This window comes from Chironomus tepperi, unplaced genomic scaffold (assembly GCF_022539635.2).
Source record: "Chironomus tepperi strain 1889 unplaced genomic scaffold, CSIRO-AGI_Ctep_v1 contig_423, whole genome shotgun sequence".
Lineage (NCBI taxonomy): Eukaryota > Metazoa > Arthropoda > Insecta > Diptera > Chironomidae > Chironomus > Chironomus tepperi.
Window position 1 is genome coordinate 404,906 of NW_027226545.1, and position 60,948 is coordinate 465,853.

The following is a 60,948-nucleotide window of genomic DNA, read 5'->3' on the forward strand; positions in this document are numbered from 1 at the left end:
ACTTACTGGAACCATGCTCCGACTTGGAGCCTAGGTTATTACAAAAGGCCTTCCATCTGACTCTGTTACTGGCCACATCACAAAGCTTGTATAAATTCTCTGTTTTGACATCTAATTGACATTCCCGCATCACTGTTCTACGCCAAGTTGCCTTTCGTCTCTTTCCTTGTGGAGCTGCTCAAGCGTATTGTTTTGATCCATCCCATTTAAAAAGTGTTTATTTCGTTTGTCCTAACCAGAACATCCTGAGTATCGCCGATTAAATAATTTGCACATCTACTGGACCGTCAATCCACCATTTGCATAGCAGCGATTCACAAAAACCCGTAACTTTTGTTATGGAAGCCAAATCCATAAAGCAGCACCGCAGCTTCCATTTAGTATTAATGGTGGATTTCCCAAGTCTCATAAATGCAGTATCCTTTTCCAGTCCTTCTTCGTACCGCCATCTTGGAGCCTAAATAGCTCTGCTATTGTTCCTGCAGAGCCTTCTTCATTTGTGTCGCTCGGGTCAAATACAAAATAAATCAAAAATTCTGAAAATATGAATGAATTTTTGAAAAAATCAAACTATAAATTCACTTTGTTTAAATTACAAATATAAACATCATTAACTCTAAATAAGTTCCACCAAAAAAATCACATTTATGTCTTTTATCATTTCTCATTCCTCTTTAAATTCGTACGATTGTCACTCAATTGTACCTTACTAACAATTTAATGAACACCATGAAAAGATTGCCATAAGCACACACATGTGCAATGTCTGCATGTGTATTTACCGAAAATTACACACTTGATATCTAAAAATGGTAAATTATCACATTACAATAAGTTTCCAACAATCAAAAAAAAGTTGATTTGCGAGATTTAAGAGTAAAAAAAAAATCCAGTGCGACAAAAAACACGACATTGAGTCTTCGTATGGTTCCATTTCACTTGCACTAAGGAGTGAGAATGAGTCAAGGGATGGTGACTTTGAGTGTTTAGAATATTTTGGAGAGGAATTTTAGATTTATGGTATTTTAAAGGTGATAGTAGATGGATATCCCGAACAATACAATGTTTAGAACTGAATTTTTACTGAAGTGAAGCCTGGGATCTGAATCGGTGAAATCATAATCCTTGATCAGGATTATTCAAACAGAATCAGTGAAATCCAACGCCCGTCCACCTCACTTCACTCAGCCTAGACTTGGATCACACTAGACCAAAATCCGTGGTGAAATCCAGTCCTATCCTTTTGACTTTGTACAGTTAAATTTGAATAAAACTTAAATCAGTGGAATTCGACCACAGTTGGTGTCAGTAAAACAGGATCAAAATACGATTTTCACCGAGTCACGATGTCCTAAGGAAAACTTATTCTTGTTGATATGCAGAACAATCTAAATCATAGATACTCATAAAGTTATGACTATGGTCATTCTGCTTTTCGAAGAAAATAAAACTCATTTATGTCTTTTATCATTTCTCAAAAATGCATAATGTCTGCGTAGAATTGTCGGTAAATTATCACATTACAAAAGTTTTCGACGCCAGGCCAGTCTTCGTATGTGACTTTAGTCTGAAGCTAAAATCGGAGAAACTCAGCCTCAGTTCAAATTGACATCAATTTTGGCCAAATTTTACTGATTTTGGAAAGATTAATTCCGAAATAAGAAATTTCACTGATTCTGGATTGAATAATCCGGGCATAGAACAAGATTTCACTTATTTTGAGTGATCCCGGCCTAGTGTTGGATTTCACCGATTCAGATAACAGGCTAAGCTGATACCAATTTTCGTCGGGTTTCTCTGATTCTGGCTAACGTGACAAAGGCCTGAGTTGGATATTCCTGATTCTAGCTCTAGGCTGGAGTCAAGTCAGTCTGGAGCTTAATCTTCTACACGTTGTACTTTCTACCGTAGTTGTTTTCGGCAATTAATTATGTATATCAATTATTTTAGTCAAAACCTTGAATATGGGTCTGTGGTTTGAAATTAAGAACAGCCATTGATTACCTTAAGTAGCTGAATGACTGGTTTGTATTGGAACTAGTCTTAACAGCAAATAAATCCTCAAAAAAAAGATCAAAAATTCTCCAAAAAATAGCAAACTTCAAGAACAAGTCACCATCCCAGTGCAAACAGCAGTTAAAATGTGCAGTAACATTAAAGTACAGTAAAGAGAAGGAACAGAACGAACAAAAACAAAAAAAAATTTACTGATGATAATAATATTGTCAATATAATGTCACATTTGAAGACAAAACATTTCAGCTTTTTATCTCTCCTCTCCTCTCCTTTATATTTGTTCTTTTGTGCATCACATACACCAGAAAAAAAAAGTATAAAAATGATTGCACTTTTTAGATTCGAAAAATTGTTCTGGTCTCGTTGAAATTGTCTCGTCTCTGTATGGTCTTTTGGTGATATAAAGTAAAAAAACATTGTGAAAATGTCAAATCAACTTGCACGTTGGTTACTGATGATTCTCTTTTTTTGGATTCTCTTTCTCACTTTCCACCCAGTTCGTTCCATTCCTTTTCCTTCAGTTTGTAACTTTAGTTATTATAATCAAGATATTTTTCATGTTTGTTGTCATGTTATTTGTTGGATTTTGGTTATTTGTGCAATTTTTTTTGTTGTTGTTGTATTTCTTATTCCTTCACTCGCTCGTCGTTGTCGTCTCTTTTTTCATGCCTGTATACTTTTCTTGATTTATATTTCTTACTTTCTTGATTGACAAATCATTTTGTTGTGCAGAGTTTAATTGAGACACGGGACATATGGTGCTGATCCGATGTTTGTGAATGAATGAGTAATAAGGAATTTAAATGGTGATTTATGGGATGAGGAAAGTTTTGTGAAATTTTTTTTTATTTGATTTATTGAGTAATGTGACTTAGTTTGTTACTTTTTTTAAGGCTATTTGTTGCTGGTGACGTGAGAGTATGAGGAATTGATGGAATGAATTGGTCATGAATGATGTAACTTGAATACAATATTGGTATTGGTATTGGCAAAGAACAGCTTGAGATGGAGCCAGTATAAGACACCAACAGAAAGAGACCATGTATCACATATGATCTGTATGTCCAGCTAAGAGATGGAAGATATAATAAGATGGCTTCGAGCTACAAATTCATCATTGAGGACTTTTGCTCGAATAGATCTGGATACACTGCAATCTACTGAATGATTGGATCGATTTTTAACATTAACACTGGTTCTAAGACCAGACAGTGCATAATTAATTGCAAGATATGTCTAAAGACGATTATGCGCTGTATAATTGAACATTTTTGACATAATATAGAATTGAGGCATTTGGAGCTGAATATGACAATTTTAGTTACTAAAAGTTTTCAAGGAATTTACCCGAACCGCACAATGTATTTGCTAAGACACTGCTGCGTCGCCAGATTAACGATTAGACACAGAGTTGCCCTTGTGACACCAATTTATTCAAAATAAGAAAAAGGATTTCAATAATTGCAAAAAAAAACAGGGGATGAGGTTCAAAATTTCGATTGTTCGCGTAAGGGGCCGTTCACTTATTACGTTCGCTTTTTATGGGGGAGGGGGGGTTTACGATTTTTTAACTGTCTAAATAATAGAATTTTTCTTTAATGGACATGGTAACGAGAGGGAGAGGGGGTCTAGAAATTCGTTTTTTTGCGTAACGTAATAAGTGAACCTAAGGTAAGAGGCCCCTAAGGTAATAAGAGAACGGTTCCATGAGAATTTTTTACATTAGTACATTTTATATGATTTATGTCATCATGTTGTTAATTAAATGTATATTCATTTTAAACAAATGTTAAAATCAATGCAAGTCACTGGGTTCAAGTCCTGTAAATTTTGTATACAATTTATGATGATTCATTTTCCCTTTCATAATTTTTTACCAAAATTAACAATTTTTTTTTACAAAATCACCCCCAAACCCATCATTTTCCAACAAATTCCATCTCATCACAAAACAAAATATTTCACATTTGACAGAGAATGTGCGACAATCTGTCGTTGCATTAATGTCATCTGATTGAAATTGGACACTGTCGACAGCAAGCGATAAAAAAGAATAAAATAAAATTGGATAAATGCTCATCGCGATTTTTGTCTCCTTTTTTATCTCAAGCTCACATTTAGTGAGTGACAGCCTTAATGGTTGACATGTTGAGTGAATTTTTTACGCTTCATTTGTGCGATTGAATTGACAAGATCATTAAATTTCATAATCATGGTAATTATGTAACGAGAGGATAAATTGAATATTGGGTTGTGGATTGAGGCTGGCTATATGCTTGAGGTGTTTGAGCATATCTAGGATTTTTGTATATTTTTTAGCAGAGCTCGAAGTCAAGTCGGATTTTGTAAGGATTCCTTTCCATCAAAAACTTTCCATTATGAACGACCCAAAACTAAAATTATTCATCCTTTCAAAAACAGCACAGATGAACATCCTGTTACATTATGCATAAATTCGAGATAAACATTTTAATGGAGATATATCCTTGAAACTTGCACACCTTATTAAGAGAGAGATAATGTTTAATAAAATAAATGCTTTTATGGCTTGGTGTCAGATTTTTAAGAGGAATTGAAAATTAAGTTAATCTAGAGGTAAGTAATGCAAGGTATGGCTTGCGGAGACTGTAGAGAGTACATGCATATTATGCAATGGTAATAGTGTAAGGTGATGCATATGCGATAAGTTCTATAAAATATCACTTTTTATCACAGTTAAAGGTGAAGAGATCAATAATGCAATTAGTGATGAAAGAAGCGCTTAGGTTCACGCTCAGGGAATGCTCATAAATTACATAACGATTGGGGTGAAGTTGGAATAGGTTTCTGAGTATAACTGTCAAAGGAAAACACGTCCTTGATCTTCAAAACCTACATGGCACAGAACAGTGATGCAGAAATGTCAGCTCAACGTTCAGACAGAAAATTTGTCCGAAATAGGAGGAAGGGCCAGCAATAGGGTCAGATGGTTGTTGCAATCTATCTCCACCGCCTCGAATCTTGGTTAAAGCAAGTAAGTAAGTAATAAATGTCATAAATATGTGCGTTTCTTAATGTAATTTCCAATTATTTCGTTAATAGTTTCAGTAGCTAGCTAAAATAGAGAAAGACGGTATGCAGCCTGGCCGTGCAACTGGAAGACAGTCACTTATTCACCGAAATTGACGTCAAACGTTCATTTCTACTCGATCAGCATGGAAATTACTTTATCACCAAATGTTAAGGTGGGCCTGACTGTGAGACATAGTTTTGCTTAATAAATACAATTTTTCCGATTCACCTCATTTATGAATGACCCACAAAATTGAAAATAATCAATTTTTCCACAATCCAATTCGATTATATAACAACAAAATCCTAATTTTTACTACAATAATCATATCCTCAGTAATTAAATTTGAAAAAAGAAGCCCAAAAATTCACAATTTCCAGTAATCGTAACTTATTAAGCAAAAGCCATCAGATATGTCTCATTGCATGATTATGGATATTTTTAATTCAGCACTTATTATCGAAATAAACGACTTAACTGCAATTTCATTTACACAATTTCACATTATTTATTCTCATTTGTTGCTGTATTGAGCATAAAAAAGACCTCCAACTTAATTTTCAACATCATGTTAAGAAGTAGAAAATAAGATAAAGCAAAAAAAAAAAAAAAAATTGATTTTATTCGATAAATTAATCCCATAAAAACATTGCAAATGATATAGATTCACATGTGTTTGTGTGCATGTATCAGACGACTACATGGCGAGAAATGGAATGGAATGAAAAATAAATAAAATAAAATAAACAGAAATCTAATCGATTGATGATTATATCATACTATCATTTATAATCTTATGCATTAACAGACATCCTTGACGCGACAGATTCTCTTTCCTTTTGGTATCTTGAAGCGGATGAATGGACATGATACTCATATATTCACTCAATGATCCCGAGCTGTGCAATATTGGATTCAATAATTTGAACCTTCAAAGTTATATTACTGGAATTTAATTCTTGATAGAGTCTTTATGACTGGAATGGATGGTCTATAAGACTTGAAACTCCTCAAAAGGATCTGTCGAAAGAGATGGTGTTAGACTTGGTATTGGTATACTTCATGGGGTAGCAAGAAGCCATCAATAGAGTCAACCTTAGTCGCCAACTTAGAGAGATCATGCATTTATTTGATCCTTAAGTTCCTGGAACAAAAGATTGTTTTGATGATCAGGATCTCAAGTGTCTTCAGTTTGTCACATTGATTCGTAGTGTTTCGTGAGTCTTTTCTTATACAAGCAAATCTGCTGTAATCAGCAGCACTCTATTATTTAGTATGACATAACCTAAATGGCACCACAACGTTAGGTGGTCTTATGATTAATTAATGCTGGTGCGGAACCGGACTCGACAAAATTCGGATAAGGGTTCTATTTAATCCCTTTTTCACGAGGTATGGTTTTGATATGAAGCGAAACAAAATTCTATCCCTATTCCTATCGTTACTTCAGCCCAGGATTAGGTTAGCATTTAAAAAAGATGGACTTTATTACCTTTCAGTACGTTCTTGGATGTCTTCTACAATTTAGCCATTTTCTGCATTTCAAATCTTCTGAAGACTCAAGAATAAATAATCCATTAGCGGTTTGATGAGCTTGGGACCAAGCTGACTTCACAGCAACCTGCAACTTTAATTACATAACTCTATGCATCTAAGGGAGGCCATGAATCACAGTTCATCTGTATAGCCAAGCGAATTAAAAAGTAAGTATGCATTTCGGTAGCATTATTCAATTTCCACTAAAATATATAATCCTCAATATGCATCGATTCTCCGATCGATCATTTAACAAAAAGTTTTGCATATCTCGTGTGAATATGGGGATTTTAAAATAAATAAGCAGACATGGTTGAAGAAAAAGAAGCAACAAAAAGTAAGAGAATGAAACATGTGAAAATGATTCATCATGATACATGAAAACATTTCAATTTATCTCTCCCTCATACATCATTCCAGTGATATTAATCAATTGCATTAAACGATAATACTAGAGACTGCAAATGAGGGGGATAGAGAGAGAGAGAGAGAGAGCGACAGCACAAAAATTGTTTCGCGATATAAAAATTAACTGTTGCAATAAGTTAATGTAACCTTATATTTTCATTACAATTTACAATTGCGCACATGTGCATTTCGTTTCTCATTCTCATCTTACAATAAATTACATTTAAATGTTTTTATTCTCTTTCAACTTTTTTTTATCCACTTCAACCATTCGCTTGGCTTGCTTTGCTGCACTTGTAATGATGCCTGGATCGGCTGCTGCTGCTGCATTATTATAAATGTTTATTAAACATAAACGCATGTTTAATGAGTATAAAAATTAAAGTATAAAGGGTATCGAATGCGAAATACGGCAGCAGTTTATGGTAAGAAAAATCTGTTAGGCTTTATCACTTAAACAGGGGATTGGAATGGGATGACTTAATCCCCAGTTGGAAAAATGTTGAGATTATTGAGTTCTCTATACTTAATATTGAGATTATCTCTAAGTCATGGGATGGAACTTGAGCAGAACTCAAAATCGGTTTCAATTTTGCATGGAGTCGAGACGATTAGAATTGAATTTTCCATACAAAATCCGAGTCGATTTCGGGCTTTGGACTTTAGTGGATGGAAACGAAACAGATGTTTTTGTGTTGAAGATTCGAAGTACTTTATTTGGGGTGGAAACAAAGGAATCTTAAATTGTAGGACAGATCAGAAATTAACAGGTTTTATTGAGGTGCAGATGATGTCGGGAGACCTGAAGCTTCCATTAACTCAAAATATACGCTATATTCTGTATGTCTTTGCTACGTTACTGCATTGATGACGAAACGTGAAGATTCACAAATGACACCTTGATGACTATTTTTAAACCATTTTGATGCATGATACTGCCATTACTTACTTACTTACTGGAACCATGCTCCGACTTGGAGCTTACGTTGCAACAAAAGGCCTTCCATTTGACTCTGTTGCTGGCTATATCAGTTTTGACATCTAACTGGCATTTCTTCATTTCTACATTTCCGTCCTACGCTATGTTGCTCTTGGAACACCTGGACGCCTTTTCCCATTACGGCACCTTAAAGGCAGATTTCGACGCATTTTCTGACAAAAAATATAGTTTGTAGAATTATTCTAGAGACTGATAACTAGTAAACGGAAGCCAAAGTACTAACAGGCAAAGAGACCGCTTTTAAGTACCGTAGAGGTATATCTATACCACGATAGGACCCTAACAGGCATAGAACATACTTTCATAGTACAAAAATATCACTAAGCTACTTTAAAGCGGTCTCTTTGATCTTTAAAGTAGCAGAGTCAACTTCAAGCGTCAACAAAGGATCATAACTGATCTGCATGACTAGCGAAATTAATGATTTTAAAACCAGATTGCTAATTATTGATACTTTATTGGATCAATATCTGTATTTGCAACTTAAAACACACTTACTTATATAACAGACTTAGTTACGAAAGGTTCAAAGGAGTTCACAGCTCCGTTCCTATTTCACACCCATATGATACATACAAGTATGTCCAAATCCTATTAAACATTCATCCCATAAATTAAAGTACAAATTATATTATCCTATTAATCCAATTTCCAATACGTGTTGAGTACTCTAGATATATCCACAAAAATACTAAATCATCTCATAGCAAAGCGAGAAAGCCTTGACTGAGTCTATAAAGAAATCAAAAGAATTGTAAAGTAATTAAGTCGAGAAAGCTTTAAAAGCGACAAGTACAATTTTTTTTACATCTGCATGCACCGATAAGCGTACAATTATGACGATTTGTTTTTGCGGCTTGTTTCAGATGAATAAAAAACGGAATCAGAGTAAAGAGACAAATCAATTTGTACGTACATATGTGCATATATATTCATCTGTGCTGCAACAGCGGAAAGAAATTGAATTCGAAAAAGAGAAGGAATAAAAATTGTCATATGTGCTCGAATTTCACATTTCAATCCATTCTCAATCAAGATTAATGCACAATTTTTCCGCTCGCTTTAACGTCTACATCGTTTGTGCCTCTCGGTTGTGTATGAAATTTGCTGAAATATCAAGTCCACAATTTAATTATTGCACCATATATATTAGCAAACTGCATGCTGGTGACTACTCTGAAAATGAAATGGAAATGTAATATGCGTATGAATCTCAATTTACCTATTGGACTCATATGGCAAATGCGATAGAGACACAAGACAAATAATTTTAAATCATTTTCACTTTTCAAAATGAGGTGAATTGCGGAAAAAAAATTTAGTTTGGATTGTTGGAGTTGAGCTTTGGTTAAGGCGCATTTTGAAGTCAAAAATGAATTTATAATTTTAAATTTAGAAAAGGGCAAAAAAAATGGTTAACGATACCTTTACAGTTGTTAAATTTTTCAAACATGTAACAGGATTCGAACCTTTCAGACTAATAATTTTAATATACTTTATATTATTGCGTGCTATATAATATCAGATATAATGAGTTCATTTACAAAACCTAATTTGACAGAGCTCGAAATCGACTCGAATTTTGTATGAAAAAATCAATTTGAGTCGATTCGTCTCCATACAAATTTCAAGTCGACTCTAAAGTTTGAATTAACAGTTGACTATATAAAATATTAAGTTTTATCAATTGATGATGTTTTATGGAATTGATATTGGGACTGAAAGTTCTAGTCGTATTTCTTCTTAGCTAGACGTACGAATCGTATCCTGTTTGGAGGACTAAGGGGAAAGAAAGGAGGAGGGTGATTGGGCTTTAGATCACACAAATATAGTAGACTTCGCTACGAACCTTTTAAGGCTCTGATAAATCTGTTTTGGACAAAATGGAAGGACACCAAATGGAAGGCACCTATTTTTGGTAGTCATTGGAAGTACTTCAGTAAGCTTAGAATAAAAAGAAGGATTTGTTTATAGCATAGTTGGGACTGCGGTCGATTCTGTTAGCCTAAGAATAGAATGAATTTTTGATTTTCTTTGACTAAATTGAGGTGGGTTCATTCACTTATTACGTAACGCTTTTGGAGAGGAGGAGTAAAAATTTTGTTACTTCAAGAAGAAGGAGGACACAAAATCGATTCTTCGCGTGACGTAATAATTTAGCCTCCTACACCAAACCGACTTTTCAGCTCTCAAAATTCTCAAAATTCAAGCAAACCAAAAACTATTCACATATTTTGTAAAACATGATTTTAATACACAAAACGACATCGATATAGAGATAGCAAAGAGCGAATTCAATTAGAGGATATGAATTTATAGAGTACATATGTGAAAACAAATGTAGCTATATTTTTCATCGGCTAATTGAAATCACATTAGTCACACTTCAAACAACATGTCAATAATTTTATTTTAATTGATCGACTAAAAAATCTTTTTTTATTATTTTTTTGTCTGCACTGTGCAGCTTTTTAAAGCCGATTTTAATTGGAGTAATATTTAATTTTAATTTATATAGGTAGTTTAAAGTCACATATTTTGTGTAGACTCAGAACAGAAATGACTATGTGGATGTCTATCATATCCAATGTGACTTTTAACAATTTTTTACATATTTTTCTTAAGAAATTTAGCCAGTTTTAAGCAGCATTTTTAGCACATTTTTAGCTGCTTTCAAAATACCCACATGTCAACACTTACCATGACGGTTTAATTACTCGCGATGTTAAAAGCAACATTAACTTGACTTTAACACGAACAGAAAAAGAAACTAATTTGAGTCCGTTATTAATGTTCATTAAATGTAATAAAGCACATCATGAGCTTTTACAAAAAAAGTGATGTCGCTAAGCTTGTAAATTAATAAGAAATGATGATAGTAAATGTGATGAAACATGAGTAGTTCTAGATAAAAAAAAGTGTTGTTTAGTCACCATTTGTAATATAGTTTTGAAGTGGAATGCTGGATAGGAAACACTTATTGTGACCGAGTAGCACAGCATATCCACCAAGGCATCGGTACGTCGCAATTGTGCCGCCCGGAAGCCATACTCTTAGATAGATCAATTCTTATCGAACTTCTAGTCAAATAAACTTAATTTGCCACTATTTAGTACTAGTTCCCACTAGTTCCCATAAGTTCCCACAAGCAACTAGAACAATGATTATTAATAGCACAGCGTGTTTGCTAGACCACCAATACGTCGTATTGTTAACGGTAAGACGCGAACTTGCCCTGATTACAACATGACACCTGACTTCGTCCTATTTTAAGGCAAATATTCAGTTCCCTACTAAGGGTTCCCGATGCCGAGACCGAATCTTACGAAAATTTTATTCCCCGCATTGTGCTACTCGGCATGAAAAGGTTATTTTGAAGAAAATTTTGTTATTAATAATAACATTTGAAGACCTAGCATTTGTCCCGCAATGAACCTTATAACAATTCGTGTGCACAAGAAGTCACCAATAGAATCATCCAATTACTGTAACCTTGTGGATATAACTATCAATTAAGATACGTTACTCAGCCAAAAACCTCAAAACTGTACCCAATACATGATCTGAGCATCATTACTAGAACGGAGAAGTAAGAATTTAGTCACCTGATGCCATTTGACTGCTGTCTCATAGTAATCTTAAAAATTACCCAAAGAGGCAAACAGCATGCTTTCATGGTAAAAAAATACCACTACAGTACCTAAAAGCAGCCTCTTTACCTGTTAGGGATACTTTAGAATAGTTTTTATTTTAATTTTATAAATGCATTCCAGAATTTTGAAGATTCATTTAAATTTTAAGATGTACGCGTCTTACGAAACAATGTCACTCTTTCCTCATATAAACTTAATGGTTCCACATTCTTCTGTGCCTTTCCTTTCTCGACCACAAGATTTTTGAGTTCTTCTTCATATTTTCGTAATTTCTGATCAAGCTTTTGATTTTCATTTTTAAGTCTTTCAACTTCATCTTTTTTAACATTAAATTTTTCGTCCATTTTATCATAATCAAGCATTAAACAACGTTCTGAAAGCAGCTGCCCTTTTACGTAAATGTCGTTTAATTTGCTGTCAAGCTGTTTTTCAAGTTTCTTTAACTTTTGTGATTCGTTGAATAATTTTGCATGTTCTGCTTTTAATTTATTCAGATTTTCATCAACTTGTTGTAGATCTATGTCTAGTTCCTTCAGGTCATGTGAGCATTTATGGCCATCCTTAATGTTCCTTCTGATCCTCATCCTCATTCGTTCCAAAATTTTATTTTTCGCTTCAATATTTGAATTAATAATTTGCAGTCTAGTTTTGGTATTTTCATACTCAAAAAGTGTTATGCCGTCGCCAATTTCTTCAATTTTCTTCTCTTTGTCTACAAATTTGGCTATTAATTGCTGTGTCTTGAAGTTTGACATTCGAAGATTTGAAACTTCGTTGTAGAATTTATGAAATTTGTTGAGAAGTCTTTTGATGGCTCTTTCTGATATTGGATGTGCTGTTTCGACTTCGAGAGCCTTTGCGTAGACTGTGGTGTGGAAATCTTGAAAAAAAAAATAAAATTTACTAAAATATTAAAATTAAAATGGGAAGAAATTTAGCAAACAGAGTTGTAAGTAATCTTCAGGATTTGAACCTTAAATTTTATATTAAAATTATTAAAATTTATTATTTTCGTTGTAAGATTTAAAGGATGTTAAGCAGAAAATTAATATTAATGATCTGAATAATAGATAGACAAGAACTGCATTAAAGTTTAGTAACCAAACAGGATTAGAGGTCATATAATATTATTTACAGTAATACTAGAGAATGAACACTGAAAATGTTAATAAGTTCAAAGATTTTTTCTCAATTTTTAATCAAAAATCTTAATAAATCCATCAAATAAATCCCAAATTCCTTCAAATCTCAAAGACAGTGTTGGTTAACCTGTGTACCATCAACCGTAAGTCGTGAACGGTTTCTTTAGAGGCTTACCACCAAGGTGGGCCACGAAAACTTAATGGTTGCCTATCACTGCTCTTAGATATTCTGCGACAAAGTTTTGAAATTCTAAGTCAGTTTTAGATGACCTAAGTTGTAAACCTGGTCTGAAACGGCTCATGGCATTGATCCAAAAATTGGATACAGGTTGCTCACCACTGTTCTAAGTCATTTATTCTCAGTTCCAAATCTTCAATATCAGCATAAGCTTACCTTGTATGCAAGCATTCTTCATCCCAATAAGCTCATCCTTTTTCTTCATCTTCACCAACTTCTCTACATCATAAGCTTCCTTCATCAATTTAATTTCCTGTTTCAATTCATAAATCCTTGCCAAGTTCTTGTAATATGTTTCTTTAAATTCATTTTCCTTTCTTTCTGATAGATTCCTAAAAGCCTTTTTTACTTTTTTCTGGATCAGATATCTTCTGAGCTTACGTCGCAGGATTCTGTTCCTTCTTTTATGAGCATTGAAGTTGAGGATGATTTCTTTGAAGTGTTTAATAAGTATTGGACGATCTGAGTCTTCTAATTCTGGGATTTCTATTGGTGGGAAGTTGGATCGAGGTTTGGGTTTCTTCAGCCTGTACGTCACTTTTCTAATCCTTCTTTTTGGCTTTTTCTTGACTCTATTTTTAAGTGCATCTCCTTTTGCTTCAAACTTTTCAAGTCTTGATCTCAGCTCTGCATTAGATCTCCTGAACTCATTATCAGGTTTTGTCAAATCCAACACAGATTTACTAAACAATGACACAGACTTTTGTGGCTTTATTACCTTTCCATATTTTTCATGAATACTTTCAATTTTTGGAACATTAAAAGTCACTCGATTGCTTTTTGAACTTCTGCTTTGGTCTCTAGCTTGTTTCAAAATTGAGAGAATCTCATTAGATATTCGAGATTTGTCGAAATTGTTGGAATTCTCCATGATTGGGTTCTGAATTTTGAGATTGAATTAAATATTTTTAAATTCACTATTGACAAAATTGTTGGAAAATTTAGAAAAATATTAATGGTTGCTTTGATTTTTCCGGGATTTTCCTGAAATTTTAAAATCAATTAAGGATTTTCTCATTCATTTGTTACGTAACATTCTAAAAGCAGACTGTGTGGCAAGCCAAAATCAAAAATGTCATGACCTGCATGTTGTGCTCGATTTCGGTCGAGGCTTACCATCAAAGGTTGCCAACCACTGTCATAGTGTCAATTTTTAGTTGATTTTCTTGTAATAAACCAGTGGTGGACAACCTTTTTTTTCTCGAGGCACACCGTGGTAATAAGTCTCAATCAGAACTGCATACGGCATGCGATTTATGACACTTCCAAAAATTTTTGAAGGCTAGTGTGCCACGGCATACAAGTTGCTCATCACTGCATTACGTAATAAATGAAGGGTCTCTTAGATCAAGTCATTAACCAGAGCTGGAAGTCGTCCATAATTTTATATGAAGTCAAGTAGACCTTTTGCATGCAGAATCTTAAAAAAAATTCAAATTTACTCCGATTTATTCCCTAGATGGCTAGTAGCGTGCTCTAAAGAGAAGATTAAGCTGTAAGTAAGCAATTAGTATATTTAAGGTAAGCAAGTTCTTTGCCTGTTAGGAATTTATGTACAACTGCTACAAGAATGTCAAAGCGAAGAATTTTATGGCAAAAGACACATTTCCTCACAACTTACTTGCATCAAATTCTTTCATACAATAAACTTGCATGCAAGTTTTCAACAAAACAATTTAAAAATATTCCTAACGGAAATTTCTTCACTTTTAACCACGTGCTTAGTAAAAAACCGTTAAACTTTATTTTTCTGACTTACGTATTTATTTTTCTTTCATATTTTGTCATTTTTTACGAGAATATAAATTAAAGTACAATGAATAAAACGGTTTTTTTATAATTAATTACATTTAAATAATTTTTCTTCTTATTTCTTTATTAAATAAATTTTTTATATCACCCTGCTTTATATCTTCACAAAAAATTTATCATTTATATATTTTTTCGTCGTATTTAAATAATTTGTAAAGATTTTTCATAGAAAAAGAAGAAAAATTTAGTGAGAAAAATTTAAATTTAATGAAAATTCTTAAAAAAAAAACGAGAAGAAATTTGGAACCAACAGAATAAATAATCCATCCAAATTTCCATTTAATCTGTGTCTCAAAAAGCATGCATAAATGTTAAGGATAAATTTTTTAAATTTTTCTCTCTTTTTTTGGCACTTCCAAATTATCCATTTAAATAGTTACTTAGTAAGTTAATAGTAGGTTAGTAGATTTTACGTATTTTTTTTTTGTAATAAAATAATTAATAAAAAGTTTCACTTTTTTTTTTCATCTACAGATTCAATTTTTTGTCCATGTAAAATTTGCGAAATCTAGCTACAACGTTTATTAAATAACTTCTCAGCGTGATTCCACAATTCCTTGTCGCATTGAATCTATGAAAATTATTTTAAATTTTATAGGAATTTCTTTTTTTTTGGAGGTCATTCATAAGTGATGTTCATTAAAAATCGTGAATTTTAGGCAATTTTAGACAAGAGTCTGTCTTGGAAAGTACGTGTCATGGAATATAACTGGAGCAGACGAGAACGTCAAACTCTCGCCTGTAGAGTGGCAACCCCACAAACAGGCTAGTAGATTTTAGAACCAGCTTCAGATGAAAACTAAAGGATACCATGTATCAAAACTGATCTGTTAGGCCACCAAAGTAAGTAAGTTGTAAATATTCGGATCAGAGGCGTCTTCAAGCTAGTTTTTTGCGACAACCCTATCCATTTTGGGAAATTCTTCAATTTTTTAAGGATTTCCACTTCTTAATTACTAACTACACTACTGAGTCACCCAATTTCAAAGAGTCTACCGAGAAAATGATACTTCTGACTTTAATTCGTCTAAAATCCCAATTTTTACTGCACATCACTTACAAACATCCCCCCATATCTCAATAAAAAGCCCAAAAAAAAAGTTTCATCAAAATTATACAAAAAAAAAATAATTTCTTAATCCTAAAGGTAATGTAAGTACGTTTTTTGGTTTAAATTTTCCATCATCATTAAGTTTCTTAAGGTTGTTGATTCAGCAGTAATTGCTCAAGCTCATCAGCAGATCTAAGTAAAAATGCGGCAGCTTCTCTATAGCCTGTAATTAGTTGCTTAACAGCTGCTGCTTCCGTAACATTCAAATTATGTGGTAAGAGAGGACGTTTAACAGACAAATCTGTTGGACCTGGACATGGATGAGAAGTTTTTGATTAAAAAACTTGTTGATTGACATTTAATGAAGGATGTAATTTTACCTTGAGACAATCCTGATGTCACCATAGAATTATTGTAAAATGGTGAAGTATTTTTCTGCATAAATGCTTGTCCAAAATCATAAGGAGTCGTTGTTGTTGGCAATGTGACAGGTCTCGATGAATTCAACATTGAACTGTAAATACAAAAAAAGGAATTGAAAATTAAAGAGGGTGAACATTTTTTCAAGGTCAAGAAGAATTTATGAGTTTTAAAAATTGAAGGGGGAAATTTAGTCTTGAGATTGATGTGTTGTGAATTTATTGTCATACTAATTTTATGATTCATTTGAGGATTTTATGGTTTTTGAATTGGATTTTTACTGACTAGACATTTATTCTGAAATCTTTAACACATAATAATAGGTTATGACGTGTTTGGATATTTAGAACTGTATAAAAAGGACAATTTATAGAATATTTAAGAAGACCTGTGCATCTAAAATTCAGGAAATGCAGGCTTGCAACTTTAGGTCGAATTTTAAAACTATAAGAGATCTTCACGAAACCCCAGTGAACAGGCTTAGTTGACTAGGCTAAAATGCCTCCCTAACTGAAAAAGAGCATGCTCTTAAGAGAAAAGTAAGCTTAAAGCAACGATCATGAGCATGCTCATCTAGCATATTCAAAATAAACAAGCGCACTTGAGAGCATGCTCAGTGTCTTTTAGGGTCTAAGTCCATTAATGACCAAGGACTGTAAAGCCGTGAGTATTGCATAAATCTTTTTCATGTCGATAAAACTCAATATCATGATTAAAAGATTGATCTCTAATGGGAATCGAAACCACGTACTCATAAAAAATGTTACATATATCTGATCTGCTGATTAATCACTATACCAAACAGGCCTTACTCTTAGATTGACAGATTCTCTTATACATAGCTCAACATCAATTATTCTACTCTCCCTACCCTCCATAGACACCACAGATACAGTGAATTGTTCGTAAATATATGCACATTTTGGTCTGAAATACTAGCTCATATTTCATCAGATTTGAAGATTTATTTGAAAAGATACAAATCGGTATGAAATTTTAATGGATTCTTAAAAAGGACGTAGGAGAAATAGTTGAATAAGAAATGTTGAATCTGTTAGAGATATTTTCAAAAAACTGAAGCGGATTATCCAAAATTGAGGATAATCCACTTTAGTGAAACAGGCCGCTTAAAATTCTCTGAATTTCAGAGCTAGCTAATGAGAATTGCATCATTTATGTCTGTCATTTTCCCATACATTATTCATTCTATTCATCAGAAATTTCTCAAATACTTTAAATTTGGCCATAACGTAACAATCTGTACTTTTTTTCCACACATGTATCCTTTCACCCCTTCAACCCCTTCTGATAAAAATTTAGAAAAAATTGTTAAAAAATTGAACATCCTTCAAAAAAACAAATTTTTTTTATCAAATTGTCGATGTATTGGTGTGTGCATTTATGCATAAATTTAACGAGGGTTTGAATGTAATTTTCTAAAACTGACCCTCTGCATTCATCCGATTTCTAAAATTTCAATTTTTTTACCGAGCTCATGTGAAGGGACGGGGCTGTAAATGTGTCATTAGAAATTCAGAATTTAATGCATTTTTTTGTGAATGCTCGACAAAAAATTTCAATAAATTTATATGAGAGTTTCAAGAACTTCTTAAAGATAATCTCAAGCATATCCCATGCCAAATCAGCAAAAATGGAAGCATTCAACTTACTTTATTGAATTAGCATTCGAATCAGTTGTCGTTGAGATAATCGGTTCACTTTTACAAATTGCGACATTTGTCGAGATCGAAAGCGGTTGTGTTGGATCAATTGATATCGTTGATGACGACGATGACTTGGCCATAGTATACAATGATGGTGCACTTTGTGAATCATTTGAGTGTGATGATGGAATATTTAATGACTGACTGATTGGCTCCATACCAAGTCTCATACGTTTTGCATTTAAACTCTCATTTTCGCATGCAATTGTCAATATTTGTTCAGCTTGAACGGATGTTAAATGTGCTGGTGTTGGACGTGACGGTTGATTTTCCCAACCATCTTTCACCTTCTTATTGCGTCGACATGATTTTAGGTACGTACGGAGACGCTTTCGTGCGCGCTCTGAAAATTCGGGAAATTGTCGTGCACATGAATCAATTATAGCTTGAACTTTTTCTTTTGGTTGTTTTGATATTGGCACCATCCGATCTAAATTTTCGTCCACAAATAGCCTCACGAACATCTGTGAATGATATCGAGAAAAAGTTTGGTCATAAATATAGGATGAATATTGCGACTAATTTTTTTATTTTTGTCTTACATTGAATGCTTTGAGTCGTTCTGGATCGTAGGATGCTTGGTCGGCTCTGTCGTCAGACTCATCTTCAGATCCTTCTTCATCTTCCTTGTTGTCGGATGGTGAATTGGCGTCATCTTGACTTTGAGATGGTGACTGTAAAGGAATGAGATGAATTTTGGATTAGATTGGATATAAATACAGTTAGTGATGTGTTTTGGATTTGATTGGTCACTGAGATTTTGGATATTGTTGTGAAAAACTACGCAAATAGCATTTTTAGATCAAATAAGAGCATTGACGTGTTTGGAGTTCTTGCAAGTGATTTGGGACCCAATATTAACTGTCGGTCTACAGGATGTGGTTCAATCGATTATCTATTCCAGTTCCACTAGCTCATAAGGCTGGACTCTCCAAGCATTATGTATACTGTGCATTAATAAGGTAATTGCTTCAAGAATTCAATTAGAAAATCAAGAAAATTGTATTTAAATCAAAAATAATTAGAATCAAATTATTCTGTGATTTTTTCATCAGTCAGTAGGTTAAATTTCTGCGTGGGTTAATGTTTAAAATTCTAGAATCAAATCAGAGTGCCTATCTAACATTTGCATAATTTATTGGAAAAAAAAATTAATTTCAAATAATAATCATGAAGAAGATGATTTTATTCAATTTGATTAAAGTGGATTTTTATCAAATTCTAGACTGTTTATTTATTAAAGGGGTTTGAATTGAATTTAATGTATATATTTACAAATTGTTCTCGAAGCTCATACTAAGACTTTCCCTAGATTTGTCAAGACCGAGACTTTGAAGAAATGCCTTGGAGTTTCGATCTTGATCTCAGTCCCGATCTGAAAAATTCGCTGAAACACCGAAAAATCCTAATATTTGCCCTAATTTAAAGGCTGACCCCAGGATAAACGGACCCAGTTGTTGACCATCTTGTACTTTTTTTAGAGAGTTCTAAGCCTATTTTAATTCGAATTTCAAAACTCTTTCTATCGTACTCGAAAGCAGAAAATTAGTCAGGTCCACTTGTTCTAGAGAATCCTAGACATACAACTAGTCAAATGAAAATGTGTGTGGAAATGACTCATAGGAAGGCAGAGCTGGATGTCGATTTAAATTTTTCATGAAGTCGAGTCGACTTTTCGATACTAAACCCGAGTTAAATCGACTTCAGAACCTGAATAAATATTCTGACGATCTCTTCACTGATAATAACTTAAATAGCTCCAGTCCTTACAAATTCATATCATGAGTAGTTAATGATAAGTGATAACACTGCTAATTTCATTGAGTTATCCTAATTTGTTTACTTATGTCACTATAAAGCCCTTGCGAATTTTCCATTCAATTGAGCAATCAAGATGTTTTAATCGCATGGAAAAATCATATTAATGATGCTAATATGAATGCATAAATGTCCATAAAATTGTAATTTTCACGCTTGAAATTATTGTAACATTTTTTAATGCAGCTAGAACTTTTCAGAGCTTGAAATCAACTTGAATTTAGTGTGAAGTTGAGTTGAATTTTTCGAGTCAATTCTCAAATTAATTTGAATATTTTGTGCATAGAAATCTGCCGAAAAATCACAATAACTGCCACAAAAATCCACAAGCAGCATTCCATGTGGATATAAAGTTCTACAATCGTTGTAATCACTTGATTTAACACATTTTACATAAAAAAATCTTCTCCACAAATGAATAAATTTTCTCTCAATGTCCTTGACCATAACACAACATCCTTAATCTCTTTAATGTTACGCAGAAAAGAAAAAAAACAGCATAAAATTTACACAAGCATAAAAAAAATACTCACAGGTGATCCAACAGCACCATCACTAGTTTTATTAACATTAATTCCAGTCAAAGCATTTTGATACTGTTCCCATAAATTTGTCATTGTCGTGAGATCCGGTCCATTAGCATTATTACGAATTGCAGCTGAATTTTGATAATTCCATGCTAACAACATTAATTTAAGCTTATCCGCATCCTTCAATAGATTTGCATATGAATCCTCAGCATTTAAATTTGTCTCGTGATTTTCACTTTGCGATGAAATTGAATCCTTTATTTTTTATGAATGAATGAATGAATTGGTAGTGGAGTGAATGAATAGGAAAATAATAAAAATCATCATCATCATCATGATTTGTGTGTGTGTGTGTGCGAGAAACAGACGTGAGCGTGAAATGAGAGGAGAGACAAAAAAAGAGAAAAATAAAATTTAAATTTTTTTTATTGTTTTCACTCGTGTTACATTTTCATGTCTGATAATAAAAAATAATAATAGGAAAAAAAATGAGATATTGAGTTTGGTGTGAAGCACATCACACAAAAATAATATATATTTAACGCTCAATAAAATTCACCTTGTGCAACATGGCACTTGCTTTACGCTTTGCAGCCATCAATAATAATGATGATTAAGTGGCTTTGAGATAATTTTTTTATTTTTATGTTTTTCACTTTTGCTTGCGGTGTTGCTTTTGCTGTTAGTTTGGGGATTTTTCCGAATTTATTTTCAATTTATTTCACTTTTTTTTGGAATTTCTTCTTAATTTTGTATTTTTATGAATTTTTGCAATTTTTTGGAATATTTCCAACTTTTCCGACAATTTTTCATTAACATCCACAATAAGTGATCACCAGGAACTGTATAGTCACTCAATAATCACTCAAAATCCTTTCCACAAATTTGAAATTAATTTTGAAATTTAATTTTATTATTTTACAAAATTTCAGTCAGTCACAGAATCACTTAAATATCCATCCACAAATTAAATCTTCAATATTTCTCGATTATTTATGAATTTTCCGAAGATATATCCTTCAAAAAATAATTTATTAATCCACAGATCAGTCACTAAATTTTCCGTGCCATTACAATTTATTCAACCATTTAAAATATTCACTGATCCACAATTCAACAGAATAATAAGGATCACACACCAAAAAAATAAATAGTCTATGCGCTCCGTAATGTATGTGTTTCGATCGCAAACACCAAGTTTTAACTGACCAAAACAAGAATTTTGCACCCTCTATATATTTTATTATAAAAAAGAAGAAAAGAATGAACGAAAAAAAAAAGAAGGAGAACGTATCTATCCGTATTATGTACGTATATATCTTTTTTTTTTCCAAGAGCGAGTAGTCCTTTCTGCCTTTGCTTTTGCTTTGCCTTGTGATATATATCCTCCTTTACTCTATACCACCACCACCATCACCCATCACCCATCACCGAATACAGAATGAAAAAAAAAAGTACTTCCAACATTCAACATTTTTCGTTCATTTCTCTCCCGCACACTCTACACACTCTGCTACTGCTGCTTTTGCTCTTCTCTTGGTGTGTAGAAATATATATATACATATTTTTTTTCTGCTGTTCGTTTATACGGATGTGTACTCATTCACCCGCCTTTTTCTGCTTTTACTGTTATACCAAAGCACACAACACTATACGTCCCCTTCTTCACGAAAAATTATACATTTTTTTTTTCTTTCTACTCTCTTCTTTTTCAGCACAGCACCCACACCCCAAAAAAAGTCGTCGTTGATGATTCTCTGCCGCACTACTCATCCCACGCGTATACACCACATCTATTCCATTTCTCTATATCCGACACACAGTCAGCAGTCAGAAAATGTGCTATAGGAGTTCTTTCCTTTCCCTTTTTTTTCTGCCTTCTGCTTTTTTTCTACTTTTTCTTCTTCTTCTTTTGTATCTTTGAGTGAGACATATAATTCTTCTAGTCGATGATTAAAGGGGTTTGTTTTTGGATAGTTTTTGGGTACAATTAGAGGGGAAAATGAATTTCTATGGAAAGGAATTAATTAGATTGAATTTATTGGGTAGTAAATTGGGACTGTTTTGGTCTTGTTCCATTTTTTGAATTCATCACTCAGATTTTCACAGATCACAGTGATTGTTAAGCTAGTTGGATCCTTAACAGAGACTTAACTCATCTGAAATATGACGTTAAAAATATAAACCCGAAATACACACGCAGAGTTCGAAGTTAACTCGGTTTTTGTATGAAAAAGTCGACTAAACCCCAAATAAAATTCAAGTCGGCTTCAAACTCTGAACACACAACCGAAAATCCAACAACAAGCAAGTGTGACTCTAGTCCCAGATCAGATTCTATGAAATCGAACTCAAGCTAGAGTCAATTTGGTCTAGTGCTGGATTTTCCCTCATTCTACGCCGTGTGCCTTCCGAGAAAAGGTGATCGAGCTGATGAACTTGTGAAAATAAGCCTGAACATTGTATTTAAGTTGCTGTATTTTTATAAGATCGTTTGTTCGATTCTGATATTTCAGATGTTGTCAATTGAATGAAACAGGCTGTGCTTAGTCGACCAAATGACTATTAAGCAGTCACTTTTGGCTGTGAATTCTATCTTGGTCTGATTTAGTATTCTACAGATATTCACAACCACCTATTAACGCCTATCCAGTCCCCATAAAAATCCTCAATCACAAAAATATCCTAAAAAGTATATCCCAATTAGATCCTCACTCACCAGGCTTTGGCTCATCTTAGAAACTGTCAGAAACTATCTAAAGACAGATCCAGCTTTCGATAAATTATAAATGTGGCAATGGGCTTCCGTGCGCCTTCGCCAAGGAAGTAAGTAGTTGTAATTACATGAGTAAAAGTGAATCAATAATATCCAATCTATACATCCATCATCCACAAGTCTCTAAACTTTAATCTCACCACGACGAGCACGATCACCTAGTACAATATATATATATATATTTTTGTGTGAAGAGAAACACAAGAAAATTTCAAACAGAGTGATTCCTCGTACTTTTACGTATTTGAACAACGACTCAACTCTCAACTCGTGCACATGGGTTTTTCTCTCCCCAATAAAACAGCACAAAACGTTTCCCTTCATTCCTTTCTTTCGACATCATCATCTTCAGAATGTTATGGGGATCGAATGAAAAAGAAGAAAAAAGCTCACAGTTAGTTCTTCTTATTTCATTCCTTTTTTACTATCATCGTTTCATTTTCGTCGACATAGTCATGGTGAGAGAACGAGTATGAGGATGTAGGCGAGTAACAGAGAGAGAATGAGTGAGTGACAGAGCATGTTAAAGAAAAGAATGCTAAGGAGAGGAATAGATGAGGAGGAAGTGAAGTTGGGAGTGGGTTTGTAAAAGCGGCAAATTTTAGTTTCATCATGCGATGATGCTTGAAGGTTTGAGGGAATAAAATTATTGGGAATAACGTCCATGAGATGATTTTTTGTATACAATCGTTCCACCACCCACAATTTTCATCCACAGAGGGTGCCATATCCACCCAACGTACAGTTTTTATTCTGTTCCTTTCATTTCCCATCCCTTTCGGTCTATACCCGATATTACTCCCACATTTTGCGCGCTCAACGGCACCAATTTTTCGAATCTATCTTCTCTTGGTTTTGAAAAATATTTTTTTTATTACGTCCCACTATGAGGGCGAACAATTTTGTGTGCTGTTTCGATATAATACAAAAATTGAGAATGGTAAAAATGGGATTGAATGGGAATAAATTGGGTATGGGGAAATGAACGTGGATGAACAAAATAAAAAATAGGAAGAGAGATCGAGAATGGCATACTGGAAAAAAAACAACAACATCATATAATGTTATGTGTGCGGAAAGAGATGGGGGGGCTGCTAGCTGTGTAGTGTCAAGGGTTGGAAGAAAAAATTCTCATTTTTATCACTTGGTTTTTATGGACTTTAGAAATTCTTGTTTATGTTCAATACTATGACTTGTTATTGACTGTATAAAGCTAATGCCGATGAGTTGTAGATCATTGGGTTATTGGAATCTTTTATAGACTTTAGATTTGATTCTTACGAGTTGAACATTTTATGTGTTTCTAACCAAAATTTTGAAAGGTATGGTGTAATATTCTCTCACATTTAATTCCGAAAAAAAAACTCTTTTACTCTCTCAAAATGTATATAATAATATTTTCGAGGCATAAAGAGGCGATGCCTCATTAGCAGTAGGTGTTGGTACGCAATATATTATTCACAATGGAATTTATGTATTTTAATGAGGGAGATATCACTAGTTGAATTAAGTTGAATTTAATGGAAGTAAGAAGATTTCCTAAACAGACAACATGGTGTATGATTATGAGTATGCTTATAAAATTGATCATGCTCCATTATATTGACTGTGCATACTCATGAGGATGTTTATCAGGTGAGTATACTAATGAAAATGTTCATTTAGGTTAGGTGAGTGAGAATTCTCTTTGTATGGAAGCCCTACTAGTGAGATTAGCCTAAAATGAATTCAGCAGACCCTTCTTTGCCTTCAAAACTGGATGTAATATTTAAACAGTCCCTTTGTTCATCTCAAAACGTCTACATGGAATGAAAATGTAGTAAAATATTGTCTCAAGGCAGGTATGGCTGCAATATCAAGTCAGATTTGGCAAAAACAAAACCCACGTTGTATAGACTTAGTTCTATTGTACGAGTACCTTTCTGCAAAGAAGCAGCATAGTAAGGTTCTTATTCGTATTAGATTCAATAGTTTCGTTCACATCCAACACTTCGTATTGAAGAAAAAGGACGTCATATGTTTGAATAATAGCTGGCTTGCATTTGCTCGGCTGTAACTTGTTCGTTTAAGGCTGCCAGCCTGCAATTTTGGATAAACCTTGTTAATATGTAGTAGTTACCAACCCGTGCGGTCAAAAGTATTAATAGTTCTAACGGTTTTTTGTCAACTCGAGTAAGGATTTCAGTAAAGTTGCAAAACTTTTATAAAATTTTTAAAGTTTAAGTAAATAATTTGTAAACAGTTTTGATTCTAAATCAATCATACTTCCTCAATCATACTCGAATTCACAGCAACTTCACATACTCCACTTTAAATTCTCCCAACAACACCCCTCATTTACCATCCCTTGATATTTATTACGATGTAATTTATATCTATTGCGATAATCTATTAGCATTCATTGTAATGACATAGAAATTTGCGGTTAGAGTTTAACAATGTTGTTAAAAAATTCCGTTACTTTAGTTGAACTTAATATTTTTTTTTTTTTTGACACTTGTAACATGCAATGGAACTGCTTTTCATTCACTTTATTTAGTTATTTTTCAAAATTCCACTCCTTGATATATCAAAAAAATCCAAGAAACAAACAGTGTACATCACACAACAAAGATCTATCTCGAATAAGAAGCCACGTCTATCAAACAAAAAAATACCTACAATGTTCGTTCACGTCACAATCGAAACTGCCGGGGAAGTATTATTTTATATATATATAATTTTTGTGTGAGCAAAATTATTTTTTTCCTCTTGTGTGCCGATGATGATAAACAACAGGCACACACAGGCGGGTAAACTTCTTTCTTCTTTTCCATTCTTCCTCCTATTTTTCCATCGACACAAAAATTTTTCATCCATCCATCCATGTTCTATGTGAAGTGAAGCTTCGACATGCGAAAGAGCGAGAAATATATTATGTATTGTCAGTATAAATACACACAAGGAATCGGTTGTATATGGAAGACTATAGATAGATATTGTTGTTGAGACATGAGGCATACATAAAGTGAATGAGTAGTGGGAGCAGCAGTACCGAAAAAAATAAAAGCCTCGTAGCGTGTATACACTGTTGTATTCGACTCTACATTGAATATATACAGCACAACTGAGTCATGTTATGCTATTTTTTTTTGTATGTACATATATGGATGTACCCCCGTAATCATCATTAACATCATCATCATCGTCATTGAGGAGCGAAACAATAATAGCAATTTAACTCATACCTATCGATATGTTCCTCTCTCGTATGTGCTATACCAAACCCCCCACCACCACCACCAATATTCCCGCATTTTGAAGCGGCACTGCTTCAAATTTTCCTCCTTTTTCCATTTTCCATGTTGCTGAATACGCGAATGAATATATTTTGTCGAGTATAAACGTTAGTTCCTCATTCATATATATAATCAAGACTAAAACCTAAAAAACCATCACTATATACAGCACAGTCACTTCAAAAAAAAAATATACCCACCCTCGTTGTCGCTTACTTTTTGCTATTTTTCACCCCTTTTTCCACTTTTCTGTATCTGCTGCTGTTCCCTTTTTTTTGCCATACCAAAAATTTTATAAAATTTTATGTCGAGAGGAACATTGGTTGCTGTATACATGAACATCACAAAAACTGTATAGCACCGAAGTTTTTAAGCATCCCATTCTATTCAGCACGGTACAGAAGAAAAATATTTTTTGTAGATCTCTCTTGCCTCATTTCGATGTTGTTCTGTATGTACAGCTATAACGGCAAGTTTGCCACTTTTTTTTTCTATCCTTTTTAACCATTCAGCTCCAACATGAGATGAAAAAATATTTTTTTTTCTATTGCCACGAACGAAAATGAACTTTTTTTTTTTCATAATATTATATCGTACCGCTTCCACTACTTCTTCTGCCTCCTCATTCATTTCATTTCATTTTCATGTTAAATTCCAGATTCCTCGCTTTTTTTTCTCCTTCTTTCCCTTTGCCATCGCCCTATGCTCTATCTCACAGTGATGCTCCAATGCTGATATTCGAAGTTAGCACACATCAAATAATGAAAGCGATGTGCAAAAAATACCTTTGTTGGATGTTGTGGATGGAATGACGCATTTTTTAAGGGAAACAAATTAATCGATTGTTATTGATGAGTTGGGAGTGGGGGGTGGCATTGGAATGAAAATGAGTGGAGTTTGACGATTTACACAGTTCAATTGACAGTTTTTGAAATGTTTTAAAATTTGGGGGGAATTCTGAGTTTTGGAATGGTTTATGTACATAAAATTAATAAATTTTGTGGAAGCTTTCAGATCGGTTGGCTGACTGCTCAGGTGATAAGAGACAAAAATGACAAAAGCGACAAACTTTGTCACCTGAGTTGTCCGTCTCTGATTGAGACTTGATCTGATTTCTACTGCATTTTCATCAAATTGATCAGAATCGCGGTCTATCCTGCTTTTGCTTCGTGGACCAACCCATCGCATCGCCAGAACTCTTAATAATAATTTTAATATACACTTCCAGCAGCAACCTTTGTTCTAGGACGTATATATCCCAAATTCTCTTCTTTAGTGACTTTTATTCGCGATTATTTTATAAATTGTACGATCATGCCACAAAATTAGCCGAAAGATCCCAAAAGTAGTAAAATAAAGCATTTTTAATGCATAGTAATCTGTGTGGTACAACGAAGTCATCAAAATGTGACTAAAACAGCAGGTACGCTTCTATTAAGGCATTTAAATGTCTTGCCATTAGTACAATGATATAGCGATCCAATATCGACTACATTGTGCTGTTCAAGCATCTTAAATACTGTCATTAATGCTCTTTACGGTAGGGTCCTTAATATCCCAAACTGACAGAAGGTTTCGAAGGATACGAGCTGTCTTAAGACAGTCCCTACGCGCGCAAATAGGAAATTCACTCGTGCGGCCCAGCCAAGAAAGTAAGTAAGTAAATAAGTAATGCTCTTTAACTTCCAATTCCCAATATCCATGTACCTTACTTAAAGCAATCAGACATTCAGTCAAAAATCAACATCACCAAAAACCACAAAACTACCAGCTAAAAGAAGAAAAAGAACCAAAAAAAATAGATGAGGAATAAAAAAGTTTACCCAATGGAGGGTACACATAGAGCTAAAAATATGTACAAGGCAATAGCAGCAAAAGGAATGGTATTAGTGAATGAGAAATTTTTTTGCTATTGCTGCTGTTTCAGCTACTGTTAGTGCGAAGACAGGCGAAATAAAATAAAAAAAATAAGGCAGAAAGGAAAAAAGAAGGAATATTGTACATTGGAGCGAACGTAACATAACACAAAAAAAAAAAACATAGAAGAACGAGAACATTGCATGCCATGGTAGGTTGTTAGGTAGGGGTGTGGATTGATATTGTGTGAATGCGAAAAAAAAAGTTGGCAGCAACAGCAGCAGCAATAGCAATCTAAGAGACGAGGATGATGGAGACGTGGAAAAAAGAAAGGATGAGGAACGGAAAGGAATGGAAGGGAAATAAAGTTGAAATAGACAGAAGTGAAATGGGGAGCTGATTGTCGAGATACAATCATGATAAAAGGATTGAGATGAGTCAGTTACCCAAGTACATCCGAGTACAAATAATCCATAGAGTTCACCAATGGTGTTCGGAACTTCAGAGAATCTCTCTTTTTAACGTATAAAAGCATGAACAAAAAAAAACACATCTCAGGCTTTCAGGGAAAAATACTGAAGCAGAAGAAGTACTGGAAAATGCTATGAGATGGAACATGCAGCAATAGTGGAAAAAATAGTATTAATAGTTTTTGTGATGGCTTTCTATCGACCATTTTTCAATGAAAAAGAATACAGACGTTTAAATTTTTTAATATGTTTTAAGGAAAAGTTTGGATATGGATGTAGATATTAGAATCGGGATGAGGAGATTGTCAGTTTGTTTGCTTTAGTTCTTGTGAAAGGCATTCGAATTTTCGATCGACCTGCTATGAAAGAGGAGATCTAATGGTAATGTTGTACATTTTATATGAAACTCGTTGTTTTGAGGGGATTCGAAGCTTGAAAGCAACGAATCGGTTATAAAAGGAAATTCAATAGATTTATGATACCAAAATGGTTTGTATGCTCAATCGGAATATCATCAAGTGCTGTTCAACCTGCAACCATTTGGACAGTAAATTTAGTTACAACAATGTACAATGAACTTCTTGGAATTTCTTTTGTTTAAATCAGAATTACCCCTAACAGACTATGAACATGCTGATGAGTATGCTCACAAAATTGAGTATGATCAATAATATTAACTGAGCATTCCCATTTGGATGAGTATGCCTATTGTCGTTTAGGGTTCTATCCTCCCTCCCTGAACATAACATACCTCAATATGTATGTATCATGGTCTCGGAAGGGACTCATCAAAGATTAGTTAAAGCTTTAAACCTAATTAGACATACCCTTAGAGTTTAGAAAATCCAAGTTTTGAGGCTTACTAGCTGATCTGCTGTACGTAGCCCCATTTGCAAGTTGTTATCTTGCCAACGACCCCTTCAGTATCTTGCTACCTTCTATCTATCACCTCTTTACAGTATGCCACATGATTTTACCAATTCTTGTCATCAGGTGAAACCCGAATTCAGTAAATAACCAAAATTCTCAATTCAGCAATTCATCCTGAACTCAACGATTGTAGAAAAGCTTAAAGAATTCATTGAATAGATAGATATAGAAAGGTTGATAGCAGCAAAAGGTAAAAATGGAATGTTCTTCAACTTGGCAGAAAAAAATATATTTCCATGAGGTTTTTAATTCAAAACACAAGGCATCCTTCTCGGTTCCACAAAATACCAAATGTCTTTTAGGAAGAAAAATGTGAAAATGTCTTGAAAAAATTGAGGAGTTGAAGGAATGAGGATTTATAAATTATTTATCGATAAGAGCTAGTTGGAGTAAAGAGGAACATCAGGAACAGCAAAACCATTAGTAAGGCACAAATGTTTAATCAAAACATCACGAAAGACCATCGAAAAGAACCAAAATGGCTACAAAAATGATAAGATAAAGAAAATAATTAACGAAAAATGTGAGAACATTCTCATCTCCCATCTTATCCTTAATTCCTTTATTTTCCTTTATTTTCTTTTGTTGTAAGCATCAACTTACTATGTCGATTTTTATTCTTCTTTTTGCGCCTCACATGATATTAGAGATGTTAGATATTACATTAGTGTAAATGGGGAGCAAAATGTTGAGCTTTCTTTGATGTATTTCCACAACTTTACCCTTCATTTTCACTTTAGTTTGATTATTATTTCTTTCTAGGAAATAGTTGCAAAGGGATGGTAATAAGTTGATTAATTTTGAAGAGTTTCTTGGAATAACTAAGCTGAGAAGCACATCCTTAGTTCAAAAATAAGGAATTTTGTCATTTTGAGTTCAATTCGTGACAGTTTGAGTCTATTTGAGCCCATGAATTGCAAATTGTACATTTCTTTCATATTGTCGAATCTTCTCTAGTCTCCTTTCTTGAGTATTTTTACGACGCTTTATTATAGACAAAACATCAAATGCAAGTACCTGAATAGTGCAAGTCGGTTAAACAATCAAAAATCCGGCTTGAATTGATTGACCAGACCTGTGAGTCTCTGACATGGTGTCGGATATAAGCCGAGTGTCTGAATCTCACCAACTTAGTGCCGGATTTTGGATCAATTTACTGTTTTGTGCTATTCAGGGTAAGAATGCCCTGTTGGTTCATGATTTTGATGCTAAGCGTTACGTAGAAATGTGGATATAATTTTTAACTAATATCCTAATGATCGAAAACAGCAAATTAACACCATAAATGAATTATATTCAATTGACAAAACAATTCTATAAACTAAAATTCATTCAAAATTTCGAAAATTTCCATTCCAAATTCCCATTCCTTTCCATCCCCTTAACACATCCACAACTACAACACGTTATCAGATTTTATCACATGTTAGATTTATCGAAAAATACAGCAGAACACAACATGTTGTTCACTATATTTTTGTTCACGCACATGATGTACATGGGATGGATATGGTATACGGTAGGCATACGTAATTACATGCGACGCACACACGAAACTTAGGGATAAAAAAAGTTGGAATGAAAGAATGACAGGGGCACAAAGAATTGAATTTTTTTGTTGCTGTCCCACTCCGCACAAATGGTCTGAAAAAATATTGAAAAAAAAAAGAATTTCCGCAGTTAATGCATCTGAAAATTGAGGATCTAAAAAAACCCTTTTTTTTCTTCACGTGCAGTCATAGGGATCAATATAAGGATGTTCGTATACAAAATATGTTGAAAGGGATAAAAAAGGGTTCGGAAATTTTCAAACATGTATTTAATAGTTTTTATTCTTCCTTTTTTCATTGTCTGTCCTCTTTCCAATTTCTATCAATATTTTATTTTATATGTATGTAAGTAAATATTGAAGAGTATTAGCAGGTGATAAGAGGTAGAACTTTTCCTTTTGATTTTGATCAATATTTAAGTGGGAAAATTGATTAGATTAAAATTTACTATCAGGAAGGTCTTTTTTGTACAGGAGTTGTGTGTTTAATGGGAGTTAATATTGTAGAAAGTGTATAGATTTAAATGTGTGATGTGGTTTTAATAGTTTGAATAGTTTGTAACAAAATCATAAATACCAAAATGTGTACTTCGTAACAAAATTGCAACCAGCTTCAAACAATTATCGCGACAGTTTTGACTAGAATATCTACTTAGAGATTTTTCTTTCTTACTTATTGGAACCATGCTCCGATGTGGAGTCTAGGTCTCTACAAAACGCCTTCCATCTGACTCTATTACTTACCTTTTAACAAAGCTTGTACAAATTTTCCGTCTTTGCATTTAACTGACATTCTTTTAAAACCGTCCTACGCTATGTTGCTTTTGGAGCTCTAGAGAATCTTGCTTAATAATTTCGATATAGACCAATTAGCCTTATATTGAATTTTTGTAACTACGGTGACGAGGCGACAGTATATTTAAAACTAATAGGCAACCCCGAAGCAAATTTGATTGCTTCCACTTAGGGACTGCCACTTGATTCTAAGCGAACTGCCATATTTTTACCACAATTGCAACCTTTCAATATGTGTCGAATGAGATAAGCAAGTTCAACAATATGCTTATGTAAAGCTGAACTCCAGCAGTTATGTCAGCATGTCAAGAAACATCCAAAAAGTTTAACATTGAAAAAATATTTATTCATGATTTCTTAGAAATGACATAACAAATAGCATCAAATTGATTACAGAGCCTACCTCACATTCCTACCAAAACCCAAATTAGTCTGTAATATATCATCTTAATGATTCCAGTCATCAATAAATTTTCAATCTCATTACATTATCAGCCTAACAACCCCAAAAAAAATGACACATCCTCAAAAGAAACGTGACAGTCATTAAACTTGTACGACGAACAATCAATAAACCCAACATTGACATTGAAATTTTCCAAGAAATTAATGTTTTATGTACACACAAAAAAACTGAACTCGAATCAACAGACAGTTGAGTTTAAAGACTTATTTACGAACCCAAACAGAGCAACCCCGTCATCATCGTTTCATGATTTTTTTTAAGCATCTCATTCCGCATATTTTTTTATATCTTTTTTCATTCTTATTTATTCATAAAAAATGAGGATTTTTTCCCTATTCATGAAGACTTTTTACTTCCTATAAATTTTCTTGTGCACCAAAAAATATAAGAATTCGAAGAGAATAAGGAACTGAGAGAAGTAAAAAAAAATTTATATTCAAATCTATACAGCAACAAAAAAAAATTGTAAGCTCATAAAATGTGCTTACTCTCGCGATCAACAGGTGGACTTTTATGCTTTTTTTTTGTTGCTGCTGTATATTCCTTCTTATTTTACAGATGTTTTTATTTTCATTTTTTTATATATATTCTCATTCATCCACTCTCTCTTTCTCTCTCTCACTGACTCGATGCGAGAAAAAAAATTGTGAAAGATTTTTATGTATTTTTCATTTTTATTTTTATTATGAATCTTTTTTACTTCATGAATGAATTTTCCTCTTTTTTTCTCTGTGTTGTTGATGATAAATGAGATTTATTGCAGCACTTTTTATTCAATTTTGACACTATTTATAAATTGTTATTGCAAATGAATTGTTAATAATTTAGGTCTTGTTGTCATATCGGAGATGAAAATGAGTTTATTGTAAATTGTTTTATGAATATAAGTAAGGAAATACTGACAGCGTAAGGTCGTGCTCTCAAGAGAAGAGTTAGTTTAAAGCAATGGTCACGAGTATGTTCCTATTTACCAGAGATCGAAGCCGCTGACTTTTTAGCCGGCTAGAAAAACGGCTTAGTTAAGCCGATTTTTAGCCGCCGACTTAAGTGACTTCGATCTCTGCTATTTACTTACTTCACTGCGAACCACAGCTACGAGTATACTAATCTAGTATACGATATTTAAGGTTAGCAAGCTCTCGAGAGCATGTTCATTGGCTGAACGAATGAAATTAAGGTTAAGTAATTCATAAGAATTTGGGTCAGTCAGAACTTAAAGCAAGCTCAAAGTTGTGTCAGACATGGTACTCAGAAACAGTTTGGATCGGCACACATTGAAATGTTAAAATCATAACGCAATGCAATAATGGCAGAATACTAAGCAAAAACTGAAGCCAATTACATTTGAATTCCATGAATTCACCTACATATGTGCTAGCTTTGGGCAAAATCGTATTTTAATATTTTCGAATTTTTGTCCAATCCCAATATGTCCTGATAGCAATGAGCATCGATCGATCCTTAAAGTTCAAGTTCAATTGAAAAAAGGTAAATTAAAGATTTATTTTAAAATTGTCTAGCTTTATTTTGCAAATATTTTGTTGAATGTTCTATCCACACAAGCTTAAGAAAGAAAATCTTATACAATTATTAAGCTTCAATATAATTTGCAGCAGTAATGTGCAATCAGAGTTCCGTTAATTTTAACTAGAAATGTCATAAACCTTATGTCATGTGAATATTTGGTCGAAGCGTACCCCATCGTGTTTTTGGAGTAGTGAAAGATTGCCCACCACTTTAGTTCAGTTCACACTTAAACTTTCAGACTTTGGTGTGTATGAGATAAATTTAGCCTATAACAACCCCTATTCATGGGTATATAACAAGTTGCGTAAGAAGTGAATCTCCAATGTAAAAGGTTACACATTTTTGAATTGATTCTAGGAAGTAAAAACCTCAACTCGTCATAACACATTACATTACTTCCTGGTAAAAAAATAGTAACATAGCAATTGTATTACCAATCGATATGAAGTATCAGTTCAAGTCATTTATGTAAGTACATCAACAGTAATATTAAAAGTCTGAGAAATATCTTGACATAATATGTATCAAAAGCAATAACTGAGATGGTTTTCATAAGAAATTATTGATTCCTTTAGACAGTTGCATCACACGAATGCTGATTGTAGAACATTAAGACATTAAAGAACTGGAATTAAGTTGAATACCTTTGCCATAGACACAATCTTATATCTTAATCACGAAACATCCAACAATTCTCAAGAGATTCATTACTGATTCCTTTCATATTCATTTAATGAACTCGAAATTTATTACAGTCATTAGCATATTATTCCGAGAGCAGCACAAAAAAAAATCTCTACGATACCACATGCATCATTGTGCTACCCTCAAACATAAAAACTTATAACAACACTCAAAATGTTAACAATATCGCAATTTTATCTCCTTTTTTTTTAGCAAGGAACAAGAAAAAAAAATTGCAAAGAGGAAAATTTATCGATCGAAATGGATGTGCTCAGCGAGTGAGCAGCAGACAAACATATCATAGTGGGTAACATCATTACATGAATGGTATTGTGTGTATATCTATCCGAAACAGCAGTAGCAGTCTAAGGGTAGCATTGAATGGGTAGGTTGGAATGAAGAAGAATAAGCAGAGGAAATTTTATATTTTTTTTTTCTTCTCTACTTCATCCATTCCATAACCATTTTCATGTGTTTCTTTTTTTCATCTTTAGCACATACAGTGAAGGATATTATGAAGCAAGTTTATTTAGCTTTATTTTTTGTAAGATGGGTGGATGACTAATGCTGATAATGGTCTATTGAACTTTATTTTAAATTGTAGGCTTTATCAAGTTACTCGTGCAGTCAATTCTTAATTTTTATCTTAAGCCTGACAGCAACCTGACAGAACGAGCTAAAGTTTAAGGCTTAAGATAGCAGTTTGTAGCTGTTTTAGGACACGGGTGCTAAAGCTAAAGCTGACATGCCCCAAAAAAGACTGTTGATGTGAATTACAACTTGAATAGACAAATATTCAATTGATTTGTTGTATGCTTAGTTCTAGGTACTAATAATGTCGCCCAGATGCAATTTGTCGTCCCTATAACTAGACATACAACTAGTCAAATAAGACTTAATCCACTTGGTCAATATTAAAATGACATGCAATGTACTTATTGCTTTAAAACAGCAATAATTTGTTTTGTCTTATGAATTATGTTGAAATATTGGACATAAGAACTTACATACTTCGAATAGAAGTAAGGAGTCTCTGAATGCTAATCGTAGATGTAGCCTCGAATAGCATAAATCAGTTAATCGATCCAAATTCCGATATCAGGTCGGCGTGACTCTGATTTTGTACCTGATTCGGTATTCGGTCCAAATTTGGCAACATATCATATTATAAGTTGGCAGGCATCAGGCCTGACCGTCGACGTGACGCTGACTTTGTGCCGGATTCAATTTAAATCTCACAGGTCGGATTCAGTTTAAATCCAGCAGCACATGAGTGTCATGCATGTCTAGTGATGATCAGCTAGTCTTATGCAAGAGTATGAAGAGTTAGAAATAGGCAATCCTAGAAAATTGAACCTCAACAAATTCGCCATCGATTCTAACCTCAATACACACTCCTACTTCATTCCCTACATAGCAATCCAAAGGATCCATGCCATGTATGGTAAAGAAACAGCGCACAAACAAAAAAAAAATTGCTTCCCTTTTTGCCTTTTCTTCTACCATCATCATCATCCAAGCCCCTCTTCATTCATCGATACATACATAATGTTCAACAACAGCAGCAGCAGTTGAGGAGGAACAACAACAACATGAGTGAATGACGAAGGCAAAAAAAGAAGAAATTTTTTTTTTCAGAACCTTCTTCATTTAAGACTCAACTGACTCCCTTATTATATCTTTCTTCTCGTCTCTCTTCTTTTTTTGTGTCTGTATACATATACATATCTTACGTCCCTCTATCTTACAACCCCCACATGATGTTGGATGTAAGAAGCACACAAAAAAAACGAGAAAAACCTTTTTTTTCTTATGATTTCTTGTTGGAAGTTAAGTTTTTCTTCATATCGTCTTTCCTATTCTCCTCTGCTTCTTTTTTCTTTCTTCATTTCTTGTTGTTATGTAACCCATCGAATAAATTTATCTGTACGTATCTGTATACACGAGTCTGTTGTGCACAAAAAAATAAAATAAAATAAAATAAAATTGAACTCAGAACCCTCAAGTCGACTTGAATATGTATGGTATGTACATTTATCTTGAAGATAGAACAGAACACAGCGGCAATGCACAAGGCAACACAAAAAAAAATATAAAATAAACTTATAGTTGTACCCACTGAACGAGGATGAGGAAATAACGAGAAAAGAAAATTCCCAGTAAAAATTAATTAGGAAAATTTATGATGCGAGGATCTTGTTGGGAAGCAAAAGAAATAATTAAGAGACTTTTTTTTGTTCGATGCGTCTGTCTAGGGGATTCTCTCGTTGATCGTTGATGAGTTTTTCATATTGAAGAGATTTTTGTGGAAAATATTAGGGAAAATCATATTGATGTGTTGTGGTATGTGATGAAATGTTCAAGATTTTTTAAAATTAACATGATTTGATATTGGTATAGCATAGGAATTTTAAAAATTTGGTAAATATTAATAGGCACTTAAGCTGAAGTGACTGTAGCTTGGTTGCTTAGTAACTTGTCGCTATTTAATGACTGTGTTACAAAACTGAACAATTTCCATGATTTCAACAATTTTCATCAACAGACAAAATTTGTGAGTATACATATGTACTGTGGCAGGTGACAAAAGACTGTTCCTTATCACTTTTTGGGAAATATCACTTTGGCTCACTTAATTCAGATTTTGAGATGAATTTGACAAAAAATTTTAGTCTCGTTGTCCTGATGACACTATGTTCTAACTTTTTCACGCCGTATGTCTTTGGGACTAGTCTACAGTAAAGTAAAAAACAGTTTAAGATTTATTTGCAATATGGCTACCTATATTGGTAGGCTACCTATATTGGTTTAATATCAGCGTCACTCTGCTCCGTAGTTGGATTTGCAGCCATTTGTACTTGATTTCTATGTCATGTTTTTTTCAATTCTGATTCAAAGATCACCAAAAAAAAATCCAATCTTCATTCCCCATTTCTCAAAATAACAAAATTCCATTCAGCAATAATTACTCACTGGTTAAACCAACATTCTGTATACCATGTATAACATTTCATATGTATAAGCCATAAGCATCATCATCATAGCCATCAGAAGGAATAAGAGCTGTGCCAGTAGCATATCAAGAAGAGGCAAAAACACAAAAAAAGAGAAGATATAAAGTAAAAAAATACGAAGAAATGGCATCAAGAAATATAAGAATCAAGAAGAGATTCTTTTTTGATATAGGAAAAGAAAGGAAAGTGAGGAGGTTGTAGGTGTAATCGGATGGAGGAAAGATGAAATGAATCGAGACTCTTCCTTTTTATATCCCTTACACACATATCTCAAGTCACACAAAAAAAAGTACCATGATGTACGGGTGTGTCTTCATGCTTTTGCTATTACATCCATTTCTTGAATAAGATCCAAAAAAAAAAGAGGAAAGAAAAAAACTTTTTTCATGCCTTTCATTTCCATTGACTCTTATTCTGATCTCCTACATCGTTTCTTTCAAAACTCTTTTCAATCTATCTCGTCCTTTTTTTTTAGCTTGTATGATGGAAGGAAAAGCCTCTCTATATCTATCAGCTCTTCATACATCCGCTTTTATAAAAGATTTCTTTGGGTTATTTCATGCACATATACATAAAAAAAATATTCTTATTCCACTTACTCATCGACAAACTACATTTCAGTGGCTCCAATCATTAAATCTTTTTTTGTAGTATAAATGAAGGCATAAGCATGAGAATGGATGTTGAATGTAATTTTTTTTTTGTGTACGTAATGTAGGATCCACAATGGATGTAGACAGTAGAATTATTGTCGTGTGTCAATATCTATACAATAACAATTCGAGTGAGTAGATGATAGTAAATTCCGATAAAACTGACATTGAGCTTCTTCTTCTTCTTGGAAAAATTCCTTTGATGAATTTTGTTAGATATTTTTTTAAGGACATTTGTGATTATTTTTGGGTTTTTTTGTGTCGTTTACATGATTTGATTTGGGTTGGGTCTATTTTTAGGTGAGATTTTAAAATTTTTCTTAGAAGAATCAACAATGACATTCAGTGGATTAGTTGAAAAAGATTGATTTGGTAGTTATAGACACAGTTATTTCTATGAGTGACACAAAGAAGGAGGCAGAGTCAATACGGTTTCCAAATGGACTCTATGTGGCTTCAAATTGACTTAAAAATGTAGTAATATATCGGATTCGTAGTCCTCCCGAGTGAACAAAAATACATTGGAACATCAAGTAGATGTAACATATTTTCGTTCACTCGGGCCTAATACGCTATAAACTGTGACTTCTCTCATCAACAAATCTTACAAATTTCTAGTTCATATTTAACTCTTTATTGGTTAAGACAGTAAGTATGTACATTTCCAATCAATGAAATCTGGATTAGCAATGTCAATAAGCAATTTGTTGGCTATTCAGATATTTGAGATCCAGAGCTTTGATATGGCGATTCACAATTAATAACTGTGTAACGAAAGAGGATGCGCCTGACCTCATCACTCAGTCAACCTTTAGTTCATAGCCTACTGATATTAAGTATAATCAGATCCACTCCTTTGATGAACAAAGTACAGCTAGGAACCGCGTTACCACTTCATATGATTCGAAACAGTACAATTGTAACATCTCTTATACCGAGTCTCGAATCTATGATCGGTGTTGTGATCAGTAATGCATATTAATGCCCAGTTGTAGTCCCAATGAATTCTGCTTCATTTCTCCTCACTTAATGCAGGATACTGCACTGGATTTTGACACAATTTTAGGATACTTCCCAAAAAATACCCACAAAATCATCACAAGTCAATCTCAAGTAATTATTTTTATCTATCATAATTCCAGCCAACGAATGAGAACTGATACAACTTATTGTTTTATTTATCAGCAGTGAAAAATCAAGAAAGAGCGAAATAATTTGGAAGCAATTAATTTTTTTCTCATTTTGACGAAATAAAAGAACAAGCAGCAAGATGAAGAAGAAGGGAAAGAATCTTAAAAAGCTTTTGTAGTCATGAAGAAGGAATCGAGGATAGAAAGAAAAAATCTTCTATTGTTATTGCGCCTTATCTTTCATACATTCTTCTGTTATTTTGTACCCATGGAATGGATGTGCTTATATCCCCCAAAAATGTATATATATACGAGAAGAGTGTTTAAGCTTTATATAGCAACAATATCAGCTCACAAGAAAAAAAAAAAAAGAGAATATCCCAAAAAAACTGGGGAGATGAAGGAGAAAAGCTGACAACAAGATTAGATTTCCCATTACATAACATACAAAACCAACATGAAAGCTTAAGTTTGCTTCCTCTTATTATTTTTCTTTTATTTTTTTCCATTCCTTTTTTTATGCCTTCACAATGCTGCTGCTGCTCTTCATGATGATGATGAGGAAGGAGAACCTATCTTCACAAAAAAATGTATCTATATATATTTTCTGAGTATGGATGAGGCAGATGATATATAAAAAAAACTTAATTAATTGATCGATATTGTTCCTTAGTCATAGTTGTGAAGACCTTCATGTGTGTGTGCACACGTCTTGTATGATAAAAAAAGAGAAATTCTTGGTCTTACGTTTTTGTGTAAGTTATTACTTTAGAAGAACATCCATGTGTTGTGTTGGGTGACATTGAATGTAATATACTTTCCTTTTGAGTCTACATGAATAGTACAAGTTGGTTAATCGATCCGAAATTCAAAATCAGGTCGATGTGACTCTGCAGTTGTGACGGATTTAAACCGAAACCATATCCAATTCTGGTAACATCACAAAATCATCAACTCCCTATTCAATACAAAAAAGGCTTTCAGTTGCACATTGTTTATCAAACTCTCTTGTAGACGTCTAGCTTTTGTCCAGTACTTAATAGAATCTAAAGTTGTAAACTCTTACAGCACAATATGTCTATAAATGATCCAAAATCAGCCATTACATATTCGCCAAAACACAATTGGCTTGTCATCAATTCAATGCCTTCCCGGCGCTTTACGGACTATTTGTGCTGTTTCAGATTAGAGACATATGGACTAATTTAAGACTATCAATATCAGAGCTCCAAGTCGAGTTGAGTCAACTCAAGTCAACTTCAAGTGTGTCGCCTTCTAGCTAATCCTAACAATTATATCTCTTTATCGACATCATTTATGAACCATCCCCAACATTTCACAATCAATAAATTTCATAAAATATTTCAGTCTATCCAAAAAAGTAAGTCCATAGTCACCCCTAATAAATAGAATAGTACATAACTGTATAAGAAAAAAGATAAAAGCTAATTTTTTATTATAAGAAATATTTGAGTGGTGCGGGTGGACACATTCTATTCAGGAAGATACGAAGGCAAAAGCCGAATCAATTATTAAATTGGAATGATGATTTTTCTAAAATATTTTCTCGTCACTTTTTGATTTCTTCTTCTTTTAATTCTTCAATAATTAGCACGTGGACCACAACTTTCTAAGTAATGATGGTGTGAGGTGGATACACGTGGAACACTGATTGAAGTAAATGGAAATAAAGAAGAATCAAAATGTTTACAATTGTATTTATAAATCACATTTAGGAGTGTGATGGTGGAAAATTTTGTGTAATGACTTTTGATGAAATTTTGACTTTTTGAAGCTTTTGAGGCTTTTTAGGCAGCATCTTTTTGTATTGTGACTAATGAGTAATTGAAATTGAATAACTCTGAACTGGACTCGGATTCGATTCAAATGCTGCACATTGTTAGAAGTCTCCTAGGTTAGGGCGACAATTTGTCGTATTTTTGCTGGGACACTGCTGTACTTTTTTACGCTGCTGCTGTGTCCCGACAAAGCTTCAAAATGTCCCTTATTGCAAAAATCCTCTGGCCACCCTATCCTAGGTAGGTGAACGCGTAATATATGAGACTAACCACACATTCTCGCTGTTGAGACAGTCAATCCAAGTTACATAGAGGAGCGGAGAGGAACGAGGATCTGGTTAAAGCAAGATGTTTTGCCCTATCAAACTACCATCTAAAACTACAAGCTAAGCAACCAAATGGAAGATCATGGATCACCAATGATCTGTACGACCAGCGAAGTAAGTAAGAAAGGACTATGTTAGAGTCACGAAGGTCTGATACCAGATTTTGGCTCAAAAGCCCCTAGAGAATTGAATAATTTGATCCAAATATGGGAGAAGCTTGACCATGGATACGCAGTTTTCGCATTTAAGTTAAAGCAATGAGTCTACTACTTAAAACTGGTACATGAAAAGAGTCCAACGAAATCCTAGTGTAGCTTGACTAGCTCCTTGATTCTTAAGAGCACTGCACTTTAATTTTAGAGTAAATATCCTATTAAATGTCCAAATTTAGGTACTTCTTGCCTTACAAAATTGAAAATTAGATTCAGAAACCCTTTAGATCATTTTCTAGACATCAATCTGCAATGCCATATGATCTCCACTTAAAAATCAATGTATAATCCTTTCTGCATTCACATTCCACATCACTAGACTCACATCTATCAATTTTCAATGCTCTTCAAAATAATCCCATTAAATCCCATAAAAATTCTTTTCAAAACGTCATCAATTGCAAATAATTTTTCACATCTAAGTCCTCTTTCGTCACTTTAAATAGAAAATAAATTTATACCCGGAAGTGAAAGTTATTTCCTTCTCACACTCAATCATCTTACAACTAAGTTTCTAACAAATTTTTTTTCATATGACATGGAAAAAGTATTCAATAAAAGGAAAAGGAAAAAATTGTTGAATAGACGAGAAAAAAAGGAAGCAGAAAAAATAAAACTGCTGTGATTTTTCATGCATATTAAAATGTCCTTCCTTCAATACTTTCATCCCTCCTGTCTGGACAATCACGAGCTGTAGAAGAAGCAAAAAAAAAAAAATATGAAAGAATTTTTCTTCCTCTTTTTCCAAAGTGAAAAGAATTCTTTGAGATGTTAGAAAAGTATTTTTTTTTGCTCCTTCTTTGCATCCTCACGTGATCAATAAAAAGGGAGACTAGAAATTACAAGATAGAATCTTTTTTTTGTGTCTGAAAAGTTGTGTATTTTTGGGGATAGTTTGAAAATGACGTCATTCTATATATATTAAAATGACAATGCTAACAGTCATTTTAAGTCCCAGAGCCAGAAGCGGATTCAGGAGGAGCACTTGTTTACATACTGGAGCCATTTTCATATTTGGAGCTTAAGAACTAACAGGATGCCTTCCATTTGACTGTGTAGCAGGCTCTATCACCCAGTTTGTACAAATTCTCTGTCCACAAGTTAGACTGACCTTCTTTGATCTCAATTCTGTGTCTTTTATGTTGAGTTTTTAGCTGCAGGCCGTCTTTTCCCTGGCAGATTTCAACCAACAAATTTATGATTATGTTTCTGGATTGGATGTGTTGAAAAGGATGCTAGAGTCCTTAATAACCCGAACTGGCAGTAGGTTTTCAAGAATAAAGCTGTCTTATATAGATATTTTCTAAGCACAGCAATGGACCCTCGTGCGCTCCAGTCAAGGAAGCAATTAAGTAAGTATTGACATTTTCAAGAGAAAGTGTTTAGGATTAACACGTCAGTTAATCGGTCTTATATACGGCACCAGGATGGCGGGACTCTGGAATGGTGTCGGATTTGAACCGAATCTACCAACTAGTTTGAGTCTTGCTGGCCTGGTCCCGGATTTTTGTTCGATTAAGTGACTTGTGATATTTCTGATGGATTCAAATTGTCATCATTTACAAACAACTCCCAAAATTAATAAGAGTAAGAAAACTATTTCCATCGTGGTGCCTCCATCCACTCGATATTCTTAAGTATCAAACTAGCAAGAAAGCAGATGAAATTTTTGGAAATCCTTATATGAAAACTTATCAGATTTTCAATTTTTCCATCTAAAAATTCTGCACAAAATTTCATCCACGGATACAGCAGGGGTGGAATGCCAAAAAATAATGGAAAATGGAATCTTCAATCCCAATTCACATTTGGTCAATCATACTCACACTTTTTTTTTATCTTCTCTATTCCCCTCTATTACATTCATTCTCATATGACATTAAGGCAGATATCTGTAGAGCATGGAAAGAGATTACATGTCACAATTGTACATGACAGTGGAATTTTCTTTTTACATTACTTTTTTTCCTCCTTTGATCTGTTCACACAATGAAAATTCGAAAAAGAAATAAATTCAATTGTAATTGAAAACGTGAATCAATTTTATTTTTTTTAGTAGGAATTAAATTAATAGGAGTTTGAAACTGGAAGACAAAGAAGAAATTCTTTTAATCTTATTTGATGGCTAATAGATTTTTGAAAGGTGTGAAAACTGGTGAAAACTACTCAAAAATCGCACGGAGTGAAATATTTGAAAAAATAGTGACTCCAGGCCAGTTTGACTCTGCTTTTAAGTCAGATTCAGCTAAATTGGATCCACGACAGTGTCACACCGACCTAGTGACACTTCTTTCGACTTTTCCGACTCCGTGTGACTTTCAGGTTGATCAAATAATTCTAAAATTATCAAATTTGATGTCTAATTTCAACAATCACACGGCATCAACTGATTTCAAGTCATATTTTGAGCAGGATTGTAAGAAAATGTGACCAAAATACTGTTTACGTAAAAAGTACAACTTTTGATTAACTACCAAAGATTGAACTAAATTTAGATTAAATTATTAATAACAGAAGTACTTGGAAAATTTGTATTTTGGAAATAATAAGCATAGCAAAGAAATGTACAAGAAATCTATTATTAAACACGTAAAATTGCCACTGTTATTATTAGCAATCTCTTGTTACTGATTCGTCTAACTTGATCATGGGCTTCAGTATTTATTGAAATGCAGTGACGTAATTCATGGCTTATATTTTTTTTCGGAGATGCTTAGCGATGCTTTTATAAATAATTCTATAAACAAGAGTGCAAATATGTCATTGATACTAATTAAGCATTAACAACTGCTTATAAAAATGCAATTAAGGAGTAGAACTTGACTAAGGTTTTGTATAGAAAAGGCAACTAAAGTTGACTAGGCTTTATATACAATTTTAGTAAACTTACAGCTTTGCTTAGGCAGTCAGGAAGCCTAAAAATCTATTGAATTGCTGTAAATTACATTCAAGGTGCTTGATGCATTCGAGTAAATGTCATTTGAGAAATTATTCGATACAATCCCATGTTGGATGCAGTTTTGAGGTATTAGCCACAAGATGTGTTTTTATTGCTAGACCACAATTCATTATAAGGGTGAATGCTACCTTTGCACATTTCATTCATCTTTAAGAGTTTTGGATTACACTATGAAATGTGGGTTTAAAGGATTACAATAGATTTGATCGCAGTTTCTGAAGTTTATAAGGCTTAATCGTTCTTTCAAATGGCAAAACAGTGCTTAGTTCCTATATTATCAAGATATTATTACTAGAATCAATTCGATAATACACATCTATCTATCAACTCCTAAAGAGCACCCCAAAAATAGCTGAACACCTTCAAAAAGGTTGATTTGATTCATTCAGCATGAATCTCACAAAAAAGATATCTGTCATACAATTATTGGCAATATGATAGATATGTATGTGGGTAGTCTTGAAAGACATAAAGGTTAAGCTTCAACCTATTCGACCAATAATGATTTACCTCACATCAAAATATCTTGATTCATCCTTAAAATCTCTTCATCCAATAGATTGATTTTCAAAATTCCTTTTCTTGTATTCACAATACAATTTCCAGTACATTAAAGCAAGTGAATTTCTTTACATTAAAGTCACTGAATTACACAAAATGTTCCAATTACCACTCATAAATATTCCAATGAAGAAGCTTGAGCGACATTTGGTATATGATATGAAGAAGACTTTATATGCATACTTTATGAAATATAAGAAAGATATTAAAGTCAAACGAGGAGACATACAGCAAAAAGAAAATCATTTTTATTCTTCTTCATCATATTCATCCATACAATTGTTATGTGTCCCACAAAAAAAAACAGAAGAAAAAATTACTCTGCTGTCAAACATTTGCTGCCTATGCCTATATTCTGTCTTTTATATTTTCCTTCTTGGACGATACAAATATTGAGTTAGATAGAATGAAAATATTGATAGGACGAAGGAAACAAGAAAAAGTTCATGTGGGCGCCCGTGTGGGTGGAGGTGGGATGTCAGGCAGAAGAAAACAAAACAAAAAAAAAACACACAAAGAATTGTTAACTGTTGTGTTGAGCCATAATAGATAAAAATTTATATTATTTTTTATGGATTGACAATTTGGACGTTTGCCTTGTTACTTCTAAGTATATATACAGTCCCTTTCATATCGCAAATGGACATTTTTTTTTCTTCTCTGCTCTTTTTCTCTTTAACGCTTTTGCCTCCGTCCAATATATATGATGTGATGTTGTGTGTATATTGTCGAATCAAATATACTTGATCCCGATATTCTTTTGGATGGAAGAAATTTTTTTGATTGGAAAATTTTGGTTGTGATGAAGGTTTAGAGCGCATTTTTAACAGTATTTAGATTTGTGCTTGATTTTGTGAAGTTTTGTGCTTGTTTTCGGCTGCTAATGAAATTATTTATTAAGTAACAAAGTAAGTATTGAGCTAATTCTGAGTAGAGCATGCCGTGATTAGTTGATCGTATGTCTTATTATACGTTTCGTGGCTATTGCTTGTTTAACGAAGTTGGGGTTGCCAGGCCCCACACTCACAATTAACCTTCTTTATTAGTACGGCATCGTTTGGACGGTTTGGCATAGCCAGGATGCACCACGGGGAGGTGGAGTAGGTGCTTGGGCAGGAGAGACTGAGAGGCGATGAACACCTGTATTGTTGTTCATTCCTTTTTGCACTCTTTTGACATTTGTGTAGCTTATAATCGTATGCCAAGATTATAAGTAGGCAACTTTAATGGTAACTTGTCGCATGCTGTTCCACTCAAGAGGTTTAGCCATAAAATATGTAAGTTCATGTAATATTTTACAATTTTAATATAGCTGATAAGATCTTTCTAAATTGTTAAACCGTCCAAATCAGGATTCCTTTTAATTTCTGTGCAGATAATCTTTGAGACAAAAAATAACCTTTAAATTGAGATTTGAGTCAAGAATCCATTAATTATGTCGAACTAGGTTCCAAAATATGAACTTATTATGCCATCAATCCACATCAGTTCACTTTATATTGAAGATATATAAATTAAATAACAGACAAAATGACAACCCTTTCAATTCACATTTCAGCTAACGTTCAAAAAAAAATCTCTTTCGAAACACACCACACATTGTGTGTACATGCATCCAATACTTTGGTCATCATCAATGTCCTCGTTGTATAAGAAAAAATATATATATATCGAGGGATAAAGATGAAAAAAAATTTCACAATTTGATGTTGTTCTACGATGCTCTTATTACTATTATTGATAGGGGTGCAAGTCTTTTTACATTTTTTTACCATCGTCATATGATGTACTCTAAATGTAATAAAACGAAGACCCTCATCATCATCAATCGGACAGTTTCTTTTTGCCTCCGTATAATTTTTTTGTGCAGCTTCTGTCATTGTCGCCACACATAAAATTGTATAAATGTGTCCATGCATGGCTGTGAATGTGCTCTCTATCCAGCATAAGAAGAGGAAAAAAAATTCATTTCTGATGCTTCTGCCTGTGCAGATTGTTGGATATATTTTTGTGTATGTACATCCAGCCATCATCCCCTACGAATAGAAAACTTTCTCCAAACTTGATTTTCTGTATATTTTTGCTCCCTTTGGTTTTTCGCTTTAACTTTACTGTTTCGTATGGCTAGAGTTTTTATCGTGTAATGAAGAAGTTTTTTTTTTCATGCTTCAACCCCCCACCGCATGGATTCTTTTTTTTCTGTGCAATTTCTGGCTCCCATTGCCATTAGTACTGTTGTTGGCTTTTTATAAAAAAAATAATTTTTTTTTCTTCTTTCATTTCTATTCATCCCAGCTCTACCCCCATATAAGTTCGTTTTCATACATGTATGTACTTTTTTTTGTGTGGTACGACGTAGAAAAAAAAAATACATCAAGAGTAAAGAAAAAGGAGAGAAAAAAATGAAAGCAGTGGAAAAAACAGCACAGTTAGTGGATTGAGAGGAGATGTGAGGGATGTGGGATGCAAGGTATGGATGATTTGTTTGGGAGTTTAGCATTAGTTAATATTTGTTTTTTAAGGAACTAGATGGAAGTGTATTTATTTGTATTATATGAGACTCTTTAACTGAAATTGCCTTTGATAGTAAATTAATTGAATAAGATTAAATTATTTAAAATGTTACCTTTTCAAGCTCGAATTGACTAAGATTTTCTACAGAAATTGAACCAAATCGACTCGAATTCATATGAATTTGAATTAAAACAAGCCTTTACAGTGCAATTAGGCCATAACTGGATTATACAAAGGTACCTTAGTGAGCCCTAGTGATTACATGCCCGAATGGAACAGGCTTCCATTAGTCTATCTTATGTCTAGATATAAACTTAGCATTTATGGAATTTAGTATGAAAAATCAAGTTTATTACTAAGCATTACTGTTACATTTAAAATTGTGCTACTGAGGCTTCAAGTGCTGAATTCTTCTTGCAGTCGAGTCGATTGTTTCATCCAAAATCATAGTCCACTTTCTAGCTCTATCGAAGAACAACGATTGTTTATGGTAAAGCCTTTCTGGTTGATTCCTGATAATCAGAGCTCTCCTATTTGAGTTTTTCATGGTTTGTATAGTCACAACTTGTACAAAACAGTGAAAAATTGATAATTCCTTCAAAATCCATCAGTAATTTTATTTAAAGACATACAAAAAAGTCGAAAAAAATGTGAAAGCGACAAAGTCAAATTTCTTCCAAATTCCTCACAAAAATTTCTCAGGTGTTACTTTAAATACCCTCCAACAAATTCCACCTCCTTTAATATTAAACAAAAAAACATCCATTAGAATTCGATTCCCATTTTTATCAGCTTTAACATTATCCCCCCTTTATCCCATAATTTTCCTCATCTTGAAATTACTCTTCCTCAAAAATCCTTCCTTTCCTCTATCTTTTCATCCCTTGATCCAGAGTGTATATTCTTCTTTTTTTGTGTATACTACACGTTGATGCTGTATAGAATACAGCTTTTTTTCCTCATCTTCGCTCTTTTTTTTATCCATGTGCCCAACACACATTGTGAAAATGAAGGAGGATGAAAAAGCCAGGATCAAATTAAGGAGATAAAGAAAGAAGCATTGAAAGTCAATTGGCACAAAAGACAGTAAAAGTTTGTCATTAAAAGAATAAAAAACTTTTCATTACAAGTTTCTCAAATTTCCAAAAATATAAAATAAAAGTGGTGCCCAAATACATCCCCACCAAGCACAACACAAACCACTACCTCTAATGTTGGATATTTTCTCTGACGTTCACTTTTTTTTTTCCTTTCCTCCGTGATGGGTGTAGAATCAAATAATAGAAAAAAGGAAGAAATGAAGAGAGACGATGTGATGTGAGATTTGGGGTATGAGAAATGAACATTTCGAGTTTGTTATGGGGTGTGAGGGGGCTCCAGTATATTGCCGAGTAGCAATACGAAGAGGGATTTTTTTTTTCGAGTTTTTCGTTATTTTGGTTCTGCTACTGCCACATATATCCACCCCCGCATAAAATTCTCATTCTACTACTCAATATATCCCATCCATCTATCTATCCTAGCCATGCTAGCAAGGCAGGCAAGCAAGTACTTTATCTATAGAATGGTACCGTCGAAGTATGATGATAAAAAAACAGAATGTAGAAAGAGTGAGCAGTCACTAGCACCCGCTGAATTCCGAGTTGAGTTGAAATTCTCCATTCAAACTTGATGTGTATAATGGATATGAACCAATTTGGAATGGGGATTTGGGATATTATATGCGAACAAAATAAAAAGCAAGAGAGATACACATTCGAGGCGTCTCACCCACCTCCTTTTTTTGTTGGAACCAAACCACCCATGGTCTATGTACAATTTACTATGTATGTTGATGATTATGTATATACATAGCCAAAAAAAAAAGAATTGCTATAGAAAATTGGGTACATAAGAAGGAAAAACTATTCCAACAACAGCGGCAACAGCACAGAAAGATGAAGAATTCGAAAAAAAAACTACAACACAACGAATATCATCCCTCATTTCATCCGTTCTTCTTGTATGTACGAATATGTGAAGAACATACATACTTCTTGCGAACAAGAGTTTGTGATGAGATGAGACTCCGGGACAATATGAAAAGGAAGGAAATATGTATGTAGAGGGAATAAGAAGAGGGTATACATTATTGGATTGACGTTTCGAATGAATTTTTTTTTTTCTATATTCATCTTGGTATGAGGTGAACATTGCAAAAAAAATAGGAAGGCGAGGCGAGGGAGAGTGAATGGCATAAACACGTGATCATTACCACCGCACCCCTATGTGCACATATATATTTATTCATATACATATATGTGAGCCCTATAGGCAACATTCAATGGTATGAAAATGGATAAAAAAAAAATATTTTAGTCTCCCATCTAGCTTTCGATATGCTTCTGAGTCTCTATCACAGTGATGGGGCACATAAAATATTGTAGAAATTTCATTTCAGCTCTTTTTTCCTCTTTCTAATTTTTTTTTTGTGCCTTTGTGCTGTTTATGTGGACAAAATGATGGAATGTGGAGTTTGGTATGGCTGACTGTTGTGGGAGATTGGATTTTTGTGTGAATTAAGGCATTAACTTCTATGGTTAAGAACAATTTATAGCAATGAATTCAACAGGTGGTTTAGAGCCTTAGATTAGATTTATGTTTTGAATTTTGGGATAGAGTCTGCCAAATTTGAAGTAATTACACCGTCATGAGACATTAATCATTTTGTAGATCATCTAATGAGTTCTATGGCCTGAAAAGCTGAGCACTTTTGGACAGGATCTTTTGAAAATATTTCAAGACACATAATGATGCAATTTGAATAGGATAAATCAGTTAAACGATCAGAAATCTGTTGTAATTTATGGCGGCACACAGACTGCTCACTACTAGTCTATGAGATGCATTAACTAACAATCAGTAAAAAAATCTTATAAATTATGCGTCAATATCCAACTATAATCATGACAATTCCATACCAATTTTTTTTTATTTTCACTTCCATTTCGCTTTTACTCGCTGCTACCATATCTGTTGTGCTTGCTATTCAAATACAAAATATGCTTTGTATGTAAATGAATGTGTGCCACTTTTATTTGCGTTATTTTTTTTTTTTCTGCCATCGAAAGCAAAATTTTTTTTTTTCAGTTCTGCCTTTTTTTATGGATTGAAATGAATAGACGGAGTGTGTAGAAAGAGGAGCAGCAGCATGAATATTGAGGGGCAAAATGTATGTCTCATCATAGAACTCACTCACTCCGTGTTCACTTCTATGTCCACATATAATCAAATAAATATTCATTCAAACACAATATCCTTGTTTATATGAAGCCGGTACCTTAACGTATATGAAGGATATATGAATGAATATATGGACATACATACGTATGTATACATTGTAGATGGATAAAAGTAGATATAAGAAAAAATAAGAAATGAAAATTGACATTGAGGCACATTGAGGAGTAAGAGGGCACACACAAAATGTCCATTCATGTTAAAATGTGTGCATGTTATATACACATAAAAGCACCATATAGATCCCTTATCGCAATAGAAAAAGAAAAAATATAGGAGGAAAAAAAACTATGTGTAGCTACAATGTAGACACAAAAGAAAAATTCCGAGGGAGAAAAAAGTGTTGTCAATTGCAATTATTGCTGTCGAAATGAAAGCAAATGAAGAAAATTGGACAATCGACATTCATTGTAACGAAAGCAAAGGCATACAAGCTAGGTCCAATTTTCTATTTCATTTCATCGTCAATTTTCTGTTCTCTTATCATTTCCCATTTCGTACATCAGGAATCAAATTGTTGTAATAAGGTCGAATATAAAAATGGGAAAAGAAAGGAACGTCTTGGGAATAGTCTTGGGAATAGTAACTTATGTCTTTTGTTTAGATTCAGAGTAGATTTTATTACATACATAATTAGACATTTTCTAAGAATAGAAAATGAATTTTCTTCCGTTGAATGATCAACTGATTTGAATGTGGATTGACCTGATTAAATGGATATGAATAAAAGACTTCTTAGAAGTTGTAGCATGCACGAGTAGGTTGCATTGTTTTTGTAGATCTTCTTAGAATCTTATTTACGATAGAATGTGGATGTTGCTTGTTTACTTACTAAGAGTAAGTCTAATGAATGGATGTTTAATGCCCAGGAGCAGCACAAATCGGTTAATCAATCAAAAATGCAGCCCTGGACAGGAGGGACGCTTGCTTTATGCCGGATTCGATTGAAATTCATGATGTTATTATGTGACAGCTTCATATGAGAAGAATGTCAATGTTATGCTGCTCTATTGCCAGATTTTGAATCAATTAACTGACTTTTGCAATTTTGAACCAATTCCCGTCATCCTGAGTCACCATTGATAAGATTCCAACCGAAAATCACCAAAAATAATCAAAATACTTCCCAAAAATCCAATTTTCACCCAATATCCATCTCATCCAGAAGATATTCACAAGAAATTGCCAAAAAAATAAATTAAACAAATCACAGCAAGTGCAAATATACATAACAATAAACTATTCCCTTAACTAGTTTAATAATCAAAAAGAAGGAATAAAGTTGTCACCCCTCTAATGGATTTCAACGTTACTATTTCCATTATCAACATCAAAATATTTCCAAATAGAAAAAAAATACAAAAAATAAAGAAGAAATTCCAATTTTCATAAATGAGCGTCGTCGTAGATAGTAAAAGATAGTATGGAATAAATTTATAGATTTTTTGGGGGAAATAAGAAAAAAAAACTCACCAAATTAAGAGCCTCTGTATCTGAAAGTCCCATACTTCTCGTCATCAGCAAATATGTTGATGTAATTGGCTTGATGTCGCCCGTTAAATGAGATCGTCTTGATGTATCAATTGAAATGATGCCTTTCGTATGATAATCATTGTCAATATCATTTTCACCGTTGGTGTATTTAGATAAATTATTATTGCATGGTGTGTTAGTTGTGTGCTTAATATTATCATCATAGTCATTATTATTACTGCTATTATTATGATTATCATCAACATCTTCATAATATTCATCTCTATCATGTTTTATGTGCTGATAATTATTATGAAGGGATATGTCGTCAGGTACTTTTTCGTATATCCTCATCACCCTATGATTATTTTTTATATAAGATGCAGCACGTGTCACTGCATCATTGCAATATTTATTATTTTCACTTTCGGTAACATTTTTACTATTTTTTGCATCATTCATGGACGGTGCTGTTACCAATTGTTGATTAATGGGTGATATTGTAGTCGTTGTTGTTGTTATAATGGATGTATTTGATGATGTTGGATGTGGATCATGTTTTGTTGGTGTAGTTGTACATGAAATTCGTACTTTATTAATATTACCATAGCTACCATCGGAATAGTGTGCCTTTCCAGCAACATTGATTGAAACATCTAAAGAATTTATGATTATGTTGCCATGATTTGTCTCCTTTTCCATTCCAGATGATTCATTTAAGTCATTTCTCATATTTACATTTTTATTCTTATTATTCTTATTCAAATTATTCTCTTTAAATGATTCCTCGCATGATTGCTCTGGATTTTCATCACCATCATCATTTATGTCCTTTATACGATTCAACAATGATGAATTCTCGTACAATGCTTTCAGCAATAAATAATAATTTTCAATATTTTTTGGATAATCCTCATCTGACAATGATTGTTGTTGATTGTTTGATACACGATTGTCATTATCATTGCACAAATCATTTTGAATGCATTCGCTTGCTTTATTCTCAATTTCCGCTATTTCCTGTAGCATTGGTGTTTTGATGCTACGACGACATTCATGACATTGTGTTAGAAATTTTGTGACAGCTTCGCGTGGTAAGAATGCATAGTATTCGGTTATCTGGTGGGAATATTAGAGATGGTATTAAAATCAATTAATATATTGAGATTTAATGAGGGTATTTTGATTTGGTTTCTGGATGTATTGTAGATCATTTCTAGTGGTAATGGATAGTTAGAACTAAGTGGTGTCTACTTAGCAGTAAGGGCCACTTGAGAGTAATTTGATAAACGCTTGGAAGTCAACACCAGATGGAAGTAGCTTGATTCTAAATATATTTCAAGCTAGACAGTTTTAAGAGCCTACAGCAACCCTACAGTATCTTGAAAGTTATTAGAGGATGACGAATGTCCTCAACCCGGTGTAGGTGTACCCTAGCTCGAAGTCAATGCATGGAAACTTCCAAAATATCCCAGCACTTTCTGATATAACTTTTTAAAATCCTTTTGCATCCTTAAACTAATATTCATCCATAGTAGGATTTTAAGAATCATGTCAGGAAGTACTTGAATTTTTTGGGATATTTGGGAATGTCCACGTCCAAGTCAAGGCAATTTTAGAATTTTAAATCAAAAATTTGTTTTAATTTTCAGCTCTGCAGTTTTTATGGAAAACTCCCTGAAAATCCTCAAAACTCAAATTTTTCCAAATCATTTCCCATCCAAAAACTCAACTTAATTCATCCCTAAATAAGAGCAACACAATATATTCATATACTCACTTTTCTATATGTCCTCTTTTGCCCAACATGACGTCCTTCACCTTCATCAACTGAACAATGAACTTTATAGATAATATTGAAGAAATATTCAACAACTGCGACACGTTTATATGACGAAATGCTGCTGGAATCCTGTAATGAATATTCACAAAAAAATTCGATAATAAAAATTAATGGTGAACAAAAAAAAAAAAAAGAAAATGAAAGTCAGCAAGAGGTGCGTTACGTCAAGATTTGGTAAGCAAGACTAAATTTAATTTATGGGTTTCATGTGCAAGGCTTCATCTCATCGACAAAAAAAATGTTAAATATAAAATGTAATTTATTTTTAGGTCCTGAATCACTTCGATTGCGTATTTGCGCTACTAATGTATTTCATGAGAAAATTGATAGGTGTTTTGAGTTATAAATGGTTCAGCAAGCATCTTGGTGTATGTTTCATGATAAATGAAGGATGTATTGTTGAAATTTAAACTTTTAAAGTTGTTGTTATGATAAAAGAGCATCAACTTAAGGCGGTGAAAATTTTATGATTCATAAAGCTATTGAACCATTGATAAAAGTTGTCTAAAGACATGAATATTCATGACTTTTCAATAAATCTAGCCTGTAGAGCCTCTATTGCGTTTCAAAATGTGGAAATCTCAAAATGCTTCAAAGGTCTTGTTGTTATTTTGCAACAAAAACATAAGGAAATGTGCAGAATTAACACCTTTGCAAAATTCAAGCAACACACGTATCATGAGCATAACTATTACAATAATCGTTTTTTGGGAAACGTGTGTAGCTTCGAGTTGTTTAAATAAAAGTTTTAGGTATTTTAGTAATTTTTTGAATCCACAGCTCATTATCCGTATGTTTAGTTGTTATATAATAACCCTAACAGCACAAATGGGTTAGTAGATCAAAAATCCAGTATCAAACCTTCATATGTAAATATGACTTTGTGGTAGATTCGGTTTTAATTATGTAATCCGTCAGAGTCACCCCGACCTGATGCTGGTTTTTGGATCGATTGCCAGACTTGTGCTATTCAAGTAACATTCAATATGCAGTCAGAGTTTGGAATCGACTTGACCACTTTATAGTTTTGAAAGTCATGTCTGTTTCCAGGTGTACAGTCATATGACAGTAATAAATTACGGAAGCATGACAAAAGCATTTCTGAGATCTTCTAAAATGACAAGGTGGCTAGAATGATCTTCACTAGAGTTTGCCGAGGTCTTGATTTCGACAAATTTCAAGACCACTGAGGTAAGTCCAAAACTGTCAAAACTAGTCATTTTACTAGCACTAAAGCAGGAATGCTGATCATCTGGTAGAAACTATTGAATCCATGGAATTTGTGGAATTTATGGAATCCATGGAATAATTCATGGAATTCATGAAATTTATGGATTTTTTGGTGGAATCAATCGAAAATTCAAAAGACTTCTTCATTCTACCAATGTGCCATAGCACACAAGAATTCCAACACTCTTTAAATTCTGACTTATTTATCATAAAACAATCATTATATGTATCAAAACTGGTCACAGTACAAAATTACTTACCGATTTCGAAGGTATAAACAACATGCAACCATCTTCCTCAACTTGACTCTGTTTTGTTTCCTTAAAATCCTTTGGTAATTCCGTGATAAATCCTAAGTACATAAATAAACAACATAAAAATAAAAATCAATGAATCAGCATAAAAAGAAGAATAAACCTGTTGCATACTTTCAAAAAAATAAAATAAAAACTTTTTTTTTTCCATTTCACATTCGCAATAAATCAAATTGAAAAAAAAAGGAAGGCAGAAAAGTTTTTAAAAATAAAACTTTTTTTCAACAAGTGTTTAAATTACGTCTATAAATATAGACAATTTGCCACAGACAATTATTTAATGCAATAAAAAAAAGTAAATTTTCTCCCTTTTTTCCACTTAATTTAATTTTCATCATCATCATCATCATCATTATTCACCTTTTGATTTCACCCAAAATCTAAATTTTGAGCTGTCGGGACGATTCATTTCTAATCCTTTTAGAGTGCTTACAATACGTGACTGCTTTTTTAATGTTATCGTTTTGCTCTTTGACTGATCTCCGTATGTGTGGAGGACCCATGGTTGATAAATCTATCATCATGATGATATTTTTCGTTTGGATGTTGAGGTTGTGCGTTTGTATGGACATATTGCATTGATATGAAGCCATGAACGAATTGAAGATATGCATGTGGGTGGATAAATAGAAGTAAAGAAAAAAAGAAGAAATAAAGATGAGAAAAATCCATTAGAAGTTGAAAAGAAGAAATGAAAAGAAAGGAAAGAAGTGAGTATGAGAGTAATTGGAGTTGGGTGTCAATAGCGCATTTGAGGAATAGATTCATAGATTTCCTAAATAGCACAACTGGTTGCAAGCTGGTTAATCGATTAAAAATCCAACATTAATCTAACGCGACTTTGTGTTAATACTGGATCCCGTTAAAATTAAGCATCATTCCAGAGTCACGTCGACTTGGGACTAGATTATAGATCAATAAACCAATTTGTGGTATACAGGATTGTGACACACAGAAAATTTAGTTTCCAATTGTGGTGTCTGAGTAGAGTGGAATCTAGGGTGTCGAGCTACATATAGACAAATTTGTCTGTGCAAGAGTATAGACTCCGTGGTCAAGTGATTAGGCAACTAACCGGATATCTGTATCACACTTTTGTTATTACGTGGGTTCAATTCCCACCAGAGACAGAATCTCTCTTTCATTATATAGAAGGCTGCCGACAGGACAAGGATATAAATTGCCCACGACATCGAATCCATGTAAAATCAAAAGGTTGAACTAACCCTCAGCTCATGTTCTTGAAGTATACCAAAAGACCCGTTTGACAAAGCTTAAAGTCGACTAAGATTTTGTATGAAGTCGAATCTACCTTAATTGACTATTCCAATCAAAATTAAAGTCGACTTCGAGCTCTGCTGCCAAATAAACTGATATTTCCTTAGAAGCCTGACCGCCCAGTCAGACAATTCATCAACACATCTCCCCATTATCTCCACAATTGCCTATTGAAAAACCCTCAAAAAAAGCGAGAGACAGAATTGTACTATTTGATGAAGGAAAAGAAAAAAAAGTAAGTAAGCACATGGATAGAAATTAATCTCAATGCCCATCATCTTCTACCCACTCCTATCGATTCCACTCGTCTTAGGACTTAGAGTACATACACATGCCGGACAGCGTTCATTCTCTACTCCCCACAATGATTAAATACATTTCTAATAAAAATGATTCACATCGTCCTCATTCAATTCTTCTATCCGTCCATCCATTGATTTCATTCACCCCACATCAGAAGGAAATATATTTTCTATGGAATCTTTAGACATATACGCAAAAGAGGGAGGAATGGAGGGTCAAAAAATATTCTTTTTATTTTTCGTTTCCTTTCCGCTCATTTTTCTTTTCTTTTCATTTTTTTGTGTGTTCGAATACTGACTTGATACATTTTACTTTTATTACTGTCCTGTCCATCACAATCGACTTTCATCCGTTTCGTATTTCCACCACCATCAGCAACAACAACAACATCACCATTCTCATCATTTTGTTGTACTTCTTTACAACCCACACTAAAATTCTCATTCACATGTATGTCATTCAACATATTGATATTCCTTTTGCGTTCAATTTTATTATTTGTATTGGAAGCATTTATTGGATGTGAACTTTCATCATCAATCGACAATTTTCTGTTACTATAGTCAGAATGGCCACTAAATAAACCATCCGATACATCATAACGATTGCAATGATTTATTTTATTATCACAATTAAGTAACGAAATTTCTGTTTGTTGTTGTTGTTGTTTCCGTTGATGATTTCCTGACTTTACTAATAATGATTTATTGCCATTGTTTTGACTGTTGGCACTTTCACACTTTAATTTTGGCGAATTTCTTGAAATTTTTATGACACGACGCGACGATGAATTTTGATTTGTGTAATTTTCATTCATCACTTCGTCAAGCTTTTGTCTGTGATTATTTTATTGAGTCTTTATCGACTTTGTTTGTTATTATTTATTGTTTATTGTTTATTGGTTGATTTATTTTAGCTTCTTATTGATGGCTTTTTTGCTTTTGTTTTATGAACTTTATTGTTGATTTTTTAATTTTTCTTGAGCTTTGTTTATTTGATGAAGATTTGACTGTGAGGGATTTTCTCGATTTAATTTTGAGTAGGCTACTATGATGATATTTTGATTATCTTTAATGTACGTAGGAACAATTTGAAATTTAGGATGTATGTTAAATTGATTTGAATTTCTTGAATTTAACTTGAATTTCTTGAATTTAATATGAAATTCTTGAATTTGATTTGAAATTGTTAAATTTGATTTGAAATTTTTGAAATTGCTTTGAAATGTTTTAAAATTGATTTTCAACTGAGTCTGTTGATTTTGATTTTTGTTGAGAATTTAAGGAACTTTTAACTTAAAATGTGAAATGAATTATCAAATTTAGATTTCAAATTGTTAGTTTTTCAAAAATTTTGCTTTCAAATGTCCTTGAAAATATGAATTTTAAAGTCAAATCAAATTGATCAATTTGAATATTTTGAACACTTTTAGTCCAATTTGTTGAGTTTCATTTGATGTTTCTCAATTTTCTTTTTAAATTGTAATTAATTTTAAAATATTTTTTTATCACTAAGTAGATCAAGTTTGACAAGTTTATAATCCAATAAGAATCAAACACTATAATGAGCTATTCATCAAGCTACACTTTAATAATTTGATTAGATTCTTTAAAACTTTTCACTTTTTAAATCACATTCCTTCAGTTTTATCATAAAATAAACACAATTTAGTTCAATCCTTTACATCAGTTAACAATAAATCCATTTGTAAAGTGCCGTTAAATTCCTGAATGTCACAAATGCTTTAATTCACAATATGAACTAAGTTACTATGAAAACAATCTCCAAATTCAACTTTTTTCTCATTTTACACACATAAAAATTTGAATAAATTTCTACAAATATTGTTATCACGGTGCATCACATCCACAACTATACTTTCTATATTAATCCTTTGAAAATTCTTCCACATTTATTTTCACAGCACAATTTAATTAAAAGTCCTCAGTAGAGAGTCACATTCCTTATCTGTCCACAATAAAAACAAAGCAAATTAATATAACAAAAAATTCCTTCACTGTGATTTGAAATTCAATAATATAAAAAAAGGAAGGCGAACACTGTTCACATTGCGAGAGTCAATGTCTTAATGAACATGAAAAAAAATCTCATGTCGACATTTCATTGAATAAAAAATCTCATTTAAAATTTTGTTTCTTATTTTATTTTGCTGCAGCCAAAGAAAAAATTTACATTTCAAACTATATTATCGTATAATAGGCATGGCAATGGTATGGCATTTCCATACATATCCTTCTCCTTAGCTATCTTTCCTCCTTTTTTTAATTTTTTTTCCTTCTTTTCTTTCAAATGATCAAGAAAAAATATAAAATAGATGAAAAGAAAAAGACACGAGACGATTGTGGAAGGGGAAAAGGAAGGCAAGGCTATATCAAGAATATTGAATGAGTCCCTTCCTATTTAGCAAATGAAACACACAAAATTTTTAATTTAATAAGTAAAGTAAGGAGAAAAAAATAAAAAAGATTTCTTCATTAAGTCACAATCGAGTGTGAAGGGATGGGATTCAATATCACACATACGCATACAATCCATGTGTATAAAAATAAAGTCTTAAGGAGATATTCATAAGGAATGAAGAAATTTCTATTGCATGAATAGGAGAAAAATGTAAATTATGTGTTACCCTCGGTATCTTTAAGAGAGCGACAGAACGACGAGAGTGGAAGGAATAATGTTAAGCGAAGAATCTCAACAAGACGTTGAGATTTGCGGAAAAATGTTTATGCAGAGCTGTTATCCTTGAAAATTTCAATATGTGTAATATGGGGTAATATGCACGATCTTAATTTGAGCAGCAAATATTTTTATGAAAAGTTAAACGAATTCAGTCTTGATCTTCATACACACTTAGTCGGTTGTATTGGCTTAACAAGAATTTTTTACAATTTTGACTTTTGGGATTTTGATTTTTCTAATTCATCCATTCCTCCCTGTCTAGAGACTGCAGTTAATTGATAAATTATCTCGATCATCAAAATTCGGCGAAATGGATTTTTCGTGGTGAAGGTATCTCCAGTGCAATTTCTGAACGCATCTTTTCTAGCGAACACGATGTGATGTTCGATTATTTAAGCAATAAACTTGACATTTCATAGCATGGTTCAAAAATATGAACAAGTTATTATAACTAGACATATTACATTAATGAGCATAATTGCAGCTTGATATTTCTGTTAAGGTAACAGACATATTGCTGATCAATTAGATTGATTAAGATTATGCTTGATATTTTTAGATTGATTAAGATTATGCCATACTTGATGCAAGATTGTGTTGATAAACTGCTAATCAATTTCTTTGTCTT

General features: G+C 33.2%; 2 protein-coding genes across 2 annotated transcripts; both read right to left on the bottom strand.

Moving 5' to 3' along the window:
* Positions 1 to 11,808: 11,808 nt before the first annotated feature.
* LOC139097490 (cilia- and flagella-associated protein 184-like) lies at positions 11,809 to 13,916 on the bottom strand. The gene is made up of 2 exons (XM_070649360.1): positions 13,202 to 13,916; positions 11,809 to 12,530 (listed from the first exon to the last, which is right to left on the bottom strand). The coding sequence occupies exons 1-2, from the start codon at positions 13,914 to 13,916 to the stop codon at positions 11,809 to 11,811; spliced, it is 1,437 nt and encodes a 478-aa protein (XP_070505461.1).
* A 1,036-nt stretch (positions 13,917 to 14,952) lies between these two features.
* On the bottom strand, positions 14,953 to 59,150 carry LOC139097496 (nucleolar protein 4-like). Its single transcript, XM_070649366.1, has 11 exons — positions 59,047 to 59,150; positions 57,919 to 58,758; positions 56,400 to 56,553; positions 55,986 to 56,077; positions 54,433 to 54,564; positions 52,653 to 53,771; positions 20,404 to 20,655; positions 18,595 to 18,726; positions 17,999 to 18,516; positions 16,289 to 16,422; positions 14,953 to 16,218 (listed from the first exon to the last, which is right to left on the bottom strand). The coding sequence occupies exons 2-11, from the start codon at positions 58,435 to 58,437 to the stop codon at positions 16,055 to 16,057; spliced, it is 3,216 nt and encodes a 1,071-aa protein (XP_070505467.1). The 5' UTR covers positions 58,438 to 58,758; positions 59,047 to 59,150; the 3' UTR covers positions 14,953 to 16,054.
* Between the last annotated feature and the right edge of the window lie 1,798 nt (positions 59,151 to 60,948).

Excerpts from the sequence above, each read along its gene's own strand:
- LOC139097490 (XM_070649360.1), bottom strand. The coding sequence starts at position 13,916 with ATGGAGAATTCCAACAATTTCGACAAATCTCGAATATCTAATGAGATT. Across the intron at positions 12,531-13,201 it reads GAAGAATGCTTGCATACAAG|TCTACGCAAAGGCTCTCGAA; the intron begins GTAAGCTTATGC and ends TCCACACCACAG.
- LOC139097496 (XM_070649366.1), bottom strand. The coding sequence starts at position 58,437 with ATGAATGAAAATTACACAAATCAAAATTCATCGTCGCGTCGTGTCATA. Across the intron at positions 53,772-54,432 it reads AAAAGAGGACATATAGAAAA|ATAACCGAATACTATGCATT; the intron begins GTGAGTATATGA and ends TATTCCCACCAG. Across the intron at positions 16,219-16,288 it reads GACATCAGGATTGTCTCAAG|GTCCAACAGATTTGTCTGTT; the intron begins GTAAAATTACAT and ends ATCCATGTCCAG.